This window comes from Wolffia australiana, chromosome 5 (genome assembly GCF_029677425.1).
Source record: "Wolffia australiana isolate 7733 chromosome 5, ASM2967742v1".
Lineage (NCBI taxonomy): Eukaryota > Viridiplantae > Streptophyta > Magnoliopsida > Alismatales > Araceae > Wolffia > Wolffia australiana.
In genome coordinates, this window is record NC_135839.1 from 868,296 (window position 1) to 940,384 (window position 72,089).

Here is a 72,089-nt window from a genome sequence, read left to right on the forward strand (position 1 = left end):
GAGAGGGGGAAAGAGAGGGAGAGAGAGAGTGGGAGTGAGAGAGGGGTAAAGAGAGGGAGAGAGAGAGTGGGAGTGAGAGAGGGGTAAAGAGAGAGAGAGAGAGTGGGAGTGAGAGAGGGGAAAAGAGAGAGAGGGAGAGGGGGGGAGAGAGAGGGGGGGAGAGAGAGAGAGAGAGAGTGGGAGTGAGAGAGGGGTAAAGAGAGGGAGAGAGAAAGTGGGAGTGAGAGAGGGGTAAAGAGAGAGAGAGAGTGGGAGTGAGAGAGGGGTAAAGAGAGGGAGAGAGAGAGTGGGAGTGAGAGAGGGGTAAAGAGAGGGAGAGAGAGAGTGGGAGTGAGAGAGGGGTAAAGAGAGAGAGAGAGAGTGGGAGTATAGATCCGGGACACAGACGGGAGGGTTTTACGTCCCCGGACAAAAAAATCGTCCCGTCTGGGGGCAAAGACGAATTCTGGGACAAAAAGTCGTCCTGGGGACCCCGGACGGGACGGTTTTCGTCCTCTGGGACGAAAAAATCGTCCATCCCGAGGTCTCCGGACGACGGACGGATGAAACTGTACGGGAAACCGCCGGATTCACATCCGACGGTTGAGATGTTGACACGTTGATGGAGGACCATCCAGTCGACCACGCCCCGATCCGTCCCAGCCGCGTCATGAAGCCCGAGCGGACATGAAGAATCTACAATTTCACTACCAAGCTTGAGAACCGACATCGTCTTATCGCTTTATGTCGTGTATCTTTATGTTCTTTCGTTCTTTCGTTCTTTCATTCTTTCGTTGTCTTTGGATTATCGGGAGGCCCCTCCTGCGTGAGTACCGGCCTCCCTCCTGCGTGTTTTATTTTAATTAGGTTTAAGTGTCATCTTTAGGGGGAGGAAATCCATGTTGGGCTTTCTTCTCCCCCTAAAGATCTCTCTTAAAGGGAAAGCCCACTAAGCTTTCTCCCTTAAGAGGGGCCTAACTTAGCCTCCACTACGTCCACTTCCCCTCTATAAAGAGTAGAGAAGGGTGGACGTGGAGGCTAGAAGCCAAAAAGAAGAAGTCATTGTGTGAATTACCAGATCTTGTTGTGTTGGCAGCAATTACTTTTGTTCTACGTGTTTTTGTATCCTGAAGGAGACGAAGAAGAGTATCTGAAGAAGAAGAAGAAAGGAGTTCTCCACGGTTCATTGTTGTTGTCAGTCGCCAGGACACACTAGAAATTGATGGCTGAAGAATCGAACCAACGCTGTGAATTTTATTTTTTTCTTTTCTTGTTCTGTGGCGAAGAAGAAGCTTTCTCGTTCCTCTGAAATCCCATCGATGGTACCAGTACGCTCGGCTTTCATCACCACGGTTGTTGCACTCGGATCTCGACCCGAGGATCATCGAATGAAATCAGAATCCCTGGTGGTGGCCCTGAATGATCGTGAATTTTCCCATTGATTCAATACAATAATATCTGTTGGTCGTCGCTCACCGTGAATCCTCTTTTCGGTGATCATCGCTGCCGTCGGACTTCGCTCGATCATCAGAACTCTTGCGGAGTATCGACAACTTGGGTTCTTTTCACTGTGCCCTGTCACGCTCAATTTGCTCTCACGACCTGGTTCACAGAGCGCCCGTGGAGCCCCTGCCAAACTTTCTCACACCATCGCGTTCAGTGTCAACACTAGTGCACTATTGCGTCGTATCTGACCGAAGTAACAGCCCTATCGCACGCGATAAACAAGCAATCGCTCTGAGGACGTGCCCTCTCGTCCTTCAGAATATTGGATGCTGCTCGACCGGCCATCTTCACACAGATTCTCTTGGCTGCAACGTCAAAGCGGCGTTATTCTTTTGGAATTCGCTCTCCAGTAACCAGGACATATTCCCTCCGGTCGACGATTGTCACAGCCAGTTATCACGACGGAACTAAGAGTCAGGTTGCTTGTCACCCATTGATCCAGCTTCTCCGACGTCCACTCATTCTTGCTTACGACAACGGATTGTCACCCAAGCTCGGGAGCACAATCTTCAGGTCCGTTCTTCCCTTACTTTCTCAGTATTAGTTACTTTCTTCAGTGCCGATTTCGACGCTCTTCGACGAAAAGTCGTTCCCCACCACGTCGACTGTTCGATCTGTTTGCATTGATCATTGGGAGCCTGATTAAGACGAAACCCGTCCCGTGTCGTATAGTTGATCTCTGTCTCAGATCGTTCGGCGATCAACGTACTACTCGTTATACTTTTTCTCGAGTCATCTTAAAATTCCACGTCATTAACTTTGCATTCTGTGTTTAACATATTGACGTAACACGAGGTATAAATTCCGATTGTTGTGTTACACCACACGTGGCCTCGCGAGGACAATTTATAATATATTATAGTATATTATAAATATATAATGTATTTCTTCATCCGGGAGGACTGGATGAGACGAAAAATTGCCCTGGGATTATGCGGAGGGGACGGTTTTTTTGACCGCAGACGAAAAACCGTCCTGTCCTTCGTCCCTATGCTGACATGGGACGTAGGACGGGACGAATTTCGTCCCGAACCGTTCGCGTCCCGTCCCGTCCGCGTCCCTGAACTATAAGTTGGAGTTAGAGAGGGGAGAAGAGAGAGAGTGGTGGAGAGAGAATAATCCAAAAAACACGAAAAAAAAAGGGAAGAAAAACTTTCATACAATCCCAATTCGCGCGGGCAACGGCTCCAGATAAAACCCAGGAGAAGAAACTTGCAAAATCCTAAACAATGTCGTCTCTCTCGCTAAGGGGGCAGTTTGGAGGCGGGCTCTCTCTATACCCATCACCTGTTCGACCCTTTGGCGCCAACAAGAAGCCACCCATCTCCTCCTGGAGAAGCTCTCCGAGAAGAGCTCCGAGGAATAGTCCTTGGCGATGCTCTTCTTCAGAGCAGAAGCAGCGAAAACCGGCCAAGAAGAGGCGCGAACAAGTCGACAAGGGAGAGGGCGACGAAGACAGAGGTGGGTCGAGCGTTGATCCAGTTGGGTTTCTCAAAAGAAGTGGAATTTCCAACAAAATCTTCGCCCAGTTTCTCCGAGACCGGTAATCCTATCTCTTTCTCCATTAGTCTTAATCTCTCTCTCTCTCATTAGCTCTCTCTCTCTGTGTCTCTCTTTCTCTTAGTCTCTCTCTCTGTCTCTCTTTCTCTCTCTCTTTCTGTCTCTTTTTCTCTCTGTCTCTCTTTCTCTTAGTCTCTCTCTGTCTTTCTGTCTCTCTTTCTCTTAGTCTCTCTCTATGTCTTTCTGTCTCTCTCTCTGTCTCTATTTCTCTATGTCTCTCTGTCTCTCTTTCTCTTAGTCTCTCTCTATGTCTCTCTGTCTCTCTCTCTATGTCTCTCTTTCTCTCTGTCTTTCTCTCTATGTGTGTGTCTCTCTCTCTCTCTATCTCTCTCTCTTTCTCTCTGTCTTTCTCTCTCTGTGTGTTTCTTTCTCTTTCTTCTAGTAACAATTTCATTGATCTTCTTGGAGTTATTTTTTCTAGGTACAAAGCTTTGAAGGATAAGAAGGCAGAAATATTAACACGTTTTGCAGAGCTTCCAGAAATCGCTGATGGGTTTGCTTCAAATTGACTGCTGTTCTTCTAGATTAGCCCGTTTGATGTTCTTCCGTTTGAATTGAGCTTTTATTCTGGTGCAATTCAGGTTTGAGTTCTTGGGCATGCATCGCCACCAACAGCATAGAGTGGATTTCATGGAGTGGGCTCCAGGTGCAAATACTTGTTCTTTTCTCTACTGTCCCATGATTAATTTATTTTCTTTTCTTCATGAATGAACTCCATTTGTGTTTAGAGATCAGCTGAGCTGAGCTCTTTTATGACCTTTGTCACTTCTATTTTTTTTTTTAAAAACCTTTGTCATTTCTCCCCGACTCTGAGCGAGGGCGCCTCGTCTGCAGTGGAGTATCAATTTTCACCAAGATATCAATCAAAAATTTCAAATAGCATCAGGAGCAATTCTTCAATGCTTGGCGGAAGAGTAGTTTACAGCGTTTATGGTAGTTATCGAGGGTTTAGCTGTAACTTATTCTTGAATGTTTGTCATAAATGAAGAAATGTTCTTTTAATGAAAGAGGGAAGATGACCAGATCAACCCAAATTTGATAATATGTATGAGCGAGAAATACATTGCTGACTGAAATGGTCCTCTCTCCAGCCTTCACTCCCTCTAAAACCAGTAGGAAATAAGACTCTCCACATCATGTAGGATGTTGAGCATCGATACAGCCCTTGCCTTAAAGACCTCCTCATCGCGATCCAGATGCTATTCACGATAACGATGAAAGAAACTTGTACCTACATTTTTTTTGTTTTTTCAATGTTATTCAAAACCTTGTTCTTAGGGCAACTGAGAGTTTCCCTGGCTGAGGTTATTGAATGAAGAAGTATACTCTTTATCACATCCAATATTCATTCCTTTCAGGTGCTAGGTACTGCTCCATCATTGGCGATTTCAACGAATGGTCACCTACAGTGAATAGTGCGCGGGATGGGCACTTTGGTCATGATGATTTTGGTTACTGGACGATCATTCTAGAGGACAAACTTCGAGAGGGACAAGAGGCGGACGAGTATTATTTTCAGGAGTACAATTATATTGACGATTATGACAAGGGTGATGATAATAACAGTGTTGAAGAGTTGCTCAAGAGAGTAAGCAATGAGTACTGGGAACCAGGAGAGGATAACTATAAAAGGACCCGTTTTGAAGTTCCTTTTAAGTTATATGAGCAGTTATTTGGTCCAAATGGCCCACAGACAGAAGAAGAGCTCGGTGAGATCCCTGATGCTGAAACACGATACAGAACTTGGAAGGAAAGCAACAATGAAGATCCATCCAGTGATGTTTCTCGATTTGATATCATAGATACTGGGAAAGAATACGATATTTTTAATATATTTCAAGATCCTCTTTCAAGAGAGAAGTTCCGTCAGAGGAAGCCTCCGATTCCATATTGGATTGAGATGCGGAAAGGACGAAAAGCATGGGTGAAGAAGTACGTTCCTGCTATTCCTCATGAAAGCAAATACAGAGTTTTCTTTAATACACCTGATGGTTGTCTGGAGAGGATTCCTGCCTGGGCTCCGTATGTGTTTCCAGGTAATTTTTTGTGCTAATAGAACATATTTCTTTATATTTCTGTTTCTAATTTCCATCCTTAAATTGATATATGATAGGTATGATTGTTTAAATGACTTTTAATCTTTAGTCAATCTTTACCTCGAACATGTTAACCTTGGGAGTTCATATTACCATTAGTGACAAGGTTAGTATCCGCACTAAAAGTAATTGATTTGTGAGGTAGAGATTGACGTAGAAAAGAACAGGCTGAAGATCCGGTAAGATAATTGCTGGGGCCAGGGAACTGTTGGTCGGTGGAATGGGTGTAGCCAAGATGAGGGAAATTGACGGGATGGTAATCGCAGGGACGAGGGATAGTCGGGGACCCAAGCGCTATTCCAATTTCCCTTCTTGGCTGCCCTTCTAAAGGGGGATTGTAGCTGCTTCAAGGAAAATACCAAATTGCAAAATGACCAAAATGTCACTAATGGGCTTATTGCACCTTAGGTACCTTTGGAGATATAGGATCATATCATATTGCTATCTCTTGCTTCCAAGAGAAAAGGGGGTTCTGCAAGATTTTGTTCTCAAGAAGCTATCGATCCTGTGTTTAAACATGTCCACAAAAATTATCCAAAAATATTGAGATACTCTTTTTATTTTTGTCGCTACTATGGGTAGCATATGGTTTCCTATGGCATATGTGCACCTTAATTCATTTTTTTGCTCATCCGTTTCTGGAGAAAGGATTCATATGCCACTAATTTGGATACATATGGTGAAAAATCTGCACCATCTTGGTCGACAAATGAAAAAAATCTCGGGTGGTAAACTTGGTTCACAACTCAGTTCTTTGTACATAATATTCAACTTGAGTTGGATAATCTTTTGCTTTTATAGGATTGATTTTCGCCTTGTACTACAGAGAATAGTTCTTAGGACCTCTATTTGTTTAATGCAAGTTTGTCCAATCCTCGTGGATTCGACTTGTTGAGTTCAAGCGAAGTTGATGTCCCACAATGGAAGCCAGGTAGAGACAACCTGGAAAATGAGGGAAATTGATGAAAAGTAAATGGAGTCGTAGATAGGTGAGAGTTAAGAGAAGAAATACAGGTACAGATACAACAGACCTGTGTTCTTGTCTGTAGTCCTGGATAGACCTCACCTCAGTCCTTGATATTCCATCCATCCCAACTTTTCCTACGTAAGATTCCATAACCTTTTTCCTAATCACTCACACTACCCACTATTGAAGAAAACAAAGACAAAGGTTTCATGTATTATTGCTACCTTAGGGCTTGTCTTACAAGAGGCCATGATATAATAACAGCTTACAATAATTTGTGTTAGAGATCAGTACCGACAATGATGTCGGGACAATGATTGGTCATCATCCTCCCCTTCTTTCATCTGCACCAGGATGATGATTATGAAATTGTTATTCTGTTATGATCCCCATGGCGATCTAACAAAATCAAGAAATGGGACGAGGGGTAGAGAGGAGAATAGGAGAGATGGAAGAGGTAAGAGAGAAGAAGAGAGAACGATAGGTGGACAAACTCTCAAGAACCTCCGAATCGGGAGTTCTTGTGCTCACGAAAGCCGGATACAGCTACTCGTGCCAAGAAACCACAAGTTGATCTTTCATCAAAAGTCCCTCTAATGACCTTACAAGGGGGTATTTATAACCCTACGATTTCAAGAATCGGTTATTTCATAAGGACTCTAACATATTCCCATCGTCTATCGTCTGCAGGCTCGATGACAATGACAATTTTATCTGGTTATTGCATCTACCATTGTTAACCTCACGAGATTATGAAATTGTCATCTTTATTTGTCTGCAACCTAGATGATGATGACGATGACAAAATCATCACCACTGCTCAAAGCTGCGTGCAGTGACACCAATGATTATAGTATTTGAATGATGATCACGATTTTAGTCATCATTGGGAAACAGTTACTATGAAACCCATTGACTAATTCTGACATTCGCCCTCCAGCTGGAGCATACAGATAAACTCCAACCTTATTATAGAAACTTCAACGATGTGGACTCTAGTTTGGTGCTGTGAAATCCCCAATGTCTGAATGATAGAATTATCCACCTCAAGAACTATTTTACGTACCACAGTGTTCAACAATATTCACAAAGTAATCCACCCACTTGAAGACAAAGAATTCCTACTCCAGATGCAGCTCAGAGTGACAAGATGTTGTCCAGTTGCCAGCTGGCCAAATGCTACATCCCATTTCAGGAATATGCCTTGCTCCGACATTGCAGATTCCGTTTGCCTGCCTCTTCTCTTCTAGTCAGTTCTAACCCCTCGTCTCATCTCTTCTATTTATAGCTTCATAATTTTATTTCCTGCATAAAGAACCAGTGGTTATTCCATTTGTCAGCACGTGTCAATACAGGCAATGACTAACTCCCGCTTCATTGACCTTATAATTCAGTATAGGAATCATAACATACTGGTAGCCTTAAGGCAGTGGCACATGAGAGCAGTGGCATGGCCAACAACATTATTTGGTTGAACCAGCTGATACCCAATCATCAAATCCACAAACAGGAGTCATTGTGAGGGATATCCAATTATTGGCATGGTGTGAGGGATGAGAAATCTGACAAATCCAGAAGCAGGACTTGGGAATCTGCTTAATGTTGAGCCCCCTGGCTACCCCTCTTTAATATTAGGCTGCCCCATGTTTTCTTGCCAATGAAACCATTTTTTATAATGTTCCTTTAGCAGTGTTAACTTCAACTCAGTATTGCCAAACTCTGTCATTAATGAACAAAAAACCATATTTTTATCAATGGGTATGAAAAAAGTTCTTACGCTGTTTCAAGATAAAAGAGGTAGCTTTACTTTTCTTTGACATTTGTAGTCATTGGTTTATTTTTATTTTTCACTGACAGGCGCTGATGGGAAACAGGCCTACACAATTCATTGGGAACCTCCTCCTGACGAGATATTCAAATGGAAATATAATCGGCCAACTGTTCCACAATCTCTACGTATCTATGAATGTCATGTTGGAATAAGTGGATCTCAGCAAGGGATATCTTCTTTCAAGGAATTTTCGACAAACGTAATTTCCTTTGTTATATTGTAACCATGTGATGCAAAATGATTTTTCTTTTAATTATCATTTGTCCTTTTTCAGGTACTTCCACATATTAAAGAAGCTGGATATAACGTGGTAAAGCTCATTGGGACTGTAGAGCACAAAGACTATTCTTCTGTTGGTTTTAAAGTGAGTGCATACTATGCATATGTTTTTTGGAGTTCTGGAGCAATTCTTCAATATTTGTTGGAAGTAGTTTATAGCATTTATGATAGTTACACTGGTTTAACTGAAACCTATTCTTGAATATTTGTCATAGATTGTGAAAATAATGATTCCATTCTAAACTAAAATTTCCCCCCTCCTCTCAGGTAACGAACTTTTTTGCTGTCAGCAGTAGATATGGGACTCCTGATGACTTCAAGTGTTTGGTGGATGAGGCACATGGTAAGTTGATTTACCTATATGTAAAACCTTCCTTTGCGCTTGTATCATTTCGAAGCTCACTCAAGAGCCGATTTTATTTTCTATTTACATTTAAACTTATTTTGAATAATGTATCTATATTTTTCCTCATTTATATGCCAATTTTACTAATTAATGTATAGAATTATTGGCAATCAGCTAGTTTTTTGTCTCTCTTCAATTAAAATTTTATTTTCCTCTTGTTCTCTGCTGCAATGAGATTTCCATATTACTGTGAGATTGATACCGTCTGAGATATCAGACAACAAATGTGATGAAAATAAAAGATCAATATAAAAATTCACATCCAGAAATCCCAATGTACTGTGAACTCAGACAGGTAATAGCCTGATACGAACCCGGATCTAGGCTCGTATCGGAAGGAGGGTAGAGGATGGGGCGAGGTAGAAGTTCCCGGGGTAGAGAGTAGAACTGGAATGGTCGGGGGAAGGCCAAGCTGAGGGGGGTAGGGATCTGCCGGGGATGAGCCGCCTGAAGACGCGGTAAGGTAGAGACGATCACGAGGGCAATGGATCGTTGAGGGAGAGAGAGAGACCAGACTTAGATGAGGAGAGGGGAGACAAGAAAGCCTTACTTCAATCAACTTCTTCTTGGCTGCCCTCCTAAAGGGAGGGCATCCCTATTTAAAGGAAATACAGAAATCACTAAATGACTGAAATGCCCCTGTGGACTAACATGACTAAACTACCCTAGGATCCTATCATATCCTGAGGAAGTTAAGATGAAACAGAAGTAGAGAAATGGAAGAGAACAAGATAATAGCGGATCGATAGGGATGATAGGTCCTTCCCCCCTCTGCCACAGGTGTCTCCTGCCCTTCAGCCTCTGCAGCCACTTCCCAAAAGAGCAACTGAAATCTTGGATTCTTCTTCCTGTCTGGCCGATTTTATTTATAGTTAACGTCGCACATGCCACTTGACTTAGCGAGGTCTCTTGGAGGCGCATTGACAATGTGTTCTTGAAAAAAATGTATCACAGTTCTTTTCGATTTTGCATGCATGGAAATGGAAAATGATCCAATGATTTTACGAAGTCATGCATACTTGATTCTAGCTAAAATTCAGGGGCAACTAACTCAAATGGTGAAGGGATCCGGTTGAAGCAATCCATAACCGTAATGTCTCTTCTTCAAGAAGTGACAGGCAATGCCAGAAAATGATGACATGCATATTATTACCAAATGATTGATTTTCTTCAAAAAAAAATTACCAAGTGATTGATGTCCTTATTATGTTTTAGTGGTAACCCTGCAAATGCATCCAGTATAATGGTCATATTGCAGTAGTAAAGAGGTGTCAAGCAGAGGAGAAAGGAGAAGAATAGGCGAGAGGAAGGGAATCTCGTAAGAGAAAACAAAAACTGTCGAACTTCATTAAGTTTTAGGTTACATACATACAATACACGTGATGTGCATATACTCCAAGGCCCAATAGCTCCATAACGGCTATTGCAACGGTCAACAAGATGCATAAACTGCGTGCAGCACGCACAAACAAAACACCCGGTAGCATAAATAATTAGTTTACATCCAGTATCTTGAGCTAAACGCTGGGGTGACATTAATTGGGCCCTTAGACGAGGCACATGGAGAACATTCTTAATAATTCCCGCACTTTCAACCTTCACATTACCAATGGCTATGACAGGTAATGCTGCTCCTCCTTCAGTGAATACTTTTTTTACCTCTGTCGCAAGGGAAGTACGTATAGAATTTGGTCTGATACGGAGTCATATGGTCTGTTGGTCAAGAATCAATGATCTAGTCTCGATAAATTTGGTTCTCTGGGGAAGATGGATTACCTGATCTGCTGACCGTGCTGGCCATGGACGAAGAGCTGACCAGGGCCTTCAGCTTCTCCAGCTCCTCTCCAAGATGACTAAACTCCAGTGCTGGGCTTCACCACGTATTTCACAGTCACTTGGTCAGAGGATTCAGCTTCTCCTGGATCACTTAACCCCAGTGTGTGCAGAATGAGCTTGAACTCTTGGAGGTCGCCCATGCAAATCCCAGCAGTTGCCTTTGGTATGTCCTCTCCGCTTACAATAATGGCACACAATGGGACGCTTATTGTCTTTACTTCCTTGACCTTTGCGACTTTGATATGCCTCTTGTCCTTCTTGCCCAGTAGCTTTATCCGTGCTTCAAAAATCTGCTTCTCCAGTCTTCTGGCCCTTCACCTTGGCCATCAGTCCCAAGCCCGTCTCTTCCTTAAAGAGTATTACTAGCAACTTGCAATCGACCTTCTTCTTCAAATCTAAGGTTTATAGCTTGTTCCAGATCAGGAATCTTTTCTCGATTCAGAATCTGGCTCCTCACAGACTCATATTCAGGGTTTAAACCCATTAGAAACTTGAACATCTGTCTCGGAGAGTATACTCCCATTCATTTGGATTACGAATTTGACGATAATTAACCAATTCCAACCAAATGGCCTGTAGCTCATTGACATAGACAGTTAGGCTTCAACCTCCCTGCCACAGATCCAAGCTTATATCACAAGTTCATATGTCCTCCAGAGATTACTTTTCTTAACAGCATTCTTCTCAACATAATCCCAAATCTGCTTGGCGGTCTTCAGAACTGTCATCTTGGGGAGTTGATCTTTGGTCATACTGCTGAGCAGAAACACATGGACGATAGCATCATCTTGCTTCCAGGACTTATACAAGGGATTTGTTGGAGCCATTTCTGCGCTTAATTTATCACTCAACTCTCGCCCAATCAGGGTAAGCTCCACTAACTGACCCCACTGAGTGAAATTCCTCCCATTATATCTAAGTGGTTCTGCCATAGGGGGAATTACAGAGGGTAAAAGACTGTTAGAATCCCTCAGATCTCCATCTCCATGAGCCCCACTTGCTGCTGTAGATAATGATTCACTAGCCATTTCTGACACCAATGCACTTCACAACAGGCCTCTTTCTGACAAATGCACCCGATGACAGAGCCCCCACCTTCTTCTGGATCGTCAACAGGTGGATGAACCATGACAACAACCGGATCCGCCTTCTCCTGGATCCACCTTCTGCGACTACAACCGGATGCACCACAAACAACCACCGAATCCGCCTTCTCCTGGATCCACCTTCTGCGACTACAACTGGATGCACCACAAACAACCACCGAATCCGCCTTCTCCTGGATCCGCCTTCCACGACAACAGCTGGACGCAGCATGGACAAACACCTGGGCGAACAACCGGACGTTCCCTGCTCACGATCTGAGTTCTGATACCATGTGAGTTCCCCTTGTCCTAACCTTAAGTTGAGGAGAGAGAAGAGACAGAGGAAGAGGATGAAAACAAAAACGAGATTCACTTGTTTCTAGGTTTTCCTGTGTTCCCTTTATAAAGTAAGTCCACAGGAAGGTTGCATACACTGGGCTTATGGGCTGGTAACGCGCCCATTACATAGAGAGACAAAAATAAAGAGAGTGAAAAAAAATAAATAGCACTCTCTAGTTGACAGAGGGTGTGCACTGCGGCGGTCTGGGCCACCTCGAGGGCAGCCACCTTGGCCACCAGGTCTTCCAAGGTCGGCGGCGGGACAGCGCAGGAGCTGCTCGGAGCCGAATGGGAAGTGGGGGGCGACGACATTCGGGTTGGGATGGCGGTGCCGGTATGGCGACGACGGCGCGCTACGGCTCGGATACCGATGATAGGATCCCAGCAGGGATCGTATAGAGAATGAGGTTGACCCTGACGGAGTGGACAATGTCGAGGGGACAAGAGCAGCAGAGTGGCGGAGTGGACGTCGCCAGAGGAACAGGGCTCCACGGAGTGGACGTCGTCGAGAGATGAGACACTACTGGAAGGAAATAACACTAACAACTCTGTCCCGTTGGAGGGCTACATATTTTAAAGGAAATGCAGATGAAGTGCAAAAGACAATAATGCCCTAATGGGCTTATTGGATCGTAACAGTCTCCCCTATACTCCTGGCCCCCCGGGGAGCCATGCTGCCTTAAATCCCTCTGCTTCGTATGTAGCTCCATCTATAGAAGTCATTCTTCCCCTGAATTGCACCTCGTTTCTCTGCAGCCATATGGCCCACAACACTGCCATCGCACGGCCACCTTCTACAATGCTGCATCTGCAATTCTGGACTAAATCCCAGAAGGCCTCTTCAGTGACCATCTTCACCCTTGATAATGTCTGGCTTGCCCAAATCGTGCGAGCAAATGAACATTCAAAGAAAGGATGGTTGCAGTCTTCCTCCCCATTTGAGCATAGCATGCATTGCGAGGATACCTCTGGATATAGTCTCTTGCAGAAGACCTTTGTCATTAGCCGTCTCTCATCTTCTTATAAATATATTGTAGGTTTTTTTGGAAGATAGATACATTATACCTTACCCTAGTTCATTAACTGAGTCGTGGTTAAGCCTCTATTTCTCGTTAAATCTTGTCTCCTCCAGAATCTTCTCTTCTTCAGAAACCTCATTGTTGCAGATTGGTAGAAGTCCATAAATGCATTTGCGGAGGATTCTACATTTCTCGTCATCCAAAGTGCCTTTATGGAACTAGATGCTTCTTTTTTGTGACAAACGATGACAGGGTGGCACATAATTGGACAACTATTTCTCTATATCTTAACTAAAAACTGGGGTACCACTTTGAGTTATGCATCCATTTGTGAAATGATATTGCCTTTATTTTTAAACTATTATGAACAATGAACATTTGGCGATATACTGAGACATTTTATCTTCTAACTGTCTCATAACTTTTAATATCTTCTTCTCAGGTCTCGGGCTTCTGGTGTTCCTCGATATAGTTCACTCATATGGTGCAGCGGAAGAGCTAGTTGGACTGTCTCGTTTTGATGGGTCAAATGATTGTTTTTTTCACAGTGGTACCATAAATGTTATTTTATAATGTTGAATTTTATTCAAAAATTTGTTTAATGTGGAATATTTATTGGGAAAACAATTTGCCTCTGCATCAACTTATATTTTGGAAATTAACATTGCTTTTAGTTTAATATTTTACATTTAGGATACTTTCCGTATAAATTTTCAGAGTTGTCCCTTCATGTCCCCCACCCGTTGCAGAATTCCTCCATCGTGGGATTCCGATGCCTGCAAAGCCCGCGGCAGCAGTAGGAGCCCTATGCCCACAGCCCCCCACAGAGCTCCCATAGGAAAACATCACTGAGGTCTGATTAAGGGACCCAATCAAGCAAAGACAAAGGTTGGGAAGAATACTGCTTCTCCTGCCTCACTTGGGTTCACTGCGCCTGGGACTGCAGAGATCCACCGACGTGTAGGAGTTGCAGAGGAGTAGGACACCTATTGTCCTCCTCCTCAAAAGCTGGCCACAATGACGCAAGAAAGGAGATTTCCAGGGTCAAAGTGCACGGGCAAGGCAAAAGGATCCCATTAGAAGAGACTGAGATAGAGCGGAGGCCGGACACTAGTGGGCCTTCACTTCAAGACTGTCTACTCAGCAAAGTACTGGGGGGACCTTGGGATTTCGTGGAGGCCAAGAGCAGAATGTGGAGGATATTCCCAACATTAGGAGAGGCAAAACGTTGGAGACTGGACACCAGAGATCTTTTCTTATGGGGATGGTGTACATGGTGACATATGTTTCAGTTTGTAGATAGACCCAACCAGTTTGAGGGGGCAGATTAATAAGGTGGTGAAAGGTTCTACCCAGTGACGGGACATTCCATAGTGAACTACAGATAGTCATCTTGGAGTTTCATGGGATGCCAGTGGGATTTCATATATGTACTGTACTGACCGCCATAGTTAGGCACTTTGGCTGACTACGCAATATTATATCGACAGGGTTGTACTCCAGGGACTTGAATGTTGTAGTCCTGGAGGTTGAGCTGGAGTGGGGTCTCTGATAACCACCCTGGCTCACACTAAGACGATTGGAAGGTACATGCAGGCTGAGGGTGTCAGAGCGCCATCGTCCATCGGCATTGACACGTAAGATGCGATGAGAGATGCCAAGGAAAGGCAGTCATATTGACCAAGATGTAGCATAGGAGTATTACTAGGACTCACCAACTTCCCACCACTGCCCGAGGCTCCTCTCAGGGTTAGAGTCACCAAGCGGAGAATCCATCGAAATGACGGCCACTAGCGGCGAGGACCTCAACAAGACTCTGGCTGCTTACGCATTTGCAACACAAACATCACATACAGATACCACACTGCTGTCCGATGCCGTGCCATATACCTAGTCAAAGTTACAAAAGACCATAGATGCACAAGAGGAGATGTTTGTCCCAGATGACATTCTACTGGGTGACTGAATGCATGATAGCTTGAACGGAGGGTGAACAGGCATGGAGCATCCAGAAGATTGCACATGGGGTGGCCCCTCATGAAAGGGAACTCGTTGGTAAACTCATCAGATGTAGAAGGAGACGATTTTTTGTGCAGGATGAGATGGACGCAAAGGTGTTGCTGGTAACTATGAAAGGAGGGAGGGGTACGCTTTGCAGAGTTGGGCAGGGCATGTCGAATATCAGAGTAAGGTGCAAACTGAGAGGAGCAGCCCACTATATCAGGGAAAACACAAAGGAGAAGAAGAGGATGTACATAAGTGTAGGAGAGTTGGAGTGTGACAAGGGAGCATTTTCATACTGTAGAAATAATAGGAGAGTCTTTAAAGGGAAGAGGAGAGAGATTCTAGAATGGGCCTGTAAACATGGGACATTACAATGACATAAAAGAAATAATAGGAGAGGCCTATTTAAACACATACTAGGGAGGAATGGATCGAAAAGGCAAAAATTCCATGCATGCTGTGAACTCAAATGAGGCCAACTATATGATAACGACCATCGTGGGGGTCAGATGCCTAGTGGAAGAAGATAGGGACTCCAAGAAATATCAGATGGATCAGGGTACCAGCGGGAGCAAAGACAGGAAGGGGCTGATCCTGTCCACTTATGAAATGCATTTTATGGAATATGTCTAGTCTCCGTGACAAGCGGAGAGGAATAGTGGGGAAATACCTACGTGAATGGGGGGCCAACATTGTGTGCTTATAGGAGACTATATTTGAAAAATGGAAGATTTACATTACCAGAGATGCCCTCTAGCACTGCTGCTCTTTGTCTTAGCCGTGGATGCCTTGGCCACAATCACAACAGACAATAACAATGGAGGTTTGCTCCAACGGCCTCCTGAAAGATTTTGGACCCTTAGCTTCCTAGCGGGTATTCCCCTACTTCAACATGCAGGTGGTACCACATTTTTCATTGAGGGTTTAAGAGTAGGAGGCAAAAAATCTATCCATACTATTTGTGGAATCCTAACCTAGGTTAGGTTAGGAGAAGGAGAAGGGTGATGAGAACAAGAAGAATAATCTCATAACTGATAGGTTACAAGTGAAGGGTATATATACCCTATGAGAGAGAAAACGAGAATAAGAGGGTAATGGGCTAATAGCACAAGGCCCATTACCCATATAAGACCTATCTCACTAACAGCCCCCCGCAAGCGAGGTATGGATGTCGTCCATGCCGAGCTTGGATACGGCGCGCACCAGGAGGGGATTAGACAGGCCCTTGGTCAAGACATCGGCGGCCTGGTCGGAGGAAGACACAAAATGGAGATCGAAGATGCCCTCGTCCATCCGCTCCTTGAAGAAGTAGCGGTCACGCTCCATGTGCTTGATCCGACCGGTCTGGCCCGGATTTTTGGCCAGTGCAATAGCCGACTTGTTGTAGCAGTAGAAGTGAATCAGGCCGGAATACTTGACGCGAAGCTCGCGCAAGATCCCGTAGATCCACTGGCCTTCCGAAGCTCCATCAGCAAGGGCCCGGAATTCCGCCTCGGCACTCGAGCGAGACACCTTGTCCTGCTTACTGCTCTTCCAGCTGACAAGGCTACCGAACACGAAGGCGCAGTACCCGGTGGTAGAACGGTAATCGACGATGGACCCGGCAAAATCAGCGTCCGTATAGACCTTCACAGTCGTGTCAGAGCTCCGTGGGAAGAGAAGGTCCTTCCCGGGGCAGCCTTTCAGGTATGCAAGGACCCGATTGGCGGCCTGGCGATGAATCTCGTGTGGAGCATGCATGAACTGGCTGAGGAGGTTGATGGCGAAGCTGATGTCGGGACGAGTGTGGGTCAAATAGAGGAGCTTCCCCACCAGCTGCTGATACTGATAGTGGTTGACCGGCGGAGAGTTGCCCCCGTCACCCAACTTCGCATTGGGATCAATGGGCGTTCGGAGTGGGGAGCAATCGGTCATACCAGTCAGTGTCAGCAGGTCAACGGTATACTTCTGCTGGGAGACAAAGATGCCGCGTGACGAGTAGGCGACCTCAAGACCCAAAAAATAACGGAGGGGGCCGAGTGCCTTAATCTCAAATTCCCGAGCAAGAGCAAGTCCGAGACGGGAGGCTTCAACAGTATCCGAGCCAGTAATCAGGATATCGTCGATGTAGACCACCAGGATAGCGACCCCGGTCGGGCCATGGCGAAAGAAGATAGTAGCATCGCCGTTGCTCTGGGTGTAAGCTTCAGCATGCATGACGGAGGAGAAGCGACCAAACCACATCCGCGGAGACTGCTTCAGTCCGTACAAGGACTTCCGCAGTCGACAGACGGTTCCCGGAGGACCAAGGGGGTACCCGGGAGGGTGGCTCATGTAGACCTCTTCCTCAAGATCGCCGTGAAGAAAGGCGTTCTTGACATCAAATTGCCGAATCAACAACCCATGATGAGCAGCGAGAGCCAAGAGTAGACGGACGGATTCCATCTTCGCCACGGGAGAGAAGGTCTCAAAGTAGTCGATCCCGTAGGACTGCGTAAAGCCCCGAGCAACAAGCCGAGACTTGCGACGCTCAAGGGACCCATCAGCACGGTGCTTTGGGGTATGAACCCACTTGCACCCCACGGCCTTCTTTCCCGGCGGGAGAGGAACCACATCCCAAGTGTGATTTTTGACCAAGGCATGCATTTCTTCGTCCATGGCCGCCTTCCAATGAGGACAAGCAAGAGCATCAGCAAGGCGGTGTGGAACGGAGACGGACGCAAGGCGGGTCAAAAAAAGACGGTAGGGAGGACTCAGGCGGTCATAGGAAAGATAGTGAGAAAGAGGATAAAGAGATGTGCGAGTGCACTGGCGGACCCCTTTGCGAAGAGCAATCGACCAACTGAGGGAGGCATCGTCAGCGCCAGGGGGAACCGACGGAGAGGGAGGGCCAAAGGCGGAGGGAGCGGAAGCGGTGGAGGAGGGAGAGGATGTCACAGCAGGGGCGGATGACTTGGAGGGAGGTGAGAGCGAAGTCGAGGAATCGACATGGGTCGGAGTAGAGGAAAACTGAGGAGGAGACTCCGTGGAAAGACATGAGTCGGAGGCCACCACAGGAGAGGAGTCATGAGGAGGTGGAGTAGGATCACGGGCGACATCCGGGGGAGGAGGAGGTGCCGTGGGCGCGACGACAGGGAAGGGATCCAAAATGGGAGACGACGAGGCCTCACCCGGCGGAAGGCCGGACGAGGAGGAGGAGCCAAAGAAGGGTTGAAATTCAGCAAAGGTGACGTTCGCAGAGATAAGGAACCGTTGAGTGGATGGGTGATAGCATTTGTACCCTTTTTGGAGAGAGGAGTAGCCGACAAAGATGCACTTGAGGGCCCGGGCATTGAACTTCGTCAAGGTGGGTGCCGTGTCGTGGACGTACGCCGTGCACCCGAAGACACGGGGAAGAAGGTTGGTACGCAGCGTCACGGCAGGAAATGCAGTGGACATCCGATCGATCGGACTGCTGAACTGAAGAGGCTGGGAGGGCAGGCGGTTGATGAGATGAGTAGCCGTCAAGACGGCTTCGCCCCAATACGTCCATAGGACACAATAATTCAACAGCAGGGTGGGGGCAGTAGGCATCACATAGCCAATACGACGTTCTGCCATGCCATTTTGCTCCGGGGTGGCAACGCACGACGTCTCATGAAGAACGCCCCGCGCGGCAAAGTAGGATGCCAACTCCTGGTTGACGTAGTCGCGAGCGTTGTCCGAGCAGAACCGCTGAATGGAACGGCCAAACTGGGTCTGAACCATCGCACAAAACTGCTGAACCGTGGCCGCTACAGCCGACTTGGCTGGAAGCAAGTAGGTCCATGTGTAGCGGGTGGCCTCGTCGACGAAGATCAGAAACCAGCGGTGCCCCTTCAGACTGGGCTGCGGAGCCGGCCCCCAGACATCGCTGTGGATACGATACAGCGGCACCGTCGTATGGGAAGCAGATGGAGAAAAAGACGAACGTCGATGTTTGGCTAACTGGCATCCCTCACAAACAACAGTCTTAAGGTCCAAGCCCATACATAAAGACGGAAACAGACGCTGTAAAATAGAGAACGATGGGTGCCCGAGGCGCTGGTGAGCAAGCTGGAGGCGGTCGCGGCGAGAATCAGCAGCGGTGTGAAGACTTCGCTGCATCATAAAGCACGATCGGCTCCCATCATCGAACAGCAGCAACCCCCAGTCCCGCCTAATCGGTGTAGTCTTCCGCACCTTGTTAGATAAGAAGATCCCGTCAAGTTGGATGCGGAAGGAACACTGAACCGCATCGACAAGGCGCTGCGGTGACATAAGCAAAGCACGGAGAGACAGAAGGTGGATTACGTTGTGAATGAAACCGAGACCATCCACGTGGATAGTCCCGATGCCAGCCACTCGAAGACGTCCACCACCGGCGGTGAGGACAGCCCGAGTCCCACCATGCCGCTCGTAGGATACAAAGCGGTGATTGAACCGGGTCATGTGTTCCGTGGCCCCCGTATCAAGCACCCAAGTGGTATCGGACACGAGAGGGGCTGTGAGAGCCGTATGTCCACAGTACCACTGATCGGAAGAAGAGGCAAGTGACGCACCAAACGTCCCGAAGGAGGCCATAGGCTGGGTTTGCAAGGCGGTCAACTGCGCAGACAAACGGGCAAGGTCGGCTTGTAACTGCTCCATGGAGACCGCAGAGCTGCCGGGTAGAGGAGGGGAAGCGGCTGGGGCGGCGGCGACATGGGCTTTGGCATCCTTGGCAGCTTGAAGGTCAAGCTGCTTCTTCCTGCATCGCTTCGCCGTGTGACGGCGCTTGCCACAATAGGTACACACCAGCTTGTCCCGCAGGTCGGAGGCCGGATCGGGAGCAGGAGGTTTGGGTGGCTCCGGTGGATGCGGCAACAAACCAGAGGAATCCCCAGAGCGGGAGATCAAGGCGGTGGAGTCGGCCGGGGGCGCCACCTCAGAACGATCACAGCGGAGACTGCTCTCCATCTCGATCAACTCCTTGACCACCGCGTCAAACTCCGGGAGAGTGCCCTTGGTGTGCAAAGTTCGGCGTCGAACCTCGGCATACTCCAGGTTGAGGCGGTCAACGAATGACAGAAACCGAAGGCGAAGAGTGTGACGTCGATCAACGCCATTTGGATCGCCAACGGGCATGTAGTAGTCGACCTCCCGCCAGAGTGCAGTGTGGGCCAAGCTATAGTCCATGATGGACATCGTCCCTTGGCGTAGGGCACCAGCGCGCTCCACTAGCGAGAAAATCCGCCAGTGATCGCATCGTGGCCACAATACTTGTGGGCATGATCCCAAATCTCCTTCGGAGTAGTCAAATGAAGGAACTTGTCGTAGACCGAGGGAGAGAGCGTGTGGTTCAGCAGCCACGAGTGGACAAAGTTCTGCTTGGCGTCGAACGCAACATAGTGCGGATCGGTCGGCGGCAGGGGTGGGCAGATCAAGTGCTTGTGGAGGAGACGGCCCTTCAGCGTGGACTCCACAAACTTAATCCAGGCCAGCAGTTGCGGAGCACTCAACCGACAACAGTCGGGAGCAGGCGGGAGAGGGAGACCAATCTTCGGAGAGGGCAGGTCTCTCCCGAAATCAGCCACTGTGAAGACGGGAGACTGCGCCGGGGGGCTCTCAGGAGGAGAAGACCCGGAGTGGACGGTAGACATGATGAGCAGCAGCGATCACAGCGGCTGGTCCGGCTGCGGCTGGCAACGGCTTGCAGCCTGCTTGGGCTGCGACTGCGGCTTGCTGCGGGCTGCGGCGTGCAGCCTGTGGCGGGCTGCGGCTGCGGCTTGCGGCCTGCGTGGGCTGCGGCTGCAGCTGCGGCTTGCTGCGGGCTGCGGCAACGGCTGGCGGCCTACGGCTGCGGGCTGCGGCTGCGGGCGGCGGCTGCGGCTGGCGGCCTACGGCTGCGGGCTGCGGCTGCGGCTGGCGGCCGGCGGCTGCGGGCCGGCTGCGGCTGGTGGCCTGCGGTTGAGGCTGCGGCTGCAGCTGGCGGCCTGCGGTTGCGGGCTGCGGCTGCGGGCTGCTGGCTGCGGCTGGCGGCCGGCGGCTGCGGGCTGCGGCTGCGGCCGGCGGCTGGCGGCCTGCAGTTGCAGGCTGCGGCTGCAGCTGGCGGCCTGCGGCTGCGGGCTGCTGGCTGCGGCTGGCGGCGGCGGCTGCGGCTGCGGGCTGCGAGTAGCCTGCGGCTGCGGGCTGCAGCTGCGGCGTGCGACCTGCGGCTGCGGGCTGCGGGCTGCGGCTGCGGCTGCGGCTTCTGCCTGCGGGTTGCAGCGTGCGGCCTGCGGCTGCGGGCTGCAGCTGCGGGTTGTGGCTGCGGCTGGCGGCCGGCGGCTGCGGGCTGCGGCTGCGAGAGGAAGGTGGTGGAGGGAGAAAGAAATTTTGGTGGGGAAAGAAACTCCGCTGGCTGGCTGGTGAGTCTGGCTAGCAGACGGTGGCAGCAAGGGCCAGGGACAAGAAGAGGATCAAGAGCAAGGCTCTGATACCATGTGGAATCCTAACCTAGGTTAGGTTAGGAGAAGGAGAAGGGTGATGAGAACAAGAAGAAGAATAATCTCATAACTGATAGGTTACAAGTGAAGGGTATATATACCCTATGAGAGAGAAAACGAGAATAAGAGGGTAATGGGCTAATAGCACAAGGCCCATTACCCATATAAGACCTATCTCGCTAACACTATTAGATATTCACAGCTTATTTGAGACTACACATTAATCGTACCACATCAGCCTTTGTTGGTTTTGGGTTTTTGCCAAAGATGGAACCCTATGCTCCAGAGCCTTAGGGACATCAAGTGGTACACTACCCATGAAATATTTGGGTCTGAGACTGAGGGGGGATCATATCAAGAACACACAATGCCAACCAGTACTGGAGAAGATAGAGAGGAAGTTAGAGGGATGGCAAGCCAAAGTGCTTTCAAGGGGGATGATTGGTTTTGCTGCGAGACATGATCTTTACAATACCCATCTTCTACGTCTTGGTGTTGAAATTAGCAGTGGGGGTTGGCCAGCGCCTGGAAGGTACTATGAGAAGATAAATATGGAAAAGCTCATATTGTGCAGACCAGTTCATTTGAAGGACTAGAAGTATTGAAAATGCAAAATTTGAGCACGACAATACTAGACAAATGGGTGAACAGACTTATGAGATGGATACAAATATTGGACTGGAGAGTCGAGCGACTCCTATCCATGTGTTCTCTGCATTTTGGCAAGGGCTACATCAAGTGTTTCCTTAAGTCTTGTAATTCTTTGAAGCCAAGCTGGGGGACGACACAGCATTTCGATTTCGGCTAGACGCATGGTCCTCTCAGGCACTCTTAAGTCAGAATTCCCACGCCTGTTTGCCTATGGATGGACCCCTCATGCAATGGTTTGTGAGTGTCAGGTGGCGTGTGAAACCCATGCTTGATCAACACCCTGTCCGATCCAAGAGTGGAGCAATATATGAGGATGTTGCATACCTTAATCTACTTTTGTTCACTTGGAGGGACAGGCACATCCTTGTAGGGAAGCTCATCCTTCTCTGCCTGGATGCTTACATGAGACTCAGCTGCAGACACATGCGGGAACAACCAAGGATCCTCTATGTGTGTCACACCATATGGAGACAAAAGATCCCGTTACGTTGGCTGCTCCTTGGACAAAAGCTATTGACGAAGGTTGTCAGGAAGAGGTGGCTCCCAGAAACCTCGGCGGAGTGTGCAATGTGCCCAAGTGGCGAAGAAGACTAAACCCATCTGTTCTTCACATGCTCATTTGTCTGAGCTGTGTTGACCCACCAGCCGACCATGAGGGTGAATATCTCCTCAGAGAAGGCCTTTTGAGATTCTATGCAGGATGGTGCACTCAGGGCTTGAGAGGGGCATGGTCAACCCTTCGTAGTGCTCTGGAAAGTATGGTTGCGTAAGAACAAGGTCATTTTGATAGAGAACTCACAAGGACTTATTTGGAAAGCCGGAAGAAAAAGCGACGCGCTCCTGTCGCTACCATCGTTCACGCACCAAGCGCCTCTGGTCAGTCGCGGGAAGAGGCGAGGGCGGCTAACAACATATAAGGGGAACGGGCGCATCGGACAAGGGGGAGGAAGAAAAGAAGTGGGTGGGCTGCGGGAAAGACTTCCTGCGGAGTTACGAGAAGGAGGGAGATTCTCTCGCTGTCTTCCTGTAGGCGTTCCCGATCCGGCCGTCTACCCGTTCGTCTGCGACATCATCTACCTGCTTATTCCTTTCTGTTATCGTTGTTCCTTCTTTGAGACGCCAGAACTTGTTACTGATCTGCTAGTGTTCGGTTATCCTGGTTTCTATTTTAACGACATTGTTGAAGTTGCATCTGTACAGCCATTACTACCCGGGAGTTTTTAAAGTATCGTAACACATTTTCAATGGGCGCTGTTTTACAAGCAGTGGTTAGTGTTGCCTCTGCACATTTTAAAGGACCACGGCCGGGGCATGGTGCAGCTCTTTAGGCCTTGTGCGTATTCAACAAACATATTTATTTATCACATGGGGAGGGTCATTGATTTGTGTAATTTTTTTTTCTTTTGGGTTTTCAAGTTTCATCATGAAAGTGTTCCTCAATTCTTTAAAAGATGACAGATGGAAAGATAAATTTTTATTACAAGAAGGCAGAAAATGAGGATGGGGAAAAATAATTTTTGACATATCATATTTTTTATCTTTGTAGGGAAACGTGGTCATCATAAGTTCTGGGGCACCAGAATGTTCAAATATGGGGACATTGATGTGCTACACTTCCTTTTGTCAAATTTGAAATGGTAATTTTTTCCGAATGGAAATTCTGCATTTTATCCATTTTTACTTGTGTTTAGAAAACTTCTTTTATTATAAAGCTGTATGTATTCTCAGGTGGGTCGTGGAATATCAAATAGATGGGTTCCAGTTTCATTCTCTCTCATCAATGCTGTACACACACAATGGTTTTGCAGATTTTTCTGGTGATATTGAGGAGTAAATTTCAATGCCCTAATTATACTTAACTGATTTGAACCCTTTTGCTTTGATGATTTTTTCCATCTTCTCTTTTTCATTGCGTGTGAACATAACATTTAGACCCCATTAAGTATTGCATGAACGCATTTTGCATTGCATGGCATTACATCCAGTGTTCCATTAGTGCAGGTAGATTCTAATGTAACTAGTTATCTCTTCCGGTCTGACAGACTCACTGCACCGATTGGCTTTAACATATTTTAAAAGCAACATTTTTATATTTCTTCAGGGTTTTTGACTCGTTAAGAGTGATCCCATTGGTAAATGGATCGAATAATTTTGAAGTATCTTTGAGATGTGTAGCTAAGATCAAGAATCGAAGTAGCAACAGGTTCGACCCATCATCTGAGCACTTGGTCCTCCCCGGTTCACTGTTCTGCGATCTTCTGTCTTACTGGTTCTTCAGCTGGCTCATCTCATTTTTAATCCTTTTCTTGTCTCAGATCAATCTCTCTTTCCTCATTCCTTGGCATTTCCCTCCCCTCAGCAGATCTCTGACTAGCTCATTCCCAATTGATACCTCCTCTATCCCCTATCCGAAATTCTGTTTTTTGATAAGAGCCGACATCAAGGTTCTTATCAATTGTATCGGAACTTTGTCAATCTGCTATGACCACATCATCATTGGCTGCTGCTCAGATGCTTATGTCCTGATGGCAGACACTCCACTGCACTGTTTGCGTTTCCTACAAACTTGCGGCTGCTCTGCCAGCCAACATCACTTGTCCTGTTGCCCTCATCATTGTCATTTAGCCATTGCTTTACTATCCGCCACTGTCATGGCTGCTTGCGCCACCAGGTTGCTGATTCATAGCAGTTCTGCAAACTGCCAAGCTCTGAGGCGCAACCACTGCGGACACTTGTCATTGCTGCTTGCAGCACCGCCATATCACCTCTGCCACTGAATCAACCTATGCAGCTTCAACGTCCTTAAGATGCTGTAAACAGCCCCTACATTGCTATCATCTGCCATGGTGTTATTGGACACTGCTATGGCAGCTCCACCCCCATGCCGGCTTGTGTTGCTGTGGGTTGCCAAATGCACGCACAGATGTTGCAAATCCTAGACATTTGGTCACCCATGATGTTGGGCGGGCCAAGACAGCTGACTGGTTTTGTGACTCATCCTCAACTATTTGAGTTTTATTGTGACAACTAAACTGCGCTTTATACTGTAAAACTCAATTTTTTTCACAATTAGTCTTAGCATGTTGAAGCTGTTTGTAACTTCATCCAAGAGAGGGTTCAACCTTGACTTATTACTGTTGCAAGCAACCATTGTTTTTAATTCTTTCCTTTTTTTTCTTCTTTTTAAGTTTCGGGCCCACTTCTCTTTAAGTTCGGGCCCACTTGTATTGTAATGGGCCCTTTAAGTTCGGGCCCACGTGTAACCCTATAAAAGGGGGGGAAACGTTTTAGTCATATTATGTTGTTTTCTTATTCTTCTAAACCCTAGCCACCCTGGTCCGTCAGCAGAAGTGCATCAATTACACTTAGTGCCATCTCATCTGGTGGTCAGCATGACTGCTTATTCCTTAAGGTGCTCACAGGCAAGCTCAGTGGATATGGCTTCTATATTCTGCATTAAGAGGTGCTATTTGAGATGTCCAATAATAAGGGCCATACACCATATACCTAATTTCATCTGTCGCTGAACTCCTCTGAGTCATATCTCTAGATTTGAACTATTCTGTGGGAATTCAATGCTTTGTACGAAATAAGAACTACTGCTAATGAAAGTTAAAGTGATGTGAAATGGGAAAATGTTGCTATCATCTACTATCCCCTCAAACTGATATTTTCTTCTTAGTTTGTGAGGAAATTTATAAACTTGGATCTGACTATGCCTTGGGGTCAGAACTTATGTTAGCAGAGGAACTTACATTTATCTCTTCCAGTTTTATTTCTTTCTTTCTTTGTTTTTCTGTAAATGTAGGCCCCACATATAAGAGGCCCACTAACTGTCCAATCCACTAGTGCATTTATTAGTGGGCCCAGCCCATTTACTTGTAAGTCTCTGGAGTTAAAACCAGAGAAACCCTAAGGAATAGAGTTAACAAGTTTTCTTTCTCTCCCGCCTCCTTCTCTTGCTCTGACTGGCGGCTAGGTCAAATGCCGACCAGCCATGGAGCAAGCTGACTTGGTATCAGAGCTGGACAAGGGAAGCTCGTAATCGACGGAAGAAGAAACCTGATCTATCACCTCTCGATCCTGGAAGAAGAAGAAACCTATTATTCCAAGGAAACGAGAAGGGTCTCCTAGATAGATCAGTGGAATCTCTGGGCTTTGACAATGGCTACAGAGATGACAAAGGGGAGCTCCAGTGATTCTGCATTACTTCCCGACCATGAAAGGATGGTACAACACACCTTTCCAGGTATTCCTGAACCCCTCAAGTACGATGGGTTGAATACACTCCACTGGGGTGAGTACGTGGAGATTATCCTTGAAGGGAGAGGTCTTTCTGATCATTTGTTTACTACTGGGGACCCTAGCAGTGCGGGGCACAAAAGTTGTAAGCAGGATGATGCCCTAATCCGAGCTTGGCTTCTTGGAAGCATGCTTGGAAATGAATGCAAAAATTTCCTTCTTCTTAAGACTGCCAAGGCAATCTGGGATCATGCACACAAAGGCAGCTCAAAGGGGAAGGATTGGAGAATATATAGCCTAATTGCTAAGGCAGCCAGTCTGGTTCATGGGGACAAGACAGTCACTGTATACACCAATGAACTACAAGCTATATGGCGAGAAATTGAATACTACAGTCCTTTCAAAGACCCTGAATCAAATGAATGGCAATACACAAAGAAGGATAGACTCTACAAGTTTCTATTGGGTCTTAATGTGGAGTATGAAAGTATGCGGAGTCAACTGTTGAATCGAGAAATAGTACCTGACCTAGAGGAAGCCATCAGACTGGCGAGAGAAGAAGAAGAAAGACTGGGCGTGATGTCTGAATCTACCTAAGGAGAAAGTGGAGCCGGATTGCTGGTGAAGGCGGCGTCACAGAGGTCTCAGAAGTCTCAGGCAGCTCAAGGGAATCAGCGGAGTCAGAATTGGAAGTCACAGCCCCAGACACAGTCACAGTCCCAGTCACGGGAGAGCATGTTCTGCAAATACTGTAAGAAGCAAAACCACAATATCGAGCAATGTTGGAAATCGCAGAATCGACCTCCTCGTCAGGGTCAGGCAAATGCAGTAACAGTCCAAGGCAGCGCCCAGGAAGGCTGTGAAACAGTTGCCTCTGAAGAACAAAAAATGGTGCCCAAGAACCCAAGGGAAGAAATGTCTGCTCTTAGGGAAGAAGTGGAAAGACTCAAGTCCCTGTTTGGATCTGCCTCTATGACCAGATCAGGTGATTATCTTATTTCTCATGCTTTTCATACATCTGTTCTGGGAATGAATTGGATTATTGACTCAGGAGCAACAGATCATATGACCCCTGATCACTCAAAATTCTATTCATATTCTTGCTGTAAAAATAGGTGGAAAGTAATTACTGCTGGGGGGAAATCCTCCAAGTGGCAGGCATCGGTACGGTGCACATTAGAGAATTGGGACTTCTTATAGACGTTCTCCATGTGCCTCTGTTAAAGGCACAACTGATTTCTCCACAGCGACTAATCAAAGACATTAATTGTTCAGTTGTTCTAAGATCTGATGGGTGTTTCGTGTTTGACAAGGTACTAAATATGAAGATTGGATCAATTAGAGAGAAAGATGGGCTCCTCCAGCTGGATGACAGCGTGGGAAAAGTGATGATGACGGCAGGAGCAACAACGTCTAGAAAACTGGAGCAGCTGAAGATGGTGCATGCTCGACATGGACACCCCTCTTTTGATGTTTTGAAAAAAATGTACCCAACTTTTGTTGAGCATCTAGATAGTTCTAAACTAGTTTGCGATTCATGTCACTTGGGGAAGCACAAATGGGCATCATTTAAAAATGCTAGTGAGAGAAGCCTACTGCCCTTCACATTGATTCACAGCGATGTGTGGGGGCCCTGTAGAATCCCATCCATTTCGGGGAAAAGATGGTTCATTGTCTTAATTGATGACTGCACCAGAAGCACGTGGGTACATCTGTTCAAAAATACGTCAGAAGTGCCTGATATCATTCAGGGATTTTGCCACATGGTGAATAATCAATATGGAGTTGCCATACAAAAACTTCGTTCAGACAATGCTAAAGATTTCTTCAATCAAGAACTATCAAAATTCTTTCTCAATCAGGGCATAATCCAAGAGTCATCATGTGTGAACACCCCACAGCAAAATGGGGTAGCAGAGAAGAAGATAGGTCATGTGGTTGACACCACAAGGACGTTGCTTATCCATGCACGTGCACCACAATACTTGTGGGCAGAAGCTCTCCTTTCAGCTGTCTATCTAATCAATCGATTGCCTTCCAGGAAACTGAATTATCAGAGTCCAATAGAGATGATGTCAACCTTCTATCCTGACCAAAGGACAAAGAATGAATTGCCAATGAGAATATTTGGGTGTGTAGCATTTGCACATGTACACAGTCCAGGTAGTAAACTCAATCCAAAGGCAGAAAAATGTGTGTTTGTGGGCTACTCCTCGACTCAAAAAGGTTACAGTTGCTTCCTCCCTGATCAGAGAAAGATTATTGTGTCTGACGATGTGACGTTTAATGAGCAGCAGATGTTCTATGCCGAATCAACAGAGAAAGGTCATGATAATTTAACACAATGTAGAGAAAATGTTGAATGTCAGGTATGGGAAGAGACTGCCACCAGGAGAGAGTTGCCAGTGGAAGAACATGAGCAGACCAGAGACAGCGAAAGTCAGAATGAGGAAAGGCCAGAGGAACACCAACCACAAGAATCCCCTGAAACAATACTGGAATCAAGAGGAGAGGAGACTGAGTTAAGACACCAAGAAGACCTAGTGCAGGAAATGGAAGACTTGAGTTGGCCAGTTGCATTGAGGAAAGGGAATAGAACCTGCACTCAACGTCCAAGATATCCTATATGTAACGTGGTTAGCTATAGGAAGTTGTCTTCAGAATACCACACTTTCCTTGCCAAATTGGACGAGAGAAGTGTACCCCAGACTTTGGAAGCTGTAAAGGATCCTAAGTGGAAGTCAGCTATGGATGCAGAAATGGAGGCCCTCAGGAAAAATGAAACCTTGGAGCTAACACAACTTCCACAGGGCAGGAAGTGTGTGGGGTGTAAGTGGGTTTACACCTTAAAATACAATTCGGATGGCTCACTGGAGAGGTATAAGGTAAGGCTTGTAGCTAAAGGGTATAGTCAGTCATATGGCATTGACTATACAGAAACCTTTGCACCAGTGGCGAAACTCAACACGGTTCGGATTCCAATTGCTCTTGCAGAAAATTCCGGGTGGGATCTGAACCAGTATGATGTCAAGAATGCCTTCTTGCATGGCGACCTGGAGGAAGAAATAATACATGCAACCACCTCTGGGATCCTACGCTTCTGATTTGGGCAATAGAGTCTGCCGGCTGAAGAAGACACTCTATGGGTTGAAACAATCACCACGTGCTTGGTTTGGGAAATTTTCACTGGCCATGAGAAATATGGGGTACTCTCAGAGTAATTGGGATCACACCTTATTTGTTAGACACTCCAAGTCGGGGGGGGGTCGTGGCATTGTTGGTCTATGTAGATGACATCATAATTACTGGAAGTGATGCAAAAGCTATTCAGGAATTGAGTAGACAGCTGTCACAGCTATTTGATATCAAAGCCTCGGGACACTTGAGATACTTCCTAGGAATTGAAGTAGCTTACTCAAGAGAAGGAATATTCATCTCTCAACGCAAATATATACTTGATCTCCTAAAGGATACTGGGATACTGGAATCCAAGCCTGCCTGTACTCCAATTGATTCAAACTTGAAGCTAGGGGCATGCGAGGATGACAGTCGAGTCAGCAAGGAACAATATCAAAGATTAGTTGGTAAACTTATCTACTTGAGCCATACCAGACCAGATATAGCCTTCGCCGTTGGAGTATTGAATCAGTTTATGCATGACCCAAGAGAGACACATTGGCAAGTAGCTCATAGAGCGCTAGCCTACCTGAAAGGGACAGCTGGACATGGTTTGTTATTCAGAGGAAACAGCGATTATTCTGTAAAGATCTACACTGATGCCGTTTATGCAGGGTCAGTAGTAGACCGGAGATCAACATCCGGGTATTGCTCCTTCATTGGTAAGAATTTGATAACCTGGAGAAGTAAAAAGCAGGATGTTGTCGCCAGATCCAGTGCAGAGGCAGAATTCAGATCGGTTGCCAAAGGGATATGTGAAGCATTGTGGATAAAAGGGATCCTAGAAGATTCAGGTCTCTCTCAAGACTCTCCAATCATCCTGTACTGTGATAGTAAGTCAGCAATTGATATTGCACATAACCCAGTACAACATGATCGACCAAAACATGTGGAGGTCGACAGACACTTTATTAGAGAGAAAATTGACTCCAGAATCATCCAGATGAAGTATGTCCATCATCGGATCAGCTAGCTGACATCTTGACCAAAGGCCTTCCCAGCAAGAACTTCCAGCAGATGACATCCAAGCTGGGCATTGACAGCGTCTATGCACCATCTTGAGGGGGGGTGTTAGCAGAGGAACTTACATTTATCTCTTCTAGTTTTATTTCTTTCTTTCTTTATTTTTCTGTAAATGTGGGCCCCACATATAAGAGGCCCACTAACTCTCCAATCCGCTAGTGCATTTATTAGTGGGCCCAGCCCATTTACTTGTAAGTCTCTGGAGTTAAAACCAGAGAAACCCTAAGGAATAGAGTTAACAAGTTTTCTTTCTCTCCCGCATCCTTCTCTTGCTCTGACTGGCGGCTAGGTGAAATGCCGACCAGCCATGGAGCAAGCTGGCAACTTATAATGTGTTGTGACTTATAAGGGTCAATTTTATGGCGATGAAATATAGGTGGGAGTTGAGTGGAAAAAACACCTAAGCAGACAAGGAATTCCTGTGTAGAAGGGATGGTTGGAAAGTAGACATTGAACTCTCCACAAGGAAACTCTTGATGCTTGTGTTGATTAAAGGCTGTTTTTGGTCCTTATTCTATAATCTCTATGTCCTTAATCTTGTAAATGGGCCTCTTGTTATACGTGACCCATACATCCTTTCTAGTTCCCTCTCAGCTGTTGTAAATGAGCTAAATTTATAAGTGGCCCATGTGTCTGTGCATGTTGGAATACATCACTAAAGTCAATGGTGTCCACTGGCTCTTTTTTTATATTGTCCGGTATTTATACCAGCTTGGACAGAATAGAAAGCGACCCTTTTGTTTATTCAAACCCTAGCTGCCAGAGGAGCTTTGCTGTCAACGAAGAGAGGAGCACCAAGGGAGAAAGAGACCAACCAATATTCTTCATACACCTTGACATCCCATTCTTCTTTCATGTACCATTTTGTTCTAAGTACAACTTGTTATGAACCAGCTTGAGTCCCCCATTCCCATTCTGAGACGTGGCTTAGGCTGCCTTGTGTAACAGTCGATGTTGAGTATGCAGATAAGACTTGATCTTACGTAATTGTAGTCAATGTTTGTTGCAACATCTGAAAGGAAGCTACGGGTTTCCAAAGAATTCATCATTCCATATGGATGTGTTGGCTTTTATGCCAGAAAAAAAATCCATAACCAATTTTTCCTTTCAAGAATAATATTCTTCTGCCAAGTGGTAGGTGACATTGTGTTGGGCCATGTCCTCTGCACTGTGAGGACCATATAGTGAGCCATTGCAGTTCAAAATGAAAGGGAAGGTTCAACAAGTGCTTGTTCTGTCTTAAGAGAAATTTCTGTAGTAAGCCCATCGTAAATTATTGGTCCTTATCTAGTTTATGGATCTTTAGTGGCCTAAGTCTCTGCATCATATCCTTTTGGAAATCTGATGAGTTTTCATACTTCTTTTGTCTTTGGTGGCAGGAAAATAATTTCTTCTGTCGCTTTTTTCATACTTAACAGTTCCTTTTTGTTTTCATTACTCAATAAAGTCCTTTTGTGTATCCTATAGGCATAATTGAATATATTCCTTCTTTTTTGGGGGAATGGCTTATCCCTTTGTATTCATTAATTTAGGGTGTACAATGATTTAGTTCTCAATATTCCGAGCCAAAAGTCAATCAATGATCTTCCTGATTTCATTGAAACTTTTCACCTGAAAAAGTGGTGTACTACTGATCACTTTTGCCATGTTTTATGTTAATTCTTAATTTTATGATATTCTTTATTTTTTCTTCAAAAACATGTAATTCTTCATTTGATTCTTTATGTCATTTCATGCTTTTTCTTCCAATTCTTGTTCTGATTTAGATTACTTCACTCTCAGGTCGTGAAAAGGTTTTTTCCATGTTTTGTAGATACTGTAACCAATACGTTGACAAAGATGCCCTGATGTATCTCATCATGGCAAACGAGATGCTGCATGATGTGTATCCTAACATTATTACAATTGCAGAAGATGTAAGGGTCAATGTTATTTGCTACTGATCATCTTTTTTCAAAATTGTTCTGTGAATTACTGTTTATTTTTCTGCATACTTTTTGTCATGGCAAAGTGTTGAAAGGGGTAGTTATGCATTTATGTGTTTCCTTTATCTTTTTTGAATTTCATTCTTTTAGTGCACGTGATGGCTATTATGGATATGCCAGTGTAATCAATTACTGTATGTTATGAGGGCTGACGCCACTGTAATGAAAGGATAAAATGTCCAAGGTTTTACTTAAAAATAGGGTTGATGAGGAATGTCATTTCCTCATTTTTCATGTCAATAGTCTGTCCCAATGAGCTGTCGTTGGGTTGCCTGCCATCGATCATTTGATGCTATTGACATTTGCATAAAACTCTAAATTCCATGAGGTGTCAGAGCCAGTCACCTGTGCCTTCACTCCCATTTCTTACACATTAATCATACTGGGGTAACACTGTGTCTGGCTCTTTTTCTGTCTTTTTTTATGGATTTCTGTGATTTGAGGCTAAAAAATTCAGCCCTTCCATCAACCAATTTCTTGTAGGGTTACATATGCTGAATCCACACGAACCACTGAAAGCTCTGGGGTCGGGAAAGGTGTATTAATGATGCAGTGTATCTAAAATTGAACTCACTAGGCTCTGCCTAGATATTCTTAAGTTCTCAAGAAGTTTAGATTTAGGGGCTCAATCTCTTATAATTGGCTGAATATGTTGAGTCATTCTGCTTGGCAGAAGGATTGTAAAACACCTAAAAAATAACCTTCTACTTGAGAATCAGGACCACACTCTTTTCCTTTGGAACCAGACTTTCTGAAGCACAATGGTGGATATAGGGCCTAATGAGAAGCCATTTGTCCAGTGGTGGGGCTACCTGTAGGCTCACTGACAACAGAAGTCACATTCAGTGCAGCGATTGTCATTGTCTGGTGGCCAACAGACAGCTGTTTACTAAGAGTGGTTGTGCACAAGGTTGCACAGCAGGCAGATGCTCTGTGCATGGAGGGCAAGCCACAAGTGTTAAGCAAGAGTGTTGCATGTGGGCAATCTGTCGAACACGTTGTGGGTGGGGGAGATGCCTCTGAACAGGCAATCTGTAAAACATATTGTGGAGTCAAGAATAAGTTCGGTCAGCAGACATTCTGCAGCAATGTGCCTCGCAACAGTTAGATGGGTGCATGTAAATGGTTACACAGCAGCTAGACACACGTCTGACCGATGTGCGTCTACCTGCTGTGTAACCCTTTACACCCATTCTCTCCTCCCAGGGGGAAGGCTCCTTCCGTCAAGCTACCTCCTCGTTCTCTACTCCGATCAGCCAAGAGCTGACATATAGTGTGATACATTCCACCCTGGTTGCATCTTCTTTGGTGCAATTTAGGTAATGAAAGCATCAGTTTGATAGACACAGATAGGGGTAGAGAGGGAGTTGAGCGAGAGAGTTTCTGGGATGGGGAGGAGAATGGGAATGGTCAGGGGAGAGGCCGAACGAAGAGGTAGGGATTGAGAGGGACAAGAAGCCTGAAAATGTTGTGAAGAGGAGACAATTACTAAGACAAGGAATATACGGAAAGAGACAGGGCTTGGACATTGAGGGGAGACGGCACTAGGCGCTTCCCATAGCATAATACTTTCTGGCTTCCCTCTTAAAGGGAGGGCTGTCCCATTTTAAGGGAACATGAAGAAGGGAAAAGATCAGTTTTCCCTTTAGTACGATTGGGGATCGTATCATAGCCCTATCCCGGTTTGGAGGAGCATGGATAAAACAACACTGGGAAAGAGGCCTGTACTCAAGAAATGCAAATCGAGAGAGCTCAATACCGATAAGAGACTTTAGCTGTTTAACATCTGACTATATGTACCATACTAATGAACTAGGTCCTAGAACTAACCAGTGCATTTTTTGTTGCCTTTCTCCTAGTCAAAGGTGCTACGATCCAAAGGACAATAGTTACCGCGCCAACTTGTATCTACTAGTCAATAAATAAAAGCTCAGTCTCAATAGATGAGGATTTTAAAAGGTCTTTGACTGCAGATGATATCCAAATTGGAAAATCTTCAGTATCTTAAAAACTTTTAAGCCTCATCATACCGGTTCATCCTGAAAGATTACATGAGAGGTAATTTGTGATCCAGCAACTACAAAATTCATGTCCTTTGGCAAAGCCTTGATGGCCATTAAAGTTTTATTCTTGATTTGAAACATATACTGGTGAAACAGTGGGACATGAAGGAATGTGTTAAACACTTCAATGTTTGCCCAATATGATACTTGTATTCTGATGATATACATCATTATTTTTTCTTTTCTGATATCTATGTAATTTCAGGCAACCTTTTATCCAGGACTATGTGAACCAACTACGGAAGGTGGTCTAGGATTTGATTATTTCGTAAATATGTCAGTGTCTGAGATGTGGCTGTGGTTCCTGGAGAATATTCCTATGCAAGAATGGAGTGTAAGCAAGGTAACATGTTTGTTAGAATTTCAGCATTGCATCTGTTTAATTTACATATATATATATGGGTTACCCAGCTTTCGAAAGCATGAGATTAAAGTCTAGACAATTCTGTATCTTTGGTGATTTATCAGTTGAGGGGAAAAAGTATGGTAGAAAGTGAGCAAATGAGATAGTGAAGGAGAGAGAAAGATTTGGGGATGCAAGTAGGTCCAGTTGCCTGGACTCCTGATTCAGCCATTATAGAATACAGTAGTCCATCTTTAGCATTTGGATTGAAAGCAGTTAAATGCATATTAAAAGCATTTAAGTCTATTAATTGCTTCTTATCCTTAACTAAACAGATATGCCTTTTCTTGTCCCAATCAAGTAAAAAGGTATACTAACCAGCATTGGCAATGTGTATTACTGCTAGACCAGGGAGGGTCAGTGATTTTATACTTAATCTGCATCTTTTATGTGATTATGTAAAGAATCAGTCATCTTTTTAGATAAAAGCGGTGTTCCCGAATGACTGGGGATCTTCCTTGCCATCTAAATTCATCCACCTTCCTTGTATTGAGAATCTTACAATGAGTGATAAAAGGTATAGTGTCCTTGCAATATCTACAATCAAAGATTTCTGGCATCAAAATGTCATTTCTTAGAGTTACCATGTTTTGTTAATTCATACCGCTAATCCCTTCTTAGTTCCATTTTTTTCATCTTATTTGCTCAAAATTAACAGATTTATGTAATGTTTACCATTTATGCAGATTGTCTCTGGGCTAGTTGGGAACCAACAAAATCTGCAGAAGATGCTCATATATGCTGAAAATTATAGCCAGGTGAAGTCAAAACTCCACATTCAATTAATTTGTTTTTAGGGAAAAGGAAGATCACTCGGAATCACTGATCAACCTTATACTTTATAAATATAAACGTGAGTTATAAGGAAGACAGAACCAGTCCCCCATATAATGATGCAGCCAGATGGTCAATAGTACTGTGAGTGGCCTTCCCACTCAGCCCCTCTCCTAAATAATCCACCCTTGAGTGATGCCCAGAAGGCCTCGCCGGAAGTAATGCCCACCCATGGAGTCTTTTGGCTGGCCCAATTTACCCATATGAATGGGCACTGAAAGAACAGATGAGAGTAATCTTGTTCACCCTTTGTGCGTAGAACATACTTGGCCCAAGTATCTGGGAATAGTTTCTTTCGGAGGATTTGCAACACAAGTCTTTGCCTGAGTAGCAGCGAGCCAAAAATCCACGCCTTTAGGTAGCCTTCTGCATATGATCTTGCACGCAGAATATTTGTCATCTCTTCCTTCATCTGATTGTCCCTGATCTTCACATAAGCACCTAGGATAGGTCCCAGTCATCATTTGCCCCATTGATAGGTTAATGATAGACGCTATCACAAAAAGTGTCAAAGAAGGGGGCCCAGATCTGGTCAACGGGCGGTTGACCATTCTAACTGAATACTGAAGGGGGGGGGCGTCAGCAGGCTCCTATAAATAAGGACGGCGCCGTTCAGGTATGGACACTTTTTGGCATTTCTTGAGAAGGAGGTCTCGGCAGCTAGGCCGTGGACTCAAGGAGCTGCGGGAGGGAGCTCGCCTGCCGCAGGAGGGAGGAATCTTCCGTGAGAGGGAGATCGCCCTAGAGATCGAGGTGGAGCTGCTGCCGCCAGACGAGCAGCCGTCACGATCTTAACCAGAGCTTCTGAACTCTCATCCACATTTCTATTTCTGGAAACTATTCGTTTTGCAAATACTACTCAATCGACATTGTTACAAGAGTGTGTAACAGTCAAACATGGGTTAGAGACTTTTGCGTACATACACAATTCTTTGCCCTCGGGTCTGATTGAGCACCTTTAAAGGCCGCTTGAACTTTGTTCTGAGAAGGCCCTCACCAGATCTGCTTGCTGTTTGGTGTCTCCGTAGTTGCAAGGCTGTGAGACCACCTCCACCGGCTCCGTGGCCCTTGGTTGGAGAAAGTCCTATAATCGTCTGTTAGTACTCAATTAAACGCTTTCGTCCTGACATACTTCTGACTTTCCCCTTTCAGCGTTTATATCTGGTTTGACTGCCTTATGTTGTTCGATATGAGGTGGTTGAATCTCGTGTATGTGTTGCCCTCTCTCAGCCGGAACTGCCTTAATCGCTGTGTCCAATCCATCTGTCTTCTTGTCTTCCTCCGTTGTCACATCCTCATGCACCTGTTTCTCTTTCACCTCATCTTTTAATGAAATTCATACATTTTTCAAATCAAATCATTCAGCAGCTTTATTATTGATAAAGCATCAATCCTCTGTCTGTTCATTTCATCTTGAATTTCCATCTTGAGCCTAATGAGTTGCCTCCGTACTTGCTCAGATTGTGCAGACCACCATCTCACTGCCTCTATAAAGCCGCCTCTTGTAGCCGATATCTATCCTTTGTGAAGTATGTGGACCTACCAGGTCTCTCATGCGCCTGCCATATAAGTAGAGAGTACTCTGGCAATGATCTAGGGATTGAACACATGTCTGCCCTTAGGAAGCACACCAAAAGCTCCACTGAACACAAGAATCTGTCCATATGAGAAAGCATGGTGGGACCCGTCGTGCTCATCCAAGTATGTATGCATTTCATGGGCCATGTTTCCTGAAAAGCCGCCTTTGATGTGAATGACCAGAATGCCTCGTGAGCCCAAATGCTGCCTGCCTGATCTGTTGAGTCTATCTCCAATCTCCAGTGTCACATTTAAGTGTACCCGAAACAGTGATTGGGGCCCTGAAATGTTGCCACAACCCTTGCACATTCCAGTCATGTTGAAGTCTTCCAGTCAGCCTTGGCCCACCACATTCCAATCCTACACCTCAAAGCTCTCTTATATATTCTCCTGCAAATACACCATCGTGACATCCCATTCATGTGGGTACCATCCAATGAATCCGGGCCTCCGTTTATTCTGATCTTCATGAACATTCCAGGAAATACAGTTCGTAGGTGACCTGAGCTCCCCATCTCAACACCTTCCTACCCTTTGGTGGATCCCTTCCTAGAGGCCACCAATGAATGAAACTGCCCTTTTGACCTTGCTCAAGATTCTCCATTCTTCCCTATCAAGGTGGAATGGTTCAAGATATGTCTCCTCATTGGCTTGTTCATGTCGATCTAGAAGTCTAGTAACATCTTCCTCGTCTGTCCCCGAAGTCAAGAGAGCAAAACCCAACTTCATGGGTCTGGTATTCACAATTGCATGATTTGGCCCAGTGCTGCATATGCTAGCAGTCGCCTCCCCACTTGGTCTCCATGGGATGAGCTCCCAAGGATCTCAGACAATACCCTGCCCTCATCTCCTTCTAACCTGCCATGTTGATCTCCTTTCTTGGGTGTCCCATTCACATCCCCAAACTCACTAGAAGTGGGGGGGCTGTGTTACGAACTGATCAAGATGAAAGAGAGGCAGAAAGATATTCTCATAAAGAAACCAGCAGAAAAGTAGTTCACACGCTACAGCTTCTACTAGCTCATGACCATGGGATCTCCCGTCTCCAGAGGGGCCTTCTGCAAAATACTCCTTCAGTGCCCTAATCTCAGAGGGGGGCCTTCCTTTATATTTGGTGAAACCCCTTGTCGCTTCAGCTTCCTACGCGAGTAGTGAAGCGACACGGGTGGTTTCCTAACAGACTGGTGGAGGTATCTGCAAGGACATACAAATCTTAGCGGTGCCCTCTAGCCCTTGAAGACTCTTCACAAGTGGGAGAGGGAAGCCCCAAGCATCTCCAGCACCATGACAAAGTTGGATCCCTAGGCTCCAAATTTGTCCAGAGAAGTTGGCAGTCTCCGAAAAGCTTAAATGATAGTTCCCACGGGTTCGCCTCTAGCTTCCAAGATTATTGGAGTTGGCCTCCCTCCTGCTGCTCTTCCAGTCATCCAAAAATGTTGCTTCGGTTCCGTAGCATTCTCACTGTCTTGTGCCATCTGCAAACCACGATATATGCTGCCATTGATACCCCTCGTATGAAGAAGGTACCCCTATCCAACCTCCAAAACTCTGCCCAACCTAGTACTGGAAACATTTTTCATAGACCATCAGGGACCTCCTCCCTTCGGAGAACACCCACAATTTCCTCCACCGGGCACCCCCAAAGGAGGGTATTGCGCAGATTGACATCCCACTCCGTCAAAGAGTCAGCCAGTGGAACTCAACACTCACCCAATCCTTTCGATATATATGTGTTGTCTACCTTCCCCTTCAGTTCCTGTTCCCTCGGGCATGCGAACTGGCAATCACGAACACCTCTACATCTCCATCATACCAAAGGATCCTGGCGGTCCCATACAAAGTGCCTCGGCATCAATCTCCTTCCCTTGGAAGCATGACTCCACCCATCTATGATTTGGCCTTCAGATCTTTTAGGCTATGTTACCCAAGTTTGGCGGGCCGCATATTCACCCATCCCTCCCCATTCACTGTCCTGGGAACATGCCAAAGAAAGGCTTTGCACAATATACTTGACTCATGGGAGGGAATCACAATAACATCTCTAACCACCCCTCATGAGCTCTTGTTGATTATGACTGACATGCTTACCCGCCACTTGCTTATGCCTGGCTGGGCCACCTTCAGTGTTTGGACACCTTAGATCCCCCTGGCACCCTTTCCTAGAACCACCACGGTAAAGTTCTGGTCAATCCTTTTTTAAAGGATACTCCAAGAGACTGATGCCAGTACCCTCACCTTTGAAATGTGATTTGCTGACCACCGACTCATAGGGAACAGGCAAACTCTCCTCCACCACAAGTGCTGCTACACCATTCTATATGTGGTTCTGCCCTTTGTTGTGGAAGCCGTGGCCATGGGTATGCCTCTCTAACATATGTTGTTGCTTTTGACGACTTGTCGTCAGCCATTGGGAAGGCACTCTCTCCCAATCTCCTCCCCTTTGGTCTTCTCTGCTACTCTCCATTGGCCCTTATTATCTGTTAGTGGTCTTCTGCCATCACCACGTGGCATACTGTGACAGTCAGAAGGTTCCTTCATGGTAAGGATATCAGAATGTCAACCTTCATTGGCCTCACCTCCTGCTACAAGAGTGGGGAGACCCAGAGACACCACGAGAGGGAAGCTGTATCACTGATGTTGTAGAATTGGAGCACCAGAGTATCATCGGGCCCTCCCAGCCTCATGAAACCACTGGTGGGTACACTAAGAGTGGAGATGCTGGGTGCAGAACTTGGTGAAGCAATGGCCACTAACATATAGGGACGCAACATCATATCGGCATCTGGTCTTCTTTGCACCTCTCCCTCAGCAATGGCTTCTCATGCTTCTGCCACATCCAAAACACCAGATGCAGAGAGTATGCCATGCGAAGATAATAAACCGTAAGAGACAGAATAAACCGTAAGGGCCTGGGAGGAATCGGTCACTCTGGACAGCCAATGTCCACCAAATGTCCATTCTGGACAGCATGGGGCGAAGTCGAGCCTTGGGCACCAAGCAAATCACGCATGCGAAAACCACTCATGAAGGGGGATATCTTTGCAAATTCACCAGTCATAGAAGGAAAAAGGGTTTGTGCTGGAAGAGACGGGTGTGAAGGTGTGGTTGGTGTTGAGAAAGGGAGAACCCTACACTTGGTGGAGCTGGGCCGGACGGTACTAATTGAGGAGTCTGGTGTAAGCCAAAAGAAGAAACACATTGTACATAAGGTGAACACGGAGGCAAAGAATGGTATGGAAACAAAGAGGTTAAGTTGTGGGACGTAAGCAGACACGGATCTGAAAGGTAAGAAGCCCATGGTCATGGCACGCATGAGGAGGCTGGTTAGATGGCAAAGGCTGTCATGGGGGGGGGGGAGGAACGCTGGGTGGAAGAGTGTATGAACTCCATCAGTTGGGTCCAAAGGGTGGCAGAGGGAGTGGATGCAGGAAGAGGCAAATCTAATTCACCCATGAAGTGCATCTCCTGGAATGTCTATGGGCTTGTGATGAGCAAAGGAGAGGAATAGTGAGGAGATATCTACTTGAATGGGGTGCCAATATGGGGTGTTTGTAGGAGACCATGTTGGAGAAGTATGAGGCATGGGATTGGAGGGTTGTGGGAGGGGATTTCCTCACCTGGCTGTGACCACAATAGCAAGATTTGATGGGTTGATGGTGGCCTGGACTGATTCATTTTGCAAGTGAGATTTTTTGACAGGATAGTTCACTTTGGCGGTACAACTGAAGAGAAGGGATGGCTTTGAGTTGGTGGTCATTTCGATCTATGGGCCAGTAAACCCGTTGCTGAGGGTATGACTTTGGGTGGAGCAAGTAGGGGTTGTATCAAAATTCTAGGTATTACCACTGTTGTGTGGTGGATATTTTAACGTGACAGTAGTGGCAGAAGACAGACCGCACAAGCAGGCTGATGAGACGTTGGATCAAAAGCCTTTTGGGCACTCATTGTGGAGGTGTCTCTCCAGGAAATGGGATTGGCTGATTGCGCATATACTTGGAGGAGCACAGGGGTTAGATCACTTCCTATGCTCGGTGGAGCTCCTCAAGCTGTTCCTGCAAGTGGTTGTACGTTTGCTTCCTCAAATACTGTCAGATCACACATTTATATTATGTCAATGACAGGAGAGATCTTGGCTCCAAGAGGCAGGCTTCAAGGAGGAGATAACCTGACGTGAACAGCTGGCCAGGTTTGGCAATAATAAAGTTGACCAATAGAATTGGAGATCCACGCAACCACCTTAAAAGGTTCAGAAAATAAATCAAGAGGGGCAAAATAGAAGGAGATCTGATGCCTTAACCCAAATCAAGTTCCTGGATGACCTAGAGGATATCAGAATCCTATCATAAGAAGAGGAAAAGGAATGACATGGACACAGGGAGACGACAGCGGAGGAAGATAAGGTGGAGACGGAATGGGGCAAAAGTCCAGGCTGTTATGGTTTGAGGGCAATGCTAACACAAGATTTTTCCATCTCACCGGAAACACTAGGAGGGGAATGAACTAGATTCTGAAGGTGGAACTGGGAAGTCAAGATTATGTGGAATCCCAAGTAGTTGGTGGAGCACTAACGGATCTGATACAGTCCCTATAAGAACATATTAAAGGAGAAAGAGGAATGGGCAGAAAGTTAGTGGGCCAGCTGGAGCTGAGCTGGCCAACTAACTAACTATTTCTTGAAAGCTAGCTTAGAAAGGAATAAAGAAAAGGGGTTATAAATAAAGATGAAGAGGATTGGGAAAGGCACGGAGTATCTGGGCTTTTCTGGAGCGTGTATTCTGGGGGAAGCCGGGAGCTGCATTCAGCTAGGGGGTCTGCCCAGGGTCGTGGTTGGAGAGAAGCTTGGAGACGACGCCAGTTGTTCTTGCAAGGCGAGGAGCATAAGCGAGGGCTGTCTGTAAGTCAATTTACAGATTTCTTTTACCAATTCCGTGTAGAGCGTATCAGGATCATTTTAGGAACTTCTCACAGAGAGGGGCTGAACATAAATAAAAGTCTAATGTAAGGAGAGCAACTTGGTTGAGCCCAGCGCAACAGGGAGAGCTGATGCGCCCTTTTTCAGAGGCAGAGACTTGGGAGGATTCTCGGGCCAAGAAGATTTTCCAGTTTCTTTGTGTTTTGGTCTCTCTGCCATGGGGCCCAGCCATGCATCTCAAGCTTTTCCTGACCCATTCACAGCCTTTACTAGAATCTTCTCCTGCCATTATTGTTGCCCACACTCAAGTTCTTGATGTTACGAGTCTTTGCAGCTGCGGCAAACTGAGGGTTTCCAACATATTCTTGCATGGTGACCACCCTCCAAGTAGCGGGAGCAGATTCTCTCTCTTTCCTAAACTTTTGGTCTCTCTCCCCTTATGGCAAGCTGCTAAGAACTTGTTTGGTATGACCCCACCTTGACCAACGCCTCATGTCCCTCATCCACCTTCTGCTGGAACCCACCTTCGAGAACCCTTCATGTCCTTGACCATTAGCTTGATTCTGGCTTCCCTGGAGGTCTTTCTCTTCCAGCCCATGTGTTTGTTCCGCCATTTGTCTGGCTGCCCCAACTGCAGAAGGAATGCGATAAACATCTCTTGAGGACTTACCAAAAGAAGAAAAGGAGAATCACGAACACAGCACGTGCGAGCTGATCCACACGTGCGTGAAGATTTGAAATAAGGTGGGAACAGAGCATTTCAAGTAAAGGAGAGCAAGTCTATAAATAGGAGGAGACCATGGCGGGAGGAGGCATCAAGAAAGTGTTCAAGATTCGACGACGGAGATCATCCATCGCGCGGCTGCCTTCGACCAATCCGGCGGGCAGATCACTTCCCTGTATGAGGAGAGTCCAACTTTCCTTTTCTATCATTCCAAATATGCACTCAATGCTTGTTATTGTTTCCCCAAACATTCCGTATTCATATATTTGGGTTCTTCAGTTGTTGGTACGATATTCATAAGGAAGAACGCTGAGGAGTCATACTCATTCAATTGTTAGATAGACACGGTGTTTTAACAGAATGATCCCTCCCACCCGCTTCACTAGGAGAATCAGAGAGGTCTCTACCAACTTTTCATCCCCACCATGCAATGGTGAGGGCTTTATCTATCTAAAGACACACACACCAAAGTACGCAAAATGACCAAATCACCATTGCAGTGATGTAAGAGGATCATATCAACTTTCTGCCCATAAGTCTTTTAAGCCTTTTGAAACTGACTTAACTCCTTACAATTTTGCCATTATATCCTTCTATTATTTTACCTTTGTAACATACCGGTTTTGTACCTAACTCAAGTAGCCATGGATCTGATACATCCCTTGTATAAATAAGAGCTTCTTACCACGATATATTAGATACATCTTTTCTCCGAACACACTCCTTTTCTCTCTTTTTTCCTCATGAGAATCATGGAATTGTTTGGCGGGGATCTTCTGCTTCTGGCCTTATGCACCACATCTAATTACAGTATAATAATGGAGTCTTCAAGTATTTTCAAATTCTCAGTGGATTGGACCTCAGGCTGTGTATTCAACATACTTGCTTTTTAACGTAGTTCTATGGCTTTTTAAGGTGCTGAATAACCGAGCCTGAGTTTTTGATATGCGTTATTTTCATTTGTAGAGTTTTTTTTAAGAAAATAAGAAAATCACCCAGAATTGATGCTCAACCTTATTTGTAGAGTTTTTTCTGGGAATTTTATTTGGACTAATTCATCTCATTTCTTGTTCTAAAAATATTATTTCAGTCTATCTCTGGAGGAAAGTCTTTTGCAGAGATATTGCTTGCTGGAAATTGTGGTGCACAGTTTGATTTGGACCATGTGTCTTCTAGAAAATTTTCTTTATACAAGGTATGCCCAAATTGTTGGAATGTGAAGAATCTGATACCATTCTATTCAATCAGCTTTTTATACTGTTGACTGATGCGCTCTTCTTCTATATACGCACAGCTGTAGGATTCTGATTAATGGACTGGATCACTATGAACGGAAGGCTGTTTCCCATACATTTTTACTTTGATTATTTGGATACCCCTGGAAGAGAGCTCCATGAGGCAGACCATCCTTGTGCTCTATTTGATAATCTAACAAAAAATATTGCCTAACCTCTTAATGTCTCATGTTATTATCCTAGTTTAGCATTTCAGGTATAATTTTGTGAAAATCCCATGATTTTGAGTGTTTGATAAGAACCCGCAAGTTCCTGTCGGGGAGAGGATAGTGGAGGAAGAAGACGCCACATTGTTCATGGGGAACTGGTGGGGACAGGAGATGTCAGAGTGGTCATTTGTGAGAAAAGAGGCTGTGGCAGAATGGACCACTTAGGGAGAGATCACTGGTGGGATAGACATCTCACGAAGAACACATAGAGGAACCGCCTTAATGATGTTTTCTTGTCTGCCGTCCTTTTAGGAGAGCAGACAAGGAATGACTCAAGCGCCCCTATCGAGCTGAAATGTAGTAGTCCTAGATATGACAGGGGACCTTATCAGTATTTTAGTTGAAATTTATTTCCCAACCTAATGATTGTAGTGATGGTTATCCCATTCTGGTGTGTTGGGATGCATATTCTTCGTTTCATTTATTTTAAATTTGAGTGGGGTCAAGATGTACAAAAACTTTTCCGGGTCATTTCATGGTACAAAGGCTTGGTAATATCCATGCTTAATTTGATTTATAAACATGATTGCAGCATTCTGAGATTTTCAGTTCTAATTTAGTTCTTGTCTCTGACATTCCTACATTTTTTTCCTGTCCCTAAATTTGGTGAATGCATTTATTTACCTTACTTTATTTAACTTTTCAGTTGATCAAACTTATAACATTCTCCATCTGTGGATGTGCTTACTTGAATTTCATGGGCAATGAATTTGGACATCCAGATGTAAGATTTTTATATATTCTCATTTCGCATGCCATCTCATGTTGTTTTATTTTTATGAACTTAAAATTTCTCATATTATTTCAAAACTCATCTATAACATTTTATATTTTCCATAGAGAGTTGAGTTCCCGATGTCGACAAATAACTACTCATTTTCATTGGCCAATCGCCGATGGGATTTGCTGAGAGAAGATGGGATTCATAGCAAGATCTTTAACTTTGATAAGGTCATATTTCTATCTTGATCTCATACTTCCAGAACTGATGCTTTGATTCTAGATATCTCTACTGGGAAATGATAAAATGGTCTCAATAATTCGACTGTTTCTTGGAAGTAGTATGCCATTTGTAGAAATTTATTTCCAATTTTTATTTATCAATATTTTTATTGTTGCTACTTTGGCCCAGTTGTATGTTGATCTTCATAAAAGTTGTACGGCTGCTTCTGATATGGTCCCCGTTGGAGAGATGCTAATTTGGTTGCTGAAAGAATAGGGAGGTAGATACTATCTCTTCTTGAATTCACGAATACTTCCAAAAGTAGCAATGCTTCAACAAATACCTGAAATGACAGAAGGGTTCAAAATCAACCACAGAAATGGAGGATTAAGGAAAGATTACAGGTGGAAAAGAAGAGATTAGAGAGGGAGAGGGAGATGAAGGAGATAGGGAACTGGACCAGCCGGATTGGCCTTGACAGTTTCTGGATTGAGAGGATCTCACGACGGCCAGCCCCCGCTCGGCTCTTCTGACTTCAAAAAAGTGCTTTCCTCATCCACTTCTAGATCCCATCTTATTTATAGGTGGGTTTCCTCTGGACCGCTTTCTCACATCTGGCCTCATGAGCCGAGTGAGAGGCCTTTCATTTGTTTCTTTCTCTTTTCCATATGTGTATTGAAGTCCCTATCACCTTCCTGAATTTCTGTCCGATTTGTTTGCAGAATCATTACTTTTTAGATTCCCTGGGGATTAAATTTAATTTTTTAGGACCCTTCACTGTTTATGTGAATCCCCTTCTCCATTTAATTACAATCACAACCCAACTTACTGGCTGTGCACTCTGTTAACTTGTGGCAGCTAAGATTTCTACTTGTTAAGAGTCAGGAACTCCCATTTTCTGTTTTGATGCCTATTTTCTGTTGTGCCATTCTTACCGTTTTATTAGTATCATAATTATGACAGACACTTGTAATATCGAAATCGGTCATAAATATCCAATAATTGAAGTTGAATAAGCCAATGGTGCCCTGAAAAAATACTTCGTTTACCATTTTTCAACTATCAACTGTGCCTGTCCTTCTATCAATTTCTTTCTTTCTGAGGATGTGATTCAATGGGTGTCTGTTGCTGGGTATTAAACAAACCTATCGTGCCTGTCGCTGCATCTTTGTTCCTAAATAGAGCTTCCTGCATCTTTATTTCCTACAGTATTGATTAATTTTCAAGGAAGGGTGTCCGAATTTGATCTTGGAAACCTAGTGGATCCTGACATCTTTTTTTCAAAATTTCGAATCTATCCTTTACTCCTTAAGATGATACAGAAAAGTGATCTCCAACTGAAAAGTGTTGGAAAAATGGAGTATGGACAAATATATGTTTTGAAAAGTTGGATCAATCCTACACTTAACAAGAGGTATATACAATTTACACATGGAGAAGGAGCTACAGATCTTCAACTGCATAGGTTTTGATCTTAGCAGATGCAAGTATTTTATTGGCTACCATGTCAAATTGATGTCAATTTAAAGAGATTTTCTATACGTGCTTTAAAACCACTTTGGTCATGGTTCTTTATCTAGGTTTTGACAGGTGAAAGCTGATTCCCCAGAGAAACAACATTCGAATAATCCAGAAGAACAGTCAACAGTCTCATGATCCAACAGAATCACAAGCGACAGAGGTTCACGAGTAGAGCATAGGGCAGGGGGAGAAAGAGAGAGAACAAAGAAGGTAGAGCAATGGCTGTCCTCAGGCAAGCCCCTCAGAGTCCGCCATGGTGGGGCTGATGAGAGGCCCTCTTGCCAGATGATGTTCCGATGCCTTTCCTCCTCTGAGCATCTCCTTTTCCACCGCTAGGGTTTTGCCCAACCCTGAGTCTTCCATTTCAAGTAGGACTGGGCTTTTCTGGATCAGGCTGCATCCTACCCAAAACTCCCTGGTCTCGACTATCTCAGCAGAGCATCAGCCCGTTGGGCCATGATGCCTCCAGCAGCCTCAGCAGTAAATTCTTACTGTTGACCAATCAGTTTCCTCCCTTGATTTTCTTTCGTGAAATCTTTTGTTCGGTAGTTATTGGTATTTCTGTTAATTTTGGTGTCATTGCGTGATTTTACTTTAAATCTTTTGTTTGGTGGTTTATGGTAGTTGTTAAAGAGTGCATGATATGCCATTATCTCACTTTAGAGAATGTTCAGCATCAGTGACTTGGATAATTTATTTGTAGGACATGATGAATTTGGATGAGCGGGAAAAAATACTCTCTAGAGGTCTTTCTCGTATACATCATGTGAATGACACTTCCATGGTAAGCATGACCTTGCCGCTTCTTCATTTTGTTTTTCAGATATTTTACATTGTGTTGTGTTAAGACCCCGACCAGGATGTATCAAAGGCAACAGGGGGCCAGACGACCCTCTGCATTGTCAGCCCATAAAGGGGGCCAAACCTAACCCCAGCCACTAGTGGTTATGACTCATGGTGCACCGTGAGTCATAAGAGAAGGGGGAGATCAATCAAGAGAGGGAAGAAAAAGCCTCGTGAGTCTTTTGCCCCCTCTTCCGTGTCTTTCTTCTTCTCTTTCTCTACTGGCTCTACTCTAATCCTCTTCCCCTCCTTTCCCTTACGGCCACCTTCATAAGTATCGATGCTGCGTAAGTAGGAGCTCATGGCAACACAAGCGAACGACGGCAGCTTTCCTGGCTTCCCCTTCCCTATCTTCTACTCTAATTTTCTGTTAAACACCTAGCCAACTGTTGGACATTGGTTGATTGTGGAATTCAGGTGTTCTTGTTTTCTGAAGAAGAAGGGGGTTTTATCATTTTGATATCAGAGCCGCATCCTGCGCATGCCGAAGGGCCTTACCTTGGGCCACATGGAATATCTGGAAGGGCGACTTGAACAACTGACTGTGTCAGCACTTGCAGCACACATGGACAAGAGCCAGAAAGCCAGGGCCGAGGCCTTGGACTGAATTTTTCGCCCTCAATCTAGCAAACTAGGGGACCAGTAATGAAGACAGGACTGTAGCATCCCCATTACCACTCCACGGTTCCGACAACTCTGGCGAGGACCTCATCCCTGTCCTGGACACCCCTTGTGCCTCCTGCAGCGTTACTGGCCGAGGACTGTGGGCCTCAAATTCCGTCCGCGCAGACTGTGTCACAGCTTGCCCGGCTGCCGCCACACCCTCGGCAGCACTATGCTGTACCAAGCAATGCCAGTCTATGGAGCGACGGGGTCGACTCATTTATACTCTGGCCCGGTCATCCTTGGTGGCTCTGAACCTCAGTTTCCCGTGTGGGATCCTGGATTACCACAAGCACGAGTCCCCCATGGGGGGGGAATAAGAAGGAATGCCGTGATGGAACACCCTTCGCCCTCGCCCAGCAGACCAGTCACCCAATTCACCCTCCCGGTCAGCCATCGCCGATACTTCCAACGCATCAGAAGACAGCTTGGGTATTCTCACCTAAGGTTGAACTGCACGACAATAATCGTGCTGCACTAAGGCGTCAAGCTGATCGCTCCCGCTTGTACCACAAGGGTGATCAAACTGTGTTCTCGGGAGATAACTTTGAGGGGTGGTTACGATGTGTTGACCAATATTTCCGTCTGCATCAGACGGCAGTGCACAATTGTCTTCAATTGGTCGCCATGGATCTTGAAGGGAAGCCTTGGACTGGTTGTGCTACGGGGACAACCACTTCGGATGTGCCAATTGGGATGACTTTCAGAGGCGGCTCTCTAAGCGTTTCAGCTACTCAATGGAGGAAGCTTACCACTGCCTATTCAAGGTCCAGCAGCAGGGAACCATAGAAGAGCTCATAGCAAAATTTGAACAACTCGCTGGATATGCGTTATCTATCCCGTTCGAATATTCTTACGAAGGATTTCCGGCACCACCTGATGTGGGTCAGGTTGCAATGGGTCAGAGTCGGAAAGGCGGCTGTACCTATGTAGGTCTGACGGAGGAAGAATGGACGCTGTGAAAGGCGAAGACAAACAGGATTTTCCACCGCCGCCCGAGGAAAACCCCAAGGGGAGAGCTCAAGTCATGTTGCATACCATGTTGGGCCTCACCTCGCAGGGCACGCTGAAGATAATGGGTAATCTCCAGGGATATCTAATTTCCATCATTGATGGGGAGGCGACACAATTTTATCTGCAGACAGCTGCTTAGTAACATGGGGATTCAGTTGGTCAACATCAATCCTTATGACATCACGCTAGGGGACAGTCATGACCTTTAGGGCCATCAGCTATGTCGTGACCTGGAACTAACAGTGCAATGTCTCTATATCATTCAAAACTTCTTACTATTGGAGCACATTGGGATTGAGGTGATCCTTGCGATCCAGTGGCTGTGAAGCCTCGGCCTGGCTAAGACCAATTATGATCTTTTGATGCGGAGTTTCAGCGTTGATGGAGTTCATCACACCCTCTGGGGTAGACATGGTCGTTCTGTTCGCTTTGTGCAAATTGGAGCGAATTGTGCATTCTGTTCGGATTTCCGAACAGAACAAAATCAAATTCTCACAGAACATCGCAGAGATCCGTGTGCGGTTCGGTTTGTGCGAATTGTGCGAATAGTGCAAATTTTGTGCGAATTTTGAACACTGCGAATTTTGTTCGAATTGTGCGAATTTTTACCCATTGTGCGATTTTTGTTCGAATTGTGCGAATGTGCGAATTTGTGCGAATTGTACGAATTTTGTTCGGATTGTGCGAATTGTTCGAACATCTGTTCTAATTTTCGCACAAAAAAGAACAGAACAACGAACAGACCCCTGTGCGGTTCTTTTGTGCAAATTTTTTGTTCATTTGAAAAGAACAAAACAGAACGACCAAGTATTGGTAAGTTCCACTTTCGGAAATACCAAAGGAGGAGGAAATCAAGATCCGGTCAACAGGCCGTTGACCGAGACCAGTAAATGAGGAGGGGAAAGGACTCCTCGACTCTATAAATAAAGACCCCACACCAGTAGGGTCAGGTATGTTTTTTCTAAATCTTGAAGAAGAGCCCGATTTGCTCTAATCGGGAAAGGCCAAGGAGTGGGCGGGAAATTCTCGTCAACCGCTTGGAGGGAGGAGCTCGCCAGCTAGGGAGCCGCCTGGAGGGTGGGTCTCGCCGTTTGGAGCTGGAGCCATCTTGATCGGGGAGAAGGAGCTCCGAGAAGGAGTCGTCTCGCCAACGAGGGGGAGCGCCACCGTCGGAGAGGGATTCCTGTTATCTTGCTATATTCCAACATTTGTGATTTGAAGACAACATTCTACGATATTATCACTGCTCAATTCATCATATCTGAGACACATTGATTTTGGGATCTATCAGTCTACTCCCGGGCGACCCTTTCACCCCTCCTCCAACCGGGTTGGAACACAACCGACGGGGTTTTCGACAGCCGAAATCTGAACTCCATAATGTCTCAGGAGTTTCCCAGGCAATATTAATCAGGTGCTGCCCGTTTATGCAACCAGCTCCAGATAAATTTTCCTCAAACATTTGGGGCCCCCAAGGGTCTTCCCCCAAAATGCAGGGTAAACCACCGAATCTTGCTCTTACTATGTGCACTTCCAGTCGGCGTGCGGCCTTACTTTGTCAGCTCAGAAGGACGAGTTGGAGCAAGTGGTACAGTAGCAATTAGCACAAGGAATCATTTGCCATTTGACCAGTCCTTACTCGAGGCTGGCCTTGCTCATACCCAAGAAAGATGGGACTTGGTGCTGTTGCGTCTGACTGTCAGGCACTCAACCACATCACCATTCCAGATAAGTTTCCCATCCCAGTGGTAGATGAACTATTGGAATAACTTAATAATCGGATGGTTTTTTTCCAAATTATATCTCAACTCCAGGTATCACCAAATTCGAATGCATGCAGAACGATGTGTCTAAAACAGCATTCCAAACGTATCATGGCCATTATGAATTCTTAGTCATGCCGTTTGTCGACTAATGCACCAGCTACTTTCAGACATTGATGAATCAGATTTTTCAACCCTTCCAGCAGAAATTTGTGCTGGTATTCTTTGACGACATCTTGGTATATAGTTGCGATCGTGACTCCCATGTGCAGCATCTTCATGATGTGTTCCAAGTTCTGTTTGACCACCAGCTATGCATAAATGCTAAAAAGTTTGTGTTCTTGCAAAGGTAGTTGGAATATTTGGGACACTGATATCCAGCAAAGGGTGGCGACTGATAAGGGTATTATCACAGTGTGACAACTACACGGATTTCTCGACCTAACAGGGTAAGGCCATAGCATAGGCCCTCACCTAGCTATTAAAGAAGGATTGCTTTAAGTGGACGGATGCAGCACAGCTTGCGTTTGAGAGGCTGAAAGTTGTGATGTATACTGCACCGGTGCTGCTTTTCCCCAGGGGTTGTGTGGAAACCAATGCCTCAAGGATGGGGGTGGGCGCTGTCTTGATGCAGCAAAGGGGATTGGTGGCTTATTTCAGCAGAGCTTTTCCCGGAACGGCCCGACCGTGTTCCACCTATGAAAGGGAACTTATCACCATTGTATGGCCAGCGTAACGGTGGAGGCGCTACCTTTTGTTCTGACATTTCGTCATTCGTAACGACAAATACAGTTTGAAGTATCTATTTGCGGAAACAGAAGTACAAAGACTGTATCACATATGGGTGTCCAAACCATTGTGTTTTTCATTCAAGATCCACTACAAGGAAGGTGGCACAAGTAGAGTTTTGGATGCACTCTCACGCTAACCTAACTTGGAGGAGGCAGCTCTATGCTTGATGTCCCTGAAAGTCTGGCAAGATATGGAGGCCTTGCAACGTGAGCTGAGGCAAGACTCCAAATGGCACCAGGAAATGACAGAAATCTGTCAAGGTACCAACAGAGATGAACAATTTACTATCGTGATGATCTCCTACTGTACAAGGATCGACTCGTCTTTCCCAGCCAGTCCGGGCTCATTCCGATGATCCTTATTGAATTTCATGATAAGGTGATTGCCGAAAGGGCCCTACCCTGGGGCCCGACTCGTCCTGGGGTAGATGCCCTGGTCGAGGGGGCCAAGGGCGAGCCCAGGGCAGTGGCTGTCGCTGTAGTGGCGGCGGTACCCGTGAGGCCCTTGGCGGCAGCCGTCGCTTCTCCTCTGGCGACTCCCAAAGCGGCGGCCCTTGCAGCTGCGGTGGCGGCAGCTCCATCAATGACGCCCCGAGCAACGCCTGTTGGGGTGGCGGCGGCTCTGCCTGTGACACCCAGAGTGGTGGCCTTCGCAGTGGCGGTGGCTCCATCGGCGACTGGCAATGAAGGTGATGCCTCGTTGGTTGGAGACTCCTTCGAGGGTGGAGGGGGCGTCACCAGTGGTGGCTCCATCGATAGAGAGGTTGGATGAAGTACCATAGCCGATCTCAGTTGGGCTGAAACGACAGCAACTTACTAGGTCGAGACGGCAGCCACCAGTGTCTTCAGTTGCTCCGGGGATGCCTCGCGGTATCGCTCAAGACCCTCCTCGAGGGCTTGCACGATGGTAGCCTGAGCTACCTTGAGGGCAGCCACCTTGGTTGCCAGATCTTTAAGGGCCAGCGGCGGGATGGCGCTGGGGCTAGCTGGTGCCGGTGAGGACGTGGAGGGTGACACCATACCGCGCAGTGGGACGACGACGACGATACGGTATGACTCTGGTACCAATGATACTATCCCAGCCGGGATCATATCGTGAAGGGGCTGGCCCTGGCAGAATGGATGACGCCAAGGGGGCGCGGCCAGCAGAGTGGACGTCACCGAAGGGAATGGGGCTCGACAGAGTGGATGTCGTCGAGGTAAGGAGAACCTACTTAGAGGAAACAACAACTCGTATACTCATGTCCTGCCCTCCAATGAGGAGGGTTACATATTTAAAGGGAAATGCAAGAGGGGATGGGAAAGACAATAATGCCCCTAGTGGGCTTACTAGTGAGAGTAGATCGTAACAGGATTCAACTGCAGCGAGGGGTTAGACAAGGATACCCTCTAGCCCGCTTCTATTGACCTTGGCTGTGGATGCCCTTGCCATGAGCACAAGAGAGGCTTGCTCAAATGGGCTGCTGAAAGGTTTTTAGGCCCCAGTTTTCAGTCAGGTATTCCTCTTCTGCAATATGCGGACAATACCACTTTTTTCATAGAGAGGGCTGAGGAGGTTAAAAACCTATCTATCCTGCTAGACCTTTTCATGGACTGTTCGGGACTACATATTAACCGTGCCTTATCAGCCTTTATTGGTTTTAGATTATCGCAAGAGGAAGAAGCCCTCTATTCCAGAGCCTAAGGGAAACGTAGTGGTACACTTCCCATGAAATATCTGGGTCTCCCATTGACAGGGGGCCATATCAAATCTGTAGACTACATCAAGTAGTGGAGAAGATTGAGCAAAAGTTGGAGGGATGGCAAACCAGAGTGTTGTGGGGGAGGGGGGGGGGGAAGACGATTGGTGCTACTGCACTGCATGCTGTCAGTGATACCCATTTTCTACCTCTCAATGTTGAAACTACCGTTGGAGACAAAGATTCATGTTAAAGGTAGGATGAGAAATTTTTTTAGGAAAAGTTCAGGATTGGAGAAAGGTGGGATGGCCCTCATATCATGGGATATAGTGTGCAAACCAGTTCACTTGGGGGGCTGGGAATACTGAAAGATCTCAACCTAGCATTACTGGCCAAGTGGGTGTACAGACTTATGGAACAGGATACAGCTATGGCTACACGAGTTTTGAAAGACATGTATGGCTCGAGCTTGGACTGGAAAGTTCATGGATATCCATTCTGAGCAGGCTCTGCATTCTGGCAAGGGCTTAGGCATGTGCTTCCTAAGTCTGTGATTTCCTCGAAGCCAAGCTAGGAGATGGCATAGCATTCCGATTTTTGCTAGACGGGTCGTCCCCCCAAGGCACATTGAACACAGGATTCCTGCACTTGTTTGCCCTTGAAAGGACCCTTATGCCACAGTTAGAGAGTGCTGGGATGGCACATGGACCCAATGCCTTGGCGAAACCCCATATGACCAAAGAATGGAAGATTATACAAGGTTGCAACAAACCCTAATCCGTCTACGCCCGCTGGGAGGGACACTGGATGGCTGGGAGTGGATAGGCGCATCCTTCTATGTTCAAGATGATTGCACGAAGCTCAGCCGCAGACAGACAGGGAAAGAACCGGGGATCCTCCATGCGTGTCACATCATATGGCGACAAAAGTTCCCCCTTAATGTGAATTTATTCTTTTGGCTGCTCCTCCCACAATGACTAGTGATGAAGGTTGTCCAGAAGAGATGGCTCCCAGAAGCTTCGGTACTGTGTGCTATGTGCGCAAGTGGTAATGAGGATTGTGCTCACCTTTTTCCTGACTGCTCCTTCGCTTGAACAATGAGGGCCTGTGAGCCAATCACAGGGGTGGATGTCTCGTCAGAAGAGGCCTTTTAGGACTCTATATTGAGTGGAGCACCCAGGGGGTAAGAGGGGCAGGTTTGACCCTTCGTAGTGCTATGGACACGATGGCTGCACAGGAACTAAGTCATCTTAAACAAACAAGAAGCATTGACAGACGCCGTGGTACAAACAGCCGTGGGTTTTACCGATGCATGGTGTAAAAGCCCCCGGGCCAAGGCCCCGGCTGGCCTTTTAGCCCCTACATGTATTTAACAATAAAATATGTTTATCTCATCAGGAGAGTCACCGACTTTGTGTGATCTTTCCTATCTTTCTTTCAAAAAAAAGAAACAGGGCTCCTGAGTTTAGGTTGTTTTTTACAAAGTTGGATTCTGTTGTTATCCTAGGAACAGTGGAGTTTCCTAGAGTCACGAATTATGGAGACTGTTGGGTGAAGTGAAATGTTCATGAAAGCTCAACTTTGTCAAGAAAAGAGTGGTGTTGACTATTAAATGGTATCACCCTGAAATATAATGTAGAGAGAGCTCTGTTGAGGTACAAGGTTCTTTTATTTCAAAAACCCATTCTGAATATTGCTCTTATATTAATTGGCCTTGCAGCTGTCAGGATCCTGGTCTATCAGAAGATGGACGTTAGACCAAGATTACACGAATCAAGAATTTCTATAATAAGAAAGAAGTTTCCAAGAAAAGTAGTTCAGAAGAAAAGACAGTAGCAAGGAACACGATGAAGGAATTGAACTAGATGTCTGGATCAGAATGCCTTCCAGGGTTGCAGAGAGGATCTCCACCAAAGTTCTTGGAAACTGCAGCTCCTTCTGAACAAGAGATGGGCGATAGCTCGAACATCTCCCACTTCCCCTTATAGACTCTGCATCCCTTTATACAAATTTGAATTGGCATGTGCAGGATCTGAGCCACATTCCTATGGGTGCTTCCTCCGTCTGTAATTATGATAAGTTCATTATCAGCATCATGACTGGGATGGCGCATTGATCAGTGTGATGTGAAATGTGCATTTTTTATTGGTGATTAGTTTCCGACACATTCATATTTTTTCTCTAGAATAAGGATAGCCATTTACAGGGCTGAGTAAGTATGTAAATTACTCTAGAACAAGGAGCACTTTCATAATTTTTCTCCTTTCCTTTTGATAAGTCCCCATCTAGATTTGTAACACAATATTAAGCTTTAATTAAATTTAATATTTGCATGAAAAACTTTCCCTAAAAGACATCTAAGAAGAGTAAAAATCAGTTTGTCATAGATGGAATTCTTAGAAGATACCCTTTGTCCTCTTTTTGGAATGTATCATGCTGTTCATCAGCTGAATTGTACAATCAGTATTTGTATTTACTTAAGATCCTCCGATACTTCTCATTATCACTCTGTAAAAAATATGCAACACTTTCCCTCTAATGTAAAATATGATTTTTTGTGGATAATAGTTGGAAATATTAATTTTCTCTATGATTTTCTTATTCTAGTGGTTGTGTTTTTTGTTATGCGCCACAGGTTGTCTGCTATGAAAGAGGTCAGTTTATATTTGTATATAATTTTCATCCTGAGAATTCATACGAAAATTATGTTGTTGGAGTAGAAGAGGCTGGCGAATATCAAGTAAGCCTTTATCAGTAGTATTATGAAATTTATTTTGCTGATTGTTATTTGATTGATTTTTTTAATCAATACTGTGACCAGATTCCTCTTTTATTGTCTGAATTATACCATTATCTTCGCTTAAGCCTTATAAAAGATTACTTCCTAAGAATCTGTTCTCACGGATGTTTTCCTACTATTCCCTGGACATATTTTGTGCTATTCATTATTGAAGTCTCTCTTTTTTTTTGAAGAAAGAAAGGAGAGATCACACAGAATAGGTGACCCTCCCATCGTGATATATAAATATGAATAATAAATACAAAAATGGCCAACATAACCGCCCATGCCCTGGCAATGGACCTTTAAACCATGTAGAGGTGAAACATGCCACTGTTTCTACAACAGCATCTGTCGAGGCTTCCCGTCCCTTGAAGATTACTTCGTTCATGTGCAGCCATAATGCCGAGTGCACTGCAAAAGGTCAACCAGGCCCCTCTCGCCCCCCTGCATGGGCCGCCTTGTATGGAGTCCCAAAAGGCCTCCTTGGCGGAGATATCCACCCCAGGGGATTGGCTGATGGGTCCACACAGCTTGGGCAAACGAGCACTCGAAGAATAGATGGCTACAGTCTTGTTAGCCGCTTGTGCATAGAACACATTCTGTCAAGGCATTTGAGCCATCTCTTTCTGATGATCGTCATCATTAGTATTTGCCGAAGCAGCAGCCAACAGAAAAATCTCATCTTAAGTGGGAGTTTTTGTCTTCATATGATGCGACATGCGCGGAGGGTCCTCAGTTTTGCTATATGTTGGCGGTAGCATCTTGCATAGGCATGTTGAACGTAGAACAATGTGCCTATCCACTCACACTTGTCCTGTGTCCCTCCCAGTGGGCAGAGGTGGATCAGGAGCTGCTGCGGCCTCATATATTCTTCTGTTCTTTGGTCGGACAAGGTGGCACCGATGTTTGGGGTCCATGCACCATCCCAGCATTCCCAAACTGTGGCTTGAGGGGTCCATGCAAGGACAAATAAGCGCAGAAATTCTGATTTGAGTGTGCCCAGACTTATCCATGCATCTAGCCACAAACAGAATGATGTGCTATTTCCCGGCTTGGCTTTGAAGAATTGTTGGACTTGACGAAACACCTGCCTCTTTCCCTCCCAGAAAGCAGAGGACCCATGGAATGGGGCTGTGTGACTTTCCCAGTCCAGGCTGGATCCATATATGTATCCCGTCCCATTAGCCTGCTCACCGACTTCGCCAATAACGCTATGTTCAAATCTTGCATTTTCAACAGTCCCAAGCCCCCCAAGCGGATTGGTCTGCTCACTATGTCTCGTGATATAAGGGCCATCCCCCCCACCTCTGATGCTGAGCTTTTCCTTAGGAACCTTCATATCATACTATCCAAGAACTTGCCAACCCCCTTTGGTAGCTTTAACATGAAGAGGTAGAAAATGGGTATTGAAGAAAGCATGTGCTGCAACAACACCAATTGTTCCCCCCAGCGACAGCACTCTTCATTGCCACCCCTCTAATTTCTGCTCTACCTTCTTTAGTACCAGTTGCCAGTCGGTCTTAATATGAACCCCTGTCAGTGTCTGGCCCAGATATTTCATGGGTAGAGTATTGATTGGAACCTGGATCTAGGCTCGTATCGGAAGGTGGGTAGAGGATGCAGTGAGGTAGAAGTTCCCGGGTAGAGATGTGAAACAGGAATGATCTGAGGAGGGTTTGAACGGATGGGGCAAGGATCAACCAGGGACAAGCCGCCTGAAGATGCGGTTAGGAAGAGACGATCACGAGGGAGGGGGATCGTAGAGAGAGAGAGAGAGAGAGAGAGAGAGAGAGAGAGAGAGAGAGAGAGAGAGAGAGAGAGAGAGAGAGAGAAGACCTGGACGAGGGGAGGGGAGACAAGAACACTACATTTGTCTTCCTATTTAAAGGAAATACATAATAGCCAAATGACTGAAATGCCCCTGTGGGCTAACATGACAAAACTACCCCTAGATAGGTTAAGGATCATATCAAGTATCTCTAGGTCTCTCCAAGGCATTGGAACAATCTCCTCTTGTGATAACCCAAAGGCAACAAAGACTGACTTGGCACAATTAATGTGTGGACCAGAGCAATCAACGAATATAATTATTTAAATCTCTCTTGATATGTTGTGATTATGTTTAGTTTATATAGTCTTTGAATGCATTCTCAATATTTTTCATTCTTATTGTTTGATAATTGTATTATCCTCTACTCTTTATCAAAATTTCTCTTGTCCCTGAACTAGTTCTGATGAATGGGGATTTCTTTCTGGTGGATGTCTCTCTCATCTTTTATTTAATTGGAACAATTATTGGACAGGTTATATTGAACAGTGATGAACTTCATTATGGTGGAAGTGGTCAGCTCGTGAATCAGCATTACATCCAAAGAACTAGTATCAAAAGGTGAATTCATGTTGCTTTGATCGATTTCCACTCCATTTAAAATTTTGAAAGACCTAAAATCTATCTGAAACTTGGATTTTTATGAAACCAAAAACCTATTTGAAACTTGAAACTCTTCTTGGGATTACATTTGACAGTTCTTTTCAAGGTGCATCTACATGAAACCTGAAACATAATTTCTGGTGTTTGTCTATTTGAGACATAGGTTTCATTAAAACAAAAATATGTTCTTTGATTATTTCAGAGCAGATGGGCTCCGGAATTCTCTGTCACTGTCACTGCCTGCAGGCAGTGCTCAGGTATGCAGCATTATTGTCTGCTTCTACAGAACATAAGACTGCCAGTCTTTATGTATTTGTATTGTCTATTGGAAAATAATGCCTCATTTGTTTTCAGGTTTACAAGCTGACTAAAATATTAAGAGTCTGAAATGGAACGTCCAGAAACCAAGAATCATCAGTTCTTCTTTATGCACATGTTAAGTTAACTTCTCCAGGTTTTGGTATGAGATTTGGAGGAGTTGTACGGACGTCAGTGCACACCTTGAAATGTAATCAGAATAGCTGTATGGACACCAACTGCGGCGTTTTTTCCCCGATGACGTTAGATGTCTCCTTTATCGCTCTTCTGGTTATCCAATATGTACATAATTATTGTGATACACGAGCATGATATTGATTTATTGTACCATATGTTAGATTAGATTTCATTGGAAAGATGCATAGTTAATTTTCTAGACTTAGTTTTCCAACCAATAGGGGGCAATTATCTCCCTCAAACCTCGGGGACTCTTTGGAAAGTTTGGGAGCAGCTATGTTAAGGATTTTCCATCTTCTCTGTTATATGCTTTCTCCATTAAGAAACCTGTTATGACTCTCCTCCAATATCTCTATCCCGTTGAAACTTCTTCGTTTATGAGTGTGGTTTAGTGTTATGCATTTCTGGCTTCTTTTTTCTTTACAAGGGAACTGCTTCATTTAATAGGCCATGAATACATTATCATGTTCTGACAATACTAACTTTCTTTCACCTGGAGAAATAAACTAAATAACATGTAACCGAATGCTAACCAAGAGCTTCCATCTTCAAATGATCAAATAACACATAAATTATGTTTAACCTATTTACTTCAAGTAAATGTGTTTCTTTAGAAGGAAAGTGATTTATGAAATGGGCCATGAATACATTAAAAATTTATGATTAAACATAATTTATGTCACCTGGTTAAATAACTTGTAACCCAAAAGTAAAGCAGAATTTACTCTCTCTAAAGGATCAACGAATTAGTATTTATACTATTTAGTTGAAGAAAACTGTTTTTCTTGAGAAGAGGAGAAGTTTATTAAATGGGCAACGAATACATTCTGATTTTCTCAAAATACTAAATTTCTACGCAATCTTGCTAAATGAACTAAATAACATATTAACTCAATAAAATACCAAGAATCTGGCATCTTTAAAGGAAAGTGCTTTCAACTGGTTAATTTATGCATTTTCTTTACTAGAAGGAAAGTGCTTTATTAAAAGCAGGCACTGATACATAACAATTCTCTGAAGAAACCTTAATGTATATGTCATCCTGCTAAATAAACTTCGTAACTTGTAGCCCAAAGTTTAAATAAATATATTATAACCCAATATATTATAATAGTATATTACAAACCAACTTGGGACCTTCTTTGATTTACTCATCTCTCTTGAGCAGTGTGGTTTTTTTAAGGGCCGACATATCCATGATAATATCATGCTAGTTCACGAGTTAGTACAATCAGTGGACTCATATTTGGGGTTCAAATGTAATCATCAAACTCGATATGGAGAAGGCCCTTATGGAGTCAAATGGACTTTCCATACAAGAGTATTACAACGCTTTGGCCTCACTGATGCATTCATCAATTTTGTTGATGCTTAGGTAAGAGAGAATCATTTCTCTCTATTGGTGGATAGAAACTCCACTCGTTTCTTCACTTCTATGCACGGTCTACAACATAGGCAATCCTATCTCACCCACCGTTTTCATATTGATGGAAGAAGTCTTCAATCAATCACCCACACGAGCGATCGTCCAAGGTATCATCCAACTACATTTTTGAAAAGAGGTTATCCGATCATCCAATCACTCACAAGAGCAACCATCTTGCATTCTCTATTTGCAAATTATGCAATCCTTTTCCTTAATGGATCTAAAAAATTCATTGAAGGACTTATGAGTGTACCTACTACATATTGGAGGACCTCAGGTCAGCTCTTCAATGCCTCGAAGAGCAGCTTTATGGTAGGACCATCTACAACCATAAAACACTCAATGATCATCCATATTATACTAAATACTCACAAGAATGTATTCCTTTCGACTATCTTGGATGTCCCATCTTTCTCGGTCATGCATGACATCATTATTTCAATGCCTTATTGGCCAAGCTGAGAAAAAAAAATCGTTGAAACTTTGTTTTCTATCCCACGAGGGTGCAATCAACTCATATGTCATGTCCACGTTAGCATTCTGCTGCATACCCCAACAATACACTCTATATCTCTGTGTTCTTCAATCTGGGGAGGGCCTATGTGTGCACTTCCTGTGGTATGGTTACTTCGAGGGAGGCCTTCAACATCATTGGGTCTCTTGGTAGAAAGCATGTCAACCGGCAGATGAGGGGGGTCTCTAGATTAAGCACCCTCAAGACATCAGAGACATGCTTTCGAAGAAGTTCATGTGGTGTATGCGTACTATGAGCTCACCCTTCGGGCACTTTACATCGTTAAGTACGGCGAGTGGGTCCGACGTGAATCTGACATCAAAGGCTGAAAACGGTGGCGTAGTTAGCAATGCCACTAGCTACATATATCCACAATGACCCAGTGGTTCGTCAACCAAAGAACAATTAGTGTCTGGTATGATACTTGGCTTGTGGATATTGTCTTAGCTCGCCACCCTACTTTTCTACACAACCGAATCTAGTTGACCGTGGCCCAATCGCTAATAGGGAACACAAAACTTCTATGGGAGAAACATGGAGTTCTGTTAGACTTCTTAACAATGGTTATGTGATAAACCCAATATGTGTCATGTAATTATACATATTTTAAAGTCATTTAGGAATAATTCATGTGTATTTTGTCCAATTTTACAAGATTTTTCATCAAATGCATTAAATAGAGCAAGTTATAGAATGCATTTTTATTTCATTTTCATCAATGTTCTACAATTCTAAATATTTATTAGCAAAAATATGTTTAAGACCTTTTTAATTTTCTAATGCTCTATTTAGTATGTGTGCTATTGTAGGGAAGAAAAAGACGTTGGAGAAATAAAGAGATTAAAGAAATAGAGAAAAAAATATATATATAGGGTTTTTTGGGCCGGCTAAGGAGCTGACCAGGCGCATAGAGCCCAAGCCAGCCGCAGGCCAGTGAGCGCAAGGCTCAAGCTAGCCGACAACCGGCAAGGGGCAGCGCCCAATAAGCACGCCCAGTCGGCCACAAGGAGAACACGCCCAGTCGCCCATAGAAGTCAAGTCATGCACATGGGAGGTAAGGAATTTAATTTAAATAGTATAGTATTACCAAATTTATATAGCGCTTTGTTTTTATGATCTTTCCGATATGGGATAAATAATCCCACTGCTTTATCGCCGTGCAGGCCGCACCATCAGGTGACCAAGTGATCCGGACATGATGGGCCGCGATCTCAAGAAACAAAATAAAAAAAGGAGATCAGGCTTCGAGCCAGCCCGGACCGAAGCCCGTCTCTTTTCAGGCCATTTTAAAACGCGGAGATGATCTCAGCCGTCTGATTTTCTTAAAGAAGATCAGACGGTGGAGATCTATTCTGTTCACTTAACTATGTTTATATGTCTTTCAGGTTCTCTGATTGGTTGCTGGGTGCTGACGGGGGTCACGGGCCCATTTGTGGACGAATCAGAAGAAAACAAAGGCTGACGTGGGCCGCTGATAGGCGCTGATGGGACAAGAGCAGGGGTACACCATAAGAAGGGTACATGGCTTTGATTAAATCGCAGTTTTTGGACATTTATAAAGATGATCAGGTGACCAGGGGAAGTTCTGTCCATTCGTGCCCTTGGCCGTCGATGCCGCTGGCCGGAGATGGTTGTAGACCGGCAAGGGGGACCGCCAAGGCACCTAACAGCGTGGGAGGACCCCCAAGGCCATCCTCCTCCATCGGACGGCCCTGGAGGTCCGTCTCAGGCCATAAAAGGGGACCCGAAGGCCCCCAAATGATGATCTTCCGGCTGATGTCTGAGAGTGGCGGGAGACTCGTCCGACGGCGGCGAGAGGGGCAGGAGGATCGTGAAAAACTCCTACCTGTTCGAGAAGCTCCGGGAGGCGCTAGGAGCAGTCACAATGCACTTGGATTTGCACTCGGATGGAGGAGAAGAGAAAGGGGAACCCTAAACCGAAGCTCGGCGGTGGCGATCAGTGCCGCCACCCCTTATTTTTGGATCAGAGTGATTCAGGTACGTTGATGAAGCTCTACGGTTGAATTCACACTCTGGATATATTAGGTTTTGTTAAATCTAGATAGATTCGAGATTTTGATAAAAAAATCTCATCGTGACTTCTCTATGAGATTTCATCGAACACCTCATGTGTTTGATGAACATTATTAGAATTTTCTAACTTCGAGTTTATCAAACATTATAAAAATTTAAAAATCATATACCTTCTCTTATTTCGTCCTCTTTCGGGCATTCTGTTGAACACCTCACGAGTGTTTGACAGAAACACCCTTATCTTCGATTCCCTTGCATAAAATCTATATAAAATATATAAAAAATATACTATTAACTCAATAATACATATCTCTCTTACATGTCGATCTTATATCAGGCATTTGGTTGAACACCTCTCGAGTGTTCGACTAAATTGACCCATCGATTATAAAATATATTATAAATAAATATATAGAATATATAAAAATCACATAAACATTATATAAAGTATATAATTACTATATTATCTCCTGTTTCTACCATGTCCAGGGCATTTGGTCAAACACCTATAAGGTGTTCGACTAAATAACCCATTCTACACCCTAAAATTAACTATAAAAAATATATAAAAATAGAAAAGGTACTAGATAGATATACTAATTATAGAATAAATATTATACTTATATAAGTCATATTATACTACTACAAACGAACCTTTACTAATATATATACTTCTTACTTACTAGTACTATTCTATCTATCCTCTTCTAATATTTCTATACCTATCTAACTACTTACTTAGTATATTAAGATTAGATAATCTTTAAATCTTTCCCTATCTGTCTTCTTAATATGTATATAATTACTGCTCTAACTCACCTATCTTAATTAAATAATCCTTCCTTATCTATTAAATTTCTAATTCTATTCTTCTTCCCACTTATTACTACGTACTCTTATTAATTACTCTATACTTCTTCACTAACTATTTTATGATGTCAGACGTCGTCGGGGATGTCGTCTGGTCGACACCAAATATGATTGTTCGGTGCCGATAAGGAATAAAGTATCGGATTATAGCGGTGTCGTCGTTCGACGGTTACCCTAATGGGTATGTAACTACATGATGCGAAATGCCCTACATGTCGTACGTGCAGGCTCCAACTCGAGGGAGGCGCCGAGCTCCAAGCTTGGACGGGAGTCGTCGGGTGACTTCGACGGTGGCCTCTCGAACCTCGTCGGACCGACGAGGACGTTTACGGCCGAACGGACTCAATCCGTTGGGCTCGCACGTAACAGACGTATGTACCGGTAGGACACTCACAAACGTAGTTTCTCTCGTTTAGCCTCTCTCACCTACCTAGCCCGAGCGCGATGGAGTCAGGACGAAAATCTACTGCAAGAAGTAATTAAATGAGTGACGGGAGAGGATGGCGTACCTCGTTGGCGGTGGCTTGTAGTGTAGGATCTCGTCTTTGTTAGTGGCGTGTCAGAGCGGGTGGGGCGGAGAGGCGCCGGAGTAGACACGGCAGCTCGACAGGCGGAGTAGCGCTGGAGCTCTTCGTAAAGGACAGCGGAAGACTCGTCGAGGATGTCCTGCGCTGGGAGCGACGACCTCTTCGGGCGGTGAGGAATGGCCCCCCGAGGCGTCATTCCTCGAAACCTCGCGGGTCGGCGATGATCGGCAGGGCGAGGGGTGCGGAGGAGGTGCTCGGTGACGGTGCCTAGTGAGGTGGCGGCGCGGGGCAACGGCCTGCCCGGTGATGGCGTCCAACGTCAACAGTGGCAGCCGCCCTAGCGGCTGCGGCTGCTCCGGTTGCTGGGCCAGCGTTCGACGCTGGCGCTCATCTGGGGCGGCACCCGCTTGGGCGACGACGCTCACCTCTGGCGGCGTAGGCACCGCTCGTGGCGGCGCCTGCGGCTTGGGCGGCGTCCGTAGGGCGGTGGCGCCCTCTGCTGGCGGGGCACCCGCGACTTGCGGCGGCCCCCGCTTGGGGGCGGCGCCCGCGGCTTGGGCGGCGCTCGTGGCTGCGGCGGCGCTTGCGGTTGGGAGGGTGGGGCCCCCTGGTCGCGTTGGCACTCTCATGGGCTGCAGCGCCACTGCTAGCTGGGGTGGCACCTCTAGCGGCACGGGCGCTGCTTCTGGCGGCGCCCCCGGTCTTGGGCAGCCTGGCGGCTGCATGATGGTGGCCGCCTAGGGCTCCAAACGAAGCCCTAGAACGAGCGCGCGGGCGGGACGGAACGGGCGTGAACCCGGCCCCGTTCCGTTCTGCCCATTCCCTCTTCACTCTTTCCCTTCTTTTTTCTTCCTTTTTTCTCCCTTTTTTTGTATTTTCTGAAGGGTGAGACCAAGAACGTGAAAAAAAACACTCTGAAATTTCCTGGTCTGTTTTTTAAGGGCGCCCCCTCTTCCTTTATATAGGGGAGAGGTTTGGGTCCCCTAAATGGGTCAAGAAAAGGGGAGATGAGTCCATTAGGGGGCCCTTATATAATAGGCCCCCCATTACACATAGAGGGGAAAATAAAATAAAAAGAAAGAAAAGGGGAAGGGGAAGGTCCCTTCCCTCGATGATAAAAATGCAAACATGGGTCGCATCACAGTGCGACAAAAACAAGACGATGGTGAAGAAAACAAGAGACACAACTAAGAAAAACAACGAAAATAAAAAATGATAATCGAGCATTTCTTTCACCCGGTCTTCGATGACAATGGCGGGTGGCGCGAACGACATCGTTGACGATCCTTGATGGCGTGCGCCATCATTTTAATACCATCTTCAAGTATAATATCTTATCTCTCTTTTATGCTTATCTTATTAAACTAACATTTTCTCTACTTACTAATTACTTATCTCTTCTTATACTTATTATCTTTAGATTTAGTATTTCTTAATAAATAATTACTCATTTATTGAATATATACCTAAAGGTCAGTCCTTGTGGACACCACCTTACTCATGCTATGCACTCGAGTAAGTTTATATACTTTATTAAATTTATTTGATTGTAGGCAAATTAAAATTACAATGACAATAAAAAATAATTATGTAATTTACCTCCGTCACTATGTCCACTAAAATAGAGACCTCCCTTGACAGTCGTATCTAGGCACTCACCCCTGATGGGAGTTTCTCTTGTCGTTCCTTTTGGAATAACTTTTGAAACAGATTCCCTTTGTAGGCTTGTCTTCGACGCATTTGACGCCTACTAATCATCACCCGCCTCTCATTCTTCCTTTGGAGATTCATATACAGTGGCCTAACAACTCATGATCGGGTAAGCCGTATTTATCACTCTATTAGTTTGTGATGCCATTGTTCCCCTATATCTCCTCAGATTTAGACTATGGAACACCTCTTCTTTCATAGTGAGATTGCTACGGAATGTTGGCGCCAATTTACTCTCCATTGGGGTTTGATTTTCCTTTCCCATACTACACTAACACCGCTAGAGTGTTTTGACAAGATCTTTTTCCGCCAACACGCTCTAAGCTTAGCACTTATCTATACATTACCATAGCTTACTTACTATGAGAGATATGAAAAGTGTCAAACTCTTCTCCTTTTTCGCTCCTCACATAATGGCTACATTGAACCCATCGCCACGTATCACCTATCGCCCGACGTTCACTACCCACGTGTGATGCACTCCGCACTTGGGGCATCTTGGTCGCTTTGACCTACATCACCATCCCACTATAGATTGTCCATTGGCACCCACTGCCAATGGGTTCTCTCAAGATCAACGTGGATTCTGTGGCCAAACGGAACTCGGGGCCAGCTGGTGGAGGTGGTCTCCTTCAAGACCACATAAGGAGTATTATTTTTGGTTTCTCGCATTTCTATGGAGTTCGGACTAATGCATCAGTCGATGCTACGGCAATATGTGATGGCTTGCTCCTTTGTGAGGAGCGAAACCTTCATGGTATCATCATATAATCAAACTCACAATTCTTAGTCGATATGCTCCGTGCATGCTCATGCTCCCAATGGCGTCTCCAGGTTGTATGGCGAGATATCACGCAGTATCACACACGCCTCACCAACATTCGACACCAGTTGCAAGACAATAATCAAACGGCAGATGCCCTTGCAATTATGTGGTACGCCCTCGCACCTATTCTCTCTATACTACTTGGCAAGATCTTCCCGGGGAGGCCTGAGGCAGCCATCGCATTGAGAAACTCAGCTTCACAGCTCTCCGCACATACGAGCTCTTGTGCCCAACGGCCCCCATGAGTGGCGTATCATGTGGATTGCTGGATGCGAGAATGTACGGTATCACCCTAGACGTTGTACCCTTTGCGAAGCTTCAAGATGATACCTGATGAGTGCTAACATAACACCTGCTACACACATTGCCAACTTGGAAGGGGGGGAGGACACGAACAAGCTGCTAGCGCTTGAGATCTCCACAACAGCATGCAACATTATCACTATTGTATCTTTTTCCTTTGTGCCATCGACGTGGCCAAGTGGGGTCCGTGTGTAATTGGAATATTTACGCTCGCCCCACGCCTATAAACTCTTTTAAATGTTTAACCTCACACATATAAAACCCCCGTGGGTGGAATCTAGGGCACGGCTGGATCAGTCTACTAGCACAACACTTGGGTTGATCGTAACCTGCACCGTGTTTTTGCCAATAAAGAAAACCCATAACTAAATCAAGAATTTCCCATCTTTAAAGAATCAAAATATCAGTATTTCAACGAGTTTATATATGCATTTTTTTCTTCGGAAGTGAATTGCTTCATTAAAAATGGACCACGAACGCATTAACAATTTTCTGTATAAATTTATTTTATATATGTCACCTCGCTAGATAAACTATATAACCCAGATTTGATAAATAAGAAATTATCATCTTTAAAGGATCAAAGTTTTAGAATTTCAACTATTTAATCCAAGTAAAGTTTTCCTCTTTGAAGTGTAGTGTATTAAATGGGCCAATTGGGCCGGCCCAATAAGGTTATTTCTCTTTCTATCTCTTTCTTTCTCTCTCTTCTCTCTTTCACTCTCTTTCTCTCTCTGCGCCGCCGCCTATACCTCGGACCGCCATGGCCGGAGCTTCGCCCCGACGAAAAGACGAGCTCGATCTTCGAAGATTTGACCGTCCGTGCTTCACAACGTCCTCTTGATCGGGTCGTATTCAGATTCTTCGTACTTGGCTGACCCGGGAGAAGTCTTCTTCTGCGAATAAGGTTGTTTTTTCCTTTTTTGAAGAATCTGGGAATAAGGTTGTTCGGAGCGGTATTTCTCCTGATTTCACGTTGGGGCGAGTTTATTGAATGTTGGGCCGGAATTTTGAGTGTATCGGATCCGTAATCGGCTTCCGTGGTGGATTGAAGATTTTTTTTTGTCTGTAATTTCAATTTTTTGATGTGTAATTTATTTGTAAATTTCTACGTGTTTTTCATACTCTATTGGCGCTTGAGAAGCCTTCTTGAAAGAATAAGGTTGCTCGGAATGGTCTTTCTCCTGATATCATGTTGGGGAAGATGTTTTGATTATCTCTGGTTTTGATCCCCCTTATCGATAAAGGATTGGTTATTTGAGGATTTTATTGTGCAATTTCAAAATTTCAATGTGTAATTTAATTGTAAATTTCTGCGTGTTTTTCATACTCTATTGGCGCTTGAGAAGCGTTGTTCTTGGATCAAGGTTGTTCGGAATGGAATTTCTCCTGATTTTGTGTTGGGTCGAGTTTTCTCAATTTTGTGGAAGATGTTTTGATTATCTTTGGTTTTGATCCCCGTATCGATTGTTTTTTTTTGAGGATTTTATCGTGCAATTTGAAAATTTCAATGTGTGGTTTAGATGTTTATTTCTTCTTGTTTTTCATACTCTATTGGCGCTGGAGAAGCCTTCTTGAAAGAATAAGGTTGCTCGGAATGGTCCTTCTCCTGATATCATGTTGGGGGCTGAGTTTTCTGGATTTTAGGGATGAAATTTTGCCTACATCTGGTTTGGATCTCCTGTAGAACTTTCTTGTTTTGGATCTCTTCATGGTGGTGGTCTTTAAAAGTTCATGCAGTAAAAATCAAAATCTAGGCGTTTTCTTTATAGGAAACTCTATGTTTTCGCGTTTCTAGTCTTTTGCGCTGAATTCATTTCTCCTTGCTTAGATCCATCCCTTCTGGGATCGACTTTGGGGGCAGAGAAAATTATGATTTGGCGATCATATGGTTGAATTATTGCTTTTTTTTAAACTGTAAAAGATTTGTGCCTTTTTTAAAACGGGGGATCACTGAGGACAATTTTTAAATCGCTTGATCTCTTGTCAAGAAAAGAAACTACTCTTGCCCTTTCTCGGAAAGTGATTCGGTTGCTGTCTGAATGTAGTCTTAGGTTAAATCGCTGATGTTGATCATGACTTGGGAAAGTCAATTATAAGATTTATTTTTTTCACAGGAGTGCACAGTGGGAAATGAAATGGAAATGGCTAGAGGGATGACTTATCTGAGTTAAAACAGACTCTTGGTGGTATGTGAGATTTTAAACCTTATTTTTTGTCGATCTGCTGGTCCACTAGGAAAATTTTGGGAGAAGCTGTTTAATTTTTAATCAACTTGAGATTGTTTTATCTGTTATGATTTTAGAATTGAAGATGGTAGTGGATGAAATTACCCTTGAGGGCCAGGTGATATATATCGTGCAGAAAGCCCTGATACATACCAAAGTTCATTGTTAGTATATCTCGTGCAAAACAGATGAGATTTTCTTACTCTCATTGAATGTGGATAATAATTGTCAACTTAAGATTATTTCTATTGAAGAAAAGGACTTCAGATTTTGTAAGTGTAAGGGGAAGTTGTCGGGAAAGGAATTTCACGGTATGATGGACATCATACAATATCACGTGATTCTACAACCAAGCATTCTGCAACCAACCAATTGATACACCTGTCTCCATAGTTTCACGATATTGTGAAATTTTGTTTTAATATGGCTTACGTAAGTTTATTGACATTCTAATGGCAAGTGAGGATGGCGATGGTGATGAAATCGCCATCTTCATGTGCTCATGATCAAAGAAGAATGCTCATTGGAGGACGAGGGAATGGTGATGTCAAAGGGCAACACTATTGTCCCTCTCTCTTCTCTCTCTCTGCTCACCACTGCGTGGCACCATATGTGCCACTCCTCTGCCATCATAGCTTGTCATTCCTCTGCCAAGAGAGATTAGAATTAAAGATTTTCAAATGTTTTTACAATTTTTGTTCACCCATCATCTATCGTCATCTTCAAAAGTAAAAATAATCTATGGTCTTCGCATCATTATGGGCATCGTCATCCACTATTCCAATTAGATTGTCCTTGTCATCATCGTCGTGACATGCCATTCTCAACGACAATGATGGTGCTGATGATGATAATTGGATATCAATGACAATTTTCGTGCTCAAATGACGAACTGTTGTACATCTTCATTTGTATCCTTCTCTTTAAGCGCTACCTGTCGAGCAGTGAATGTGTTCCATTCCCTGCTTGCTGACTGGTTGTGAAAGATTTGTATCCTTTAGTGCTTTACTGAACTAATATGGCTATATGTTTCTTGATGAAAACACGGTATGTGCAGGCAGCCCTTATTTTAGCCTTCCCCTGATGCAATGATGTTTAATTTCTGCTTTCATATCAGAATCTATATTTTGATATTTAAATTATTTTAAGGAAAGAATGCTAAGAAGAAACCTGTGGTTCTTTGCGATCCAGACTATTTCATTGAACTCTTCTGCATTTGTAGGATCAATTAAGCCTTCATGATTCAAAGATTCATAGTTCTCTTGAGTATTTGCCCTTGCCCAGATCCCTCAGGCCATGGTTCAGGACTGTTGGGATGGCACATGGAACCCACATTTTCTCAACAGCTTCTCAGCCCTGGTAAAGGAATATCAGAGAATGCATTGGAACCTACTACAGCTGAGACCGCCAAGTGGGTCACAAGATGGGTAGATGTGGTCTGGGATATCCTTCTCAGTTTGGGCCGCATGTGATAAGATCCCCTGGCTGTGTAAAGAGCATTATCGTCATTTCGTTATTTTTGCTTTCCCTCTATGTTCCCTTTAAATAGCACAGCCCTCCTTGGAGGAGGCCAGACAGAATGTTATTTGCTTAAGCGAATGTTGGTCCTCTCTCCCCTCTCGTCTCTTCTTACATCCATGCTCCGTCTCCCTCAACGATCTCCGTCCTCATGATCGTCTTTGCATCACCGCGTCTTCAGGCGGCTCGTCCCCCAGCCGATCCCTACCTCCCCTGCTCGGCCTCCTCCTCGTTTCACCTCTCCACCCCAGGAATTCCTACCTCGCCTCATCCTCTACTCCTTCCGATACGAACCTAGATCAAGGTTCGTATCAGCATGCAAGCGGATCAAACACAGACTTGCAGAGGAACCAACAATCATCAGTGTATGCCGAGTCATACGGGAGCAAAATATCCCCTTAAATGTGTGGTTGTTAGGGTGGTTTCTATTTTGGATGCAGACTGGTGTTGCAGGCCTTCAAGAAGAGATTGCTCCTGGAAGCCCCGGCAGAGTGCCCAGGGGGTGAACATTCGGCCGGTAGCGTAGGCGGACCAGCCAACCACAGGTGGATATCTCATCATTGGCCTTCTGGGACACCCTAAGGGGTGGGGTATCCAGGGAGAGGGAGGCTGATAAGCACTTTTCAAGAAAATATAAAAGAAGAAGATTCAACCGCTCCGGCCATGCCACGTCAGCCCGTGGACACTAATAGGGTCAACGACCCTATAAATAAAGACCTGGAGCAGCTCGCAGGGGGAGTCTAATTTTTCAAGAAGTGGTTG

At 45.1% G+C, this 72,089-nt stretch overlaps 2 protein-coding genes across 2 annotated transcripts in view; both read left to right on the forward strand.

Moving 5' to 3' along the window:
- Nucleotides 1–2,670: 2,670 nt before the first annotated feature.
- Nucleotides 2,671–59,570, forward strand: EMB2729 (Alpha amylase family protein). The gene is made up of 21 exons (XM_078575351.1): nucleotides 2,671–3,028; nucleotides 3,467–3,538; nucleotides 3,627–3,691; nucleotides 4,404–5,081; nucleotides 7,966–8,138; nucleotides 8,214–8,303; nucleotides 8,486–8,561; nucleotides 13,346–13,453; nucleotides 23,548–23,638; nucleotides 23,730–23,831; nucleotides 32,257–32,359; nucleotides 34,697–34,834; nucleotides 35,581–35,652; nucleotides 44,033–44,137; nucleotides 45,093–45,170; nucleotides 45,287–45,397; nucleotides 47,614–47,694; nucleotides 56,299–56,403; nucleotides 58,749–58,834; nucleotides 59,079–59,133; nucleotides 59,231–59,570. The coding sequence occupies exons 1-21, from the start codon at nucleotides 2,715–2,717 to the stop codon at nucleotides 59,261–59,263; spliced, it is 2,736 nt and encodes a 911-aa protein (XP_078431477.1). The 5' UTR covers nucleotides 2,671–2,714; the 3' UTR covers nucleotides 59,264–59,570.
- Nucleotides 59,571–68,295: 8,725 nt separating this feature from the next.
- Nucleotides 68,296–72,089, forward strand: part of LOC144702951 (single myb histone 5-like) — a 7,808-nt gene continuing 4,014 nt past the window's right edge. The window contains exons 1-2 of the mRNA XM_078574979.1: nucleotides 68,296–68,488; nucleotides 69,699–69,770. The gene's annotated coding sequence lies outside the window, so the exon portion shown is untranslated. The remainder of the gene's footprint in view (nucleotides 68,489–69,698; nucleotides 69,771–72,089) is intronic.

Bases quoted from the DNA above. Each gene is read 5' to 3' on its own strand.
- EMB2729 (XM_078575351.1), top strand. From the start codon at position 2,715: ATGTCGTCTCTCTCGCTAAGGGGGCAGTTTGGAGGCGGGCTCTCTCTA. The intron at 3,692-4,403 runs GTGCAAATACTT...CATTCCTTTCAG, and splicing joins TTTCATGGAGTGGGCTCCAG to GTGCTAGGTACTGCTCCATC. The intron at 56,404-58,748 runs GTAAGCCTTTAT...ATTATTGGACAG, and splicing joins AAGAGGCTGGCGAATATCAA to GTTATATTGAACAGTGATGA.